Source organism: Triticum aestivum, chromosome 6B (genome assembly GCF_018294505.1).
Source record: "Triticum aestivum cultivar Chinese Spring chromosome 6B, IWGSC CS RefSeq v2.1, whole genome shotgun sequence".
NCBI classification, from domain to species: Eukaryota; Viridiplantae; Streptophyta; class Magnoliopsida; order Poales; family Poaceae; genus Triticum; species Triticum aestivum.
In genome coordinates this window covers 165840767-165912855 of record NC_057810.1, presented here as the reverse complement: position 1 = coordinate 165912855, position 72089 = coordinate 165840767, and positions in this window count along the sequence as shown.

Sequence of the window (72089 nt, the reverse complement as noted above, 5' to 3'; positions counted from 1 at the left end):
AAATCAAATAGTCGACTGTCCGGACGCCGAGGCCCTTGTAGCCTTCAGGCACAACATCCGAGACGAATGGCTTGCCCGGCACCTAGGACAAGAAAAGCCGAAATCTATGGAAGCCCTCACGACACTCATGACCCGCTTTTGCGCGGGAGAAGACAACTGGCTAGCTCGTATCAATAACATAACCAAGAGCCCTGGCAATTCGGATACCAAGGATAACAATGGCAGGTCACGTCGCAACAAGCACAAGCGCCGCATTAACAGCGACAACACTGAGGATACGTCAGTTAATGCCGGATTCAGAGGCTCTAATCCCGGTCAACGGAAGAAGCCATTCAAAAGAAACCCTCCGGGCCCATCCAGTTTAGACCGGATACTCGATCGCTCGTGCCAGATACACGGCACCCTCGAACAACCAACCAACCACACCAACAAGGATTGTTGGGTGTTCAAGCAGGCAGGCAAGTTAAGTGCCGAAACCAGAGACAAGGGGCTGCATAGCGAGGACGAGGAGGGGCCCCGGTCGCCAAACAACAGAGGACAGAAGGGCTTCCCCCCCGCAAGTGCGAATGGTGAACATGATATACGCAACCCATATCCCCAAAAGGGAGTGGAAGCGTGCTCTCAAGGACGTCTATGCGTTGGAGCCGGTCGCCCCAAAGTTCAACCCATGGTCCTCCTGCCTGATCACTTTTGATCGAAGGGACCACCCCACTAGCATCCGTCATGGTAGATTCGCCGCATTGGTCCTAGACCCAATCATTGACGGATTTCACCTCACTAGAGTCCTCATGGACGGCGGCAGCAGCCTGAACCTGCTTTATCAGGATACACTGCAGAAAATGGGTATAGATCCCTCAAGGATTAAACCCACAAATACAACCTTTAAAGGAGTCATACCAGGTGTAGAAGCCAGCTGTACAGGCTCGGTTACACTCGAAGTGGTCTTTGGATCCCCGGATAATTTCCGAAGTGAAGAGTTAATCTTCGACATAGTCCCATTCTGCAGTGGCTATCATGCCCTGCTTGGACGAACCGCATTCGCAAAATTCAATGCGGTGCCGCACTACGCATATCTCAAGCTCAAGATGCCAGGCCCTCGCGGAGTCATTACGGTAAATGGAAACACCGAACGCTCCCTCCGAACGGAGGAGCACACGGCGGCCCTGGCGGTGTAAGTTCAAAGTAGCCTATCAAGGCAATTCCCCAGTCCGGGTGTTAAGTGTCCGGACAACGTCAAGCGCGCCCGAAATAACCTACAACAAAACCGTCTGGCACACTCCGAGCAAGCATAGCAGTGCGGCCCCAACCCCAACCCTCGCCAGATGGCGATAGCGGTACCACGCGTACATAACTACACTTTGGAAATACCATGGGCATAAGGGGAGGGGCACAACTACGGCACTCCCAGAATGCGGCTTAACCGCACTAGGGGCTCCCTATCCTGCCGTTTCTTTTTTTATTTCAGGACCCAACTATCCGGAAGGCATGTCCGGCAATACACTCGCCGAACACACGATGCAACAGCCAGGGAGAGCACAAGCCACATCAAATGTCCAGGTGGTCTCTATAACGAGCTAAATACCCGTTTTATTTAAAGGTCTGACAGCTTGCCCCTGGAGGGGGATATGTCAAATAATCCTACCCCTTGCTTACCGTACTATTTGTATCGTTCTGCTTTCATAGCAGCCCCCTTTAATAATCAATATATAGCTCTTATCTATTATTGTATTCATCTATTTTTATACAAATATGTTCAGTCATGACATTTTGCAACCGTACACTCTGGTACGGCCAATACACCAGGGGCTTCAGCACCCCATAACACGGTGTGAGAAGACCGAACACTCTCATGAGTGCGTCACCCCGAACTTATAGCACTATATGCATCGGCTCTGAATTATGTCTTGGGTCAATAGTTGGGTTTGCCCGGCTTCCATGTTTTGGTACCTTACGTTCCGCAATGTTGGCTAAGGTAGCGCTGGGAGAACTACTGCGATTGTGCCCTAGTTGAGCTGGGTTAACACCTCAGTAGAGAAAGCTAAAACTGACCATCATGACAATGCGAGAGACCGGTCGTTGTTCGTGAGGTTTTTCGAGTCCCTAAAGACTTATGCCGCTTCGAGCGAGGAGCCGGATTTATCTGGCCCAGGCGTGGATAGCGCCCCGAACTCGGTCTTCCGAATACTAGGGGCTTCACCGAAATTTAAAATTATAGAATTCTATGGCTAAGTGAGAGTGATAAAGCACTATAAGCCCGATGGGCTTGTTCGTTGTGCTGAGCGCCTCCCTAGATGGACCCAAGAATGGGAACAAGAGCGCTCAGGTTTATCCCGAACACCCCAGCACTCGTGGCATGGGGGCAGAAGTCGACGACTTGCATCTCTCAGATTTAATAAACAACCGCACAGAAGGTAATATTTTAAATTAACAAGCGTTGCTTAGCGCATATGAACAAAGTTTTCAGCGTACAGGACAACAGATGCGAGTCTACTCAAAAATTACATCTTTGGGGCATTCACCCGCTATAATGCGGGCACCCTTCAGGACGCCCTCATAATACATCTCGGGCTTGCGATACTCCTTGCCCAGCGGTGGCGGGTCCGTCACAAGCTTCTCGTTGCCCATCTTCCCCCGGTGCACTTTAGCACGGGCAAGGGCCCGACGGGCACCTTCAATACAGAAGGAGCGCTTGATGACTTCAATCCAGGGACAAGCGTCCACCATCCGTCGCACCAGAGCGAAGTAGCTCCTAGGCATGGCTTCTCCTGGCCACAGCCGAACTATGAGGCCCTTCATGGCCTGTTCAGCCACCTTGTGGAGCTCGACCAGCTGCTTCAACTAGTCGCTCAGGGGCACCGGATGTCCGGCCTCAGCATATTGAGACCAGAACACCTTTTCCGTCGAGCTCCCCTCCTCGGCGCGGTAGAACACGGCAGCATCAGACACACTACTGGGCAGATCGGCGAACGCTCCTAGAGAGCTCCGGATTCGGGTAAGTAACAGATAATTCACTTTTATATGCTTGCTTTGCATAAAGAATGCCTTACCCGCTGCTATCTTCTTTATCGCCTCGACCTCCTGGAGGGCCTTCTGGGCTTCGGCCTTAGCGGTTTTGGCACTCTCAAGAGCCAAGGCGAGCTCAGACTCTCGAGTCTTCGAGTCACGCTCCAAACTCTCGTGTTTCTCCACGAGAGGCTGGAGCTCTAGCCGCACCTCCGCCACCCGCACCTCCTGTTTCTCTCGCTCGGTGCGCTCCAAGGCCGCACTGTTTTCGGCCTTGGACACCGCCTCCTTCTGGGTCACCACCTCGGTTGTGGTCCCTGCAACATTCACGTTGTCCTGTCATTATTTGCAACCAGGTATTTCTATATACATTTACATACGGTATTATGTACCCTCCTTGTCCTCGAGCTGCTTCTTGGCACGTCCGAGCTCGTTCTCGGACCGCTCGAGGCTCTTCTTCAATGTATCGACCTCCGCAGTCAGTGCGGCAGAGGTCAGCAGCGCAGCCTGCATTCCCATATTGACACATTTATGTTAGACTCCTGCGTATATCTTTTTAGATCCTCAGCTCGACTTTTCTTTTTGAACACCGAACTGAGCATCAGGGGCTACTGTCTATGCGGTAACATTTTTATATGTTTTACATACCTCGAAGCCTGTTAGCAGGCTGGTACAGGCTTCTGTCAGTCCGCTCTTGGCGGACTGAACCTTCTGAATCACCGCACTCATAACAGTGCGGTGCTCCTCGTCGATGGAGGCACCGTTAAGCACCTCCAGCAAATTGTCCGGCGTCTCCGGTTGGACGGAGGCCGCCGGCGTCGTAGGCACGCCTTTCTTACGAAGGCGCCACCTGCCGGACTTTGGAATCATTGTTGGTTCCGGAGTGGTGTCCGGCCCAGGGCCGGACTTAGATCCCTCTGGGGTTTTACCCCCCTTGGGCCTGGAGTCCGGGAGGTCGCCTTGTGGCACCTCCAGGACCACCTCCTCCTGGTGTAGCCCCTTTTGGGACTCCACCTCAGCGTCGTCTGTAGGAAGAGGGGAGGAGGCCGTCGGAAGTGAAGCTCTATTCACATCCGACGAGTCCAAGGAGTCGCTCGACGAATCACCGAGCTGAGCCCGGGGCGGACTGCATAATTGAATTCGGCGTCAGAAGGTACCATACATCAGAGGAGCGCCATAAGTTATTCTGGTATCCGGATACTTACGATTTTGCCAGGGGCTTGACCCTGGATGGCCATTCCTCCCCGCCGTCTTCGGCATCGGAGGCGTAGTCTGACAGAAGGGTCCTCCCCTTCTTGGACCCTTCGCCCCCCCAGTTGGGGCGGTTTACCTTTTCTTTCCTCCCCTCGCTGGAGGGGGAGAGGCTTCTTCTTCTTCTTCATCCTCCTCGTCCTCAGAGGCGGAGGGTGCTTCGGGGTTGCCGGGCAACGAATCCGACACCACCAGGCGCTGGGAACTCTTTCGGGTCCCCGTGGCCTTCTTCTCCGGCACCACGTGAGGTGCTGGAACCAGCAGCTTCGTCAAGCGCGCGTCTGCTGGGCCTTCGGGCAAAGGGGCCGGGCAGTCAAACTTCCCGGATGTCCTCTTCCAGTCTTGTCAAAGGAGAAGGAGTTTAGATCCTGCATGAATCAAACCATGAAAATCAAGTGTCCCGAGAAAGACTAAAAGTGAGCTTACTTCGGTGGCTTGGCGCTTGGCGCAGAATCCGCGATCCTCGGTGACGGGTGGGGAGACCTCGGAGCTCTTGAATAGCACCTTCCAAGCTTCCTCGTGCTTTGTGTCGAAAAGCCGGGACAAAGTCTGGTGCTGGGCCGGGTCAAACTCCCACAAGGTGAAGGCCCGTCGTTGACACGGAAGAATCCAGCGGGAGAGCATGACCTAGACTACGTTGACGAGCTTAACCTTCTTGTTTACCAGGTCTCGGACGCAGGTTTGAAGCCCGGTCACCTCTTCCGGACTACCCCACAATAGACCCGTCTCCTTCCAAGATGTGAGCCGAGTGGGATCGAAATTCGGGGGCCGCTGCCCATTCAGGGTCACGCGGCTCGGTGATATAGAACCACCCCGATTGCCATCCTTTGATGGTCTCTACGAAGGCACCCTCGAGCCATGTGACGCTGGCTATCTTGCCCACCATGGCGCCTCCGCACTCCGCTTGACGTCCGCCCACGACCTTCGGCTTGACGCTGAAGATCTTCAGCCATAGGCCAAAGTGAGGCTGGATGCGGAGGAAGGCCTCGCATACGACGCTGAACGCCGAAATGTTGAGGATGAAGTTCGGGGCCAGATCGTGGAAGTCTAGGCCGTAGTAGAACATGAGCCCATGGACGAACGGGTCAAGGGGAAAGCCCAGTCCGCGGAGGAAATGGGGGAGAAACACGACCCTCTCATGGGGCCTAGGGGTGGGGACGAGTTGCCCCTCCTCGGGAAGCCGGTGCGTGATGTCGTCAGACAAGTATCCGGCCTTCCTCAACTTTTTGATTTGCCCCTCCGTGACGGAGGAGGCCATCCATCTACCTCCCGCTCCGGACATGATTGGAGAAAGGTCGAGGTGGGAAGTGCAGACTCGGGCGCTGGAGTTCGAGTGCGCGGGGATGGACGAGCAAGGGAGGAAGAAGGCGTGAATGGAAAGGGTGGATCCTTATCCCCTTATATGGGCGGCCGAGACTATGAGCGCCCATCGGCCCAATAAAACTCGCCTATCTCCCAAGAGCCATGGTTAATGGCGCGGTTGGGTTACCCACGCCCGTATTGATGAGAATCCCGGAATAAGGGGACACGATCTCTGCTTTGACAAGACGTGCCAAGGAAACCGCCTCGCTAAACGCGCTGAGGTGGAACAATAAAACAAATAAAGGCCTGGCCGTGGCGTGATGTCACGCTGCGGAATACGTCAGCAGATTAGATTTGTGCAGATATTATTCTCTCTACGGTGGCATGTGGAACTTATTTTACAGAGCCGGACACTATCCTTGTGTTCAACATCTTCTATGGAGTATTTGGAGGAGGAACCCGCCTTGCAATGCCGAAGACAATTTGCGCGCTGGACTCGTCGTCATTGAAGCCTGGTTCAGGGGCTATTGAGGGAGTTCTGGATTAGGGGGTGTCCGGATGGCCGGACTGTGACCTTTGGTCGGACTCTCGGATTATGGAGATACAAGATTGAAGACTTCGTCCCGTGTCCGGATAGGACTTTCCTTGGCGTGGAAGGCAAGCTTGGCGATACGATATTTAGATCTCCTCCAATTGTAACTGACTTTGTGTAACCCTAGCCCTCTCCCGTGTCTATATAAACTGGAGAGTTTTAGTCCGTAGGACGAACAACAATCATACCATAGGCTAGCTTCTAGGGTTTAGCCTCTCTGATATCGTGGTAGATCAACACTTGTACTACCCATATCATCAATATTAATCAAGCAGGAGTAGGGTTTTACCTCCATCGAGAGGGACCGAACCTGGGTAAAAACATCGTGTCCCTTGTCTCCTGTTACCATCCGCCTAGACACACAGTTCGGGACCCCCTACCCGAGATCCGCGGTTTTGACACCGACACCCTCCGTCCCCGTCAACTTGGTAGGCCCACAAGTCAGCCTCCCAGTATGATGGGTTCCAGCTGGCAGGGGGAGTATTCTTTTTTTGTGCGTAATAAGGAGGCACTTCCTTGCGTGCGAAGATAGCTGGTGGGTCCGACAAGTCAGCGGGGGGAACGTTTTTTCCGCGAAATACAAAGGCCCTTCCGGTGGGTCCCAGATTTTAGGTGGAGGAATCATTATTTTGCGCGTAATAAGGAGGCATTTCCTTGTGTGCGGCCGTGGACCCAGCTATCAGCCTCTCCATGCACAGTCTACTTCCGATGGTGTCGTTCATTCACCACGTTGACCACGCCGCACCGAGCGCATCCAAGGTGGTGGCGACGGTGAGGCCCCGGACAGCAACGAGCCGGAGATGGGAAGACGCAGGAGTAGAGTCACAGACGGAGAGGTGTACGAGGGTTAACTGGTTCTAGTGCGGTGTGGTTCGGCTGTCGGTGGAGAAGAACAGGAGGTGTGGAGGGGTGGAGGGCTGGCCTGGCCAACGATGGAGTAGCGTTTCATAGCGAAGTGTGCTAAGCAGAGCCGCTAGCAGCAGGAGACGGGAGGTGGTCCCGGCGGCGCTGGAGGAAGAAGACGATAGACTGAAGATGGATGCCGGTCGTTGGATGTAAATCCAACGGCTAAAATGTCAGAATCATTTGTTGACTAAATTGACAACGAATTGCGTTGGCTTCGACCTAGTGGCCCACATTTCAGCCTCCAAAAATGTGGCACGTATCCAACCCATCTTTTCAGAATTTACAGTCTTTTTTTTGCGCGGTAGAATTTACAGTCAATTTGATCTTTTTTTTAATTATAGCCATTAGCTAGGCTGGGTGAACAATTAATGTAGCGTCCATGAGGCCCATTTATTTTATTTCCTAAAAAATTATAGGCCATTTGCACTTTATCTAGATACATGATTTTGCTGGGCTGATTCTAATTATAATGTTGGGTTGGGCCAGCAACGTTATCAAAAAATAAAAAAGGGCTGAGCATTTTGTTTTAAATATATTTAAATAATAAGTGATAATATTACATTCGTCCTTAAATCTTACCAAGCTTTTGTACACAATCACTAGGATTTTCGTGCCAAAACAATACAGGATTTTATTTGTTAAGAAACTATTTTTATAAGTTAATAAGATGTGGGATATTGTTTTCTTACATATGTAACTATCTGTTAAATATATGATGAAAATAAAAATAATATTTAATAACATATAAAATAATTTAAATATATATAATATAGTTAGAAGGGAAACATAAGTTGTACCTGGCGTTCCTATTCTTATAAAGAAAAATAGAACAGACCTCTGCGTTTTCTTCAAAAAAATACATAAATTGGGCTGCCAAAAATAAAACCTCGGATGGGAGGTCCATAGGCCGGTCGATACATGACGGCCCTAAGAAAATACAAACAGGCTCTCCCATCCGAGGTCGTGGGCTGCGCATGTTAAAAATGAAAGCCTAGACGGGGCAACCCAAAACCACGCCCAACAGCCAAAACTTTGTCCCTCGTTTTCTCTGTGTTTCGCACACTCGACATTTTGTGGGCATTTTGACTGTGCATCATATGAAGATGTGCTATGCATGAATGTTGATCAGCATCATGTTAACTGGCTGGTAGTTCCATTTTCGACCATGAATAAAACTTCCAACATGATGTTAACCCTGTTTGAAAAGGCCGTGTTAATATAAATGCTCTGCCTCTGAAAGTTGCAGTTTCTTATCTAAAACTGAACTTGCAGTTTCTTATCTAAAACTTAAACTTGCAGTTTCTTATCGTCAGCACTTTTATACTCCTATGAAACTACATTTTTAAGTTCTCAAAATAGATCTCTAGAATTCATAAAATTCTTCATGTGCTCAATACTGAAATCTGAAATTCAAAAGACATTCATATCTGAAAGTACTCTCAAAATACACAACACAAAACACAATTCACAACCTGCAAATACTGACAACCCTAATCTCCTCCTGACAATTCACAACCTGCCTGACTATTGGGCTGGGGGGTGGGGGGCAGCCCCCTCCTATTCCTCGGCGGCAGACAGCCGCCCCGTGAGACGATGTGAACAGCGAGGGAGACGATGGAGGGGAAGCGTCATCGGGCCAACTGTTTTTCTCCTCTTGCAATTGGGTTCGGTCGACGAAGACTCCACCAGCTCGCTCTGGCAGGACACCCTCACAAACGGCACACTGTAGATGCTCGATCCTTCAATCTCTGGTGGATGCTCCATCCGGGATCGATACTCCCACCACCGCTCCCTCACGATCGGATTCGGTGAATCTGTTTGCTCCATGGCCCAAAGGAGCATCTCTATGTACTCCGGCGCGACTCCCTCCGGGAGTATCGCCGCCTTTTCGCTCTGTTACGGATATTTGGCCATGGATGTCGCCCTCGCCGCTAGTTGGTCCTTGTTGTCAAACCAAGACTGTATCTCCAACATCCTAGCTAGCTTTACAGGGTCGCCGTCTACGATCCTCACGTATCGGTTTTACTCCTCCATCGATCTACTTCTCCACAGCACCTTCACTCGCCGGCGGTGGTTTTTGAATGGAAGAGGAGAGGAGCAGCGCTGGTTTTGGATTAGAATGGGAGAGGAGCGACGCTGGTTTTGCACTGGAATAGGAGAGGAGGGGCGGTGGTTTTGAAATGGAAGAGGAGAGGAGCGGTGCTGGATTTAGATTGGAACAGGAGAGGAGGGGTGGTGGTTTAAGAGGAGAAGAGCGGAAGAGCGGCACTAGTCTTGAAGTATTTTTTTGTTGTTTTGCGTATTTTGGGTCAAAGTTTGACCACGTACTGTATGTGACAAGCAAAATGTGAATGCATGTCACCAAAAATTGTATCGTTTGGTTCATATCTGAATGTACCTTCAAATTATATTATTTTTGCAACGTATAACATATATATTATGTGCGAAAATCATGGTCAATTATGACCCAGAATAAAAGGAAGACTAGTTAATGTGGGGTCGCTTTCTATATTGAAGGGTAAACTGATTTTGATTTTGATCCAGTCACAGCGCGCCGGCCCTCTAGCCCAATCCTAAATCGCTGCCGCACGCTCCTCTCCCTCTTCTCCGTTGCAAAACCACCTCCTCTCCTCTCCATCATCTCCATTCCAAAACCACCGTCTCGCCTCTCCCTCTTCTGATCTTCTCCATTGCAAAATCACCTCCTCTCCTCTCCATCATCTCCATTCCAAAACCACATCCTCTCCTCTCCATCATCTCCATTCCAAAACCACCGTCTCACCTCTCGCTCTTCTGATCTTCTCTCCATTGCAAAACCACCTCCTCTCCTCTCCATCATCTCCATTCCAAAACCACCTCCTCTCCTCTCCCTCTTCTCTATTTCAAGACCACCGTCTCTCCTCCCATATTCCAAAGTTAGCACTAGACCACTCAGAACGACATCTATGGAGAGGATGCAGCAGCGAATCAGGCAGATCACCGGTGGCGACCAGGCAAAGTTAGCCAGGTTGAAGGAGATCCTTAGTTGGTTTGACAATGAGTGGGAGATTTCGAGGACGGTGCGGGCCATGTGGCAATGTATGCGAAAGAGCGAGACGGCGGCGATGAGGGTGGCGATGTACATATACTCCTAGGCAGCAATCACGCCGCAGTCCTCTGAGTTCATCGAGTATCTCCTATGGGCGATGGAGCAGACAGGTTCACCCGAGGAGACAGTCAGGCGGAGGTGGTGGGCGTACAGGTCGAAGGTCGAGCACCCAGAGGATAACGAATCGATTGAGTATGGTGTGTCGTTCGTGAGGGTGCAGAGCCAGCCGGAGCCACAGGATTACTCGTTCTCCCACCGCAAGAGGAGGCCGGATGGCGCGACGTTGCTTCCCCGCCGTTCTCCACGGTTCCCTCGACACTCGCCTCGTTTCAACGGCGGCGGTAGGGTTTAAGGTAAGCTTCGCACTAACCTAATCTTCCACCTGCTCATGCTTACAATCAGTGTGGTTGCTAATGAAAATCGTGCTTACAATCAGTCTCCGAGTACTACGCCAATCACCCTAAAATAGCTCTGGACCTTTGGGTCAAAGTTGTGACACAGTGTACAAATAAAGAAAAATAGATTGGTGCTTCTTTCAGAAAAGAGTACTCCCTAGAAAACTACCAATATAAGCTACTAGTATTTGGTTAGAGGATTTGCTGCCGAGAAAGATCCATCCACAGAGAGCGCCATACATCCCACTAGTGGTGGTGGATGCCAATGCGTGCATGCAGCATGGTTGGTGTCGGTAATTTTTGCTTGGCACACCTCGCACTCTGCATATATGCAGGTTCCATACGTACATTTGTGCAGCTCCACCAAAATGCAGCTGAATAACCCTGTTTGCACAGATAATGAAAAAGCGTGATTACATTATAGTGGCACTAGTGGATGAAACACACAAAATAAATAGAAGAAAATATTGCGATAGTATCATAGTATGCCATGCTGCGAGGGCGAGATGGGCCCTGCGACGCCTCATACGGTACGCCTCATAATGGACATCGTCCCAAGTCTCCCAGATATACCTTCTGCCAGTGATGAACATCAGTGTATAGCAGTAGTACAAGGAGGCGCCTTGAGACATTCAAATCTCTATTTTTGTACATATCAATTAAAATTAAGCACCCCAGTTTGCAGAAAAGCTTAAACATTAACAATGGGACTAGTTGTTGAAACATACTTTAAAAAAGAGAAGCACTTTCTTTATCTACATTGGAAATGAAATGATAGAGATGACACTCGCTCTATTTTAACTGTATTATTACTTCATTTTATCAGTGACACTAGGGTCGAGCAGGTGGCAAATGATGTGTACCGTGCGTCGCAAGGATGGAGGTCGGGGGTGCTTAGACTGGGATGCTGAAGCTGGCTCTTTCAGTCACCAACAAGGATGATTCAATTCATGGGACCTTTTGGTGCAGTTCACCTAAAATGAAGCAATGTCCCGTGAGCTAGCAGCTTCTTCTTCAAATTTTTTTAAGAAAAGGGCTCCAGCCCCGGTTCCATTTCCATCAGAAAACGAAACCCACAGAGCTTCTTCTTCATTAGTTGCAATAAAATTGAGCAACATCAAGGTTGGTTGTGAAGCTCCTGGAATGCTCAACTATAATTTGGATATCATTTGTGCAGTTCAACTAAGATCAAGCGTGAAATGTATATCTCTGTTTGCACAAAAAAGGTGGAAAGGAGGGTGACTAACAAGTGATGAAACATGCATCAAATGAAAAGAAGCATGTTCCTTATCTGAATGGCAATCCTATAAGGACAGCAGCAATTTCTAAAGCAGTGGCATTACTAGATATTAGTGTGGGCATTAGGATTAACTATGACAACCGTTAAATATGACATTACTTTGGGCACGGGAGAGTAGGCGGACTAGGACAGTTGCATTTCTAACAAAAAGAACCAACTTATCTTAATGGGAAATTTTAGCAGGACATGTAAAGAAGTGCCATTGATTCATATTACTAGAGGCATTACATTGAAAACAACATTGGTTTAATGTGTCCTTACTTTAACAGTGCGACTCCTACATTTTACCAGTGGCATTACATAAGAGTGGCTCAGGGCAACAAATATCAGAACAGGATATCTGGGTTGGTCCCATTTTTGTTCGGTATAGCCACCTTATACTGTGTGAGGCTAGCAAATCTTGTGTTGGACTTACTCTGTTGACTTGTCCCCCAGTCCCCACTTTCTTTTCTTTTTCAACCAATAGATCCGGTTTATATTGAGTTTATACTGCATTTCCCTTTATTTCCCTATTAGACCCCTAGAGACCAGTTGGATAGCCTGTCTCTGCTACTTTTCACCCCATTATTTCCTCTTTCGACCAAGTCCTAGATTCAGGTAACAAATCCTCCCCCACCCCCACCCCCTTTCTTCCTTGTTTGAACCAAGTAGTACTAGATTCAAGTGCATGAACTAGTTTTACCTCTTAAACGTAAAAAAATTAGGTGGTTTTCGAACAGCCGATCGATCCTATCTACGAGGGGGCCTGAGAAATAGTAAAAGTTACAAATGCAGCGACTTCAGGAGCTCGGGAAGTAGAGCAAGGCCGGTTTCGAAGGAAGTTATACCTGATGGTCGCCGGGATGTCGCTAGGTGGGCGACGGGAGGCCGGATCTGCCCACACTACGGCAGCGAGGAAGAAGGGTCGGAGGCCCTCCCTCGCCAGCGGTGCTTTGGAGAGAACGGCAAGGTAGGCTGATCGGGACATGCCCAGCAGTGGGTAAGAGCTGTCGCCGAGGACGACCGCGTGAACGTTGCACCTTCTCACCTTCCCCGGCGGAGAGGATCCGGCTGGATTTGTGACCAGTGGTGAGCAGAGAGAGAGAGAGAGAGAGAGAGAGAGAGAGGCCACCGCTGTCATGTTTAGATCTTGAGAGGCCGAGACAGTGTGAAGAGAGCAACACTAGCAAGCAAGCACGGAATATAGTGGAGTAGTACTTAGTTTTCTTTTGTCTACCGGAGCCGGCTTGACCTCGTCAATGACTGTCGAGAAGTCTTCATGCACGTGGCCCGGAGGCGCAGTTGTTGTCATTTTGATCTGAAGCGCCGGATTATAACATATAACACGAAAAAACGCCACATGACAAGAAATCATAACCTCACTTCCCAAAGGAGACAACATGAATCCCGACGGACAAACTAGACGAGGAACAAAGCTCAAATTAAATATAAACTCGTAGAAAAGGGGTCCGTCGATAGATGTCCTAATTAACATAGCCGGCTTGACCTAGATGGCAGCCGAGTAGTCATTGTTCGTGCATGTGCCCCCACTCACTAGCCCAACTCAGTTGTTGCTGTTTAACCCTCGCAGTGATCCGAAGCACATGACACATAATTTTGTGAGATGACAAGAAACCTTTTTTTAGATTTCTCACCACAACTACAGCCATGTACAACACAGCCTGCACGATATGTAGACGATAGCCAATCCATGCGTGTCTGCTGGAGTCTGGTCACATGCATGGACGAACTGATCTTCCGTGTCTTGCAGGGATCGTCCAGGCACCAACGTAGTACAACACTTCTCTAGTACTATCGCTCGTCTCCCTCTTCTATTAAGTCACCAGACTTGCAGGGCCTGGGAGTGTGCCTATGGTCAGTTCTCAATTGCCATCCCACATGTGTGTGCGAACGCAATATGACGCGCGTTCCATTTGGAGAGCAGCATGCCAGACCGACCGACCGTCTGGGGTGCTACGCGAACGCGACGGGTGTGCTGTATACTCCGTACATGTGTACCGCCGTTTCCAGACGCTTTTGCTCCATGGCGCGGGCGCAATCCATGGATACAAAATTAGTATTTGTATACTATTTAAAAGTCGAGGGTGGGGCTTTTCCTGTCCGGTAGGCGGCGAGACAGTTCCGCCTAGTCGGTTCGACAGAGACGCGAGAAGACGAGGGAGTAGGCTGCTGCAAACGTAAGGCTGTGTGATTTGACAGCAAGTTACTGCTGCACAGGTGGGGCCCCGTGATTTGACTTGCCATTATCATTTTAACTGCGACGCTACGACCGGCGTGAGTCTCCTGATTCCTGACCACCTCCATACAGGTGCCTCTCCCAATGCTCCACCATGTAGTAGAGGCTGGCTCTTGCATGAGAGCCCACTTCTCCACTTTTTCATTGCCTCTCTTTCCTCCACATATGCAAAAATGCCATGTAAAGTGCACTATTGTACTTACCTGCTCCTACAGGTGCTTAAGCTTGCCACATAGGCATAAAGTCTGATGTGGCAAGTTAATCAAGAAGAGAGAGACTAGTTTGGTGACCCAAGGAAGAAACGGTGCTAAGCGCGTGTACCTAGGTGAAAAGACAATTTTGAGTCTATAGATAATTAAATGAAGCAAACTTAGCAACACCATTTCATTGGAAGAGGTCACTCCTTGGCAAATGCAATAAATACTAGTACTCCCTGTGTCCCATTATATGAGAACGTTTTTGACACTACACTAGCTAGTGTAAAAAACGTTCTTATATTATGGGACGGAGGGAGTACGAAGAAAGAGATAGAGAGGAGTAAAAAATACACTTATAGCCAACCTTATAGCCAACCTTGTTGTAGTATGAGTGACTAAGTGATGACTATGTATGACATGCCAACATCAGATAGCCTAACGCACCATGTTAAATCACCAAGGGTGCGACCACGCGAGCGACGCGACGGTCATGGTAGGCACAACCATGATACGGGCTGCTGGCAGCCCTTGGATCTGAGATCAAACGGTCGCATGCTAAGTTGCTGAAAATTTGCAGAATAACCTTCCAGGATAGGATATTCACCCATAGGTCTAGAATCACGCCATGCAACCGTTCGATCTCCGATCCAAGGGCTCTCAGAAGCCCGTATCATGGGAGAATGGAAGGCCACTACCCTGCCGTTCGCACGCTGGCAGTTCGCTCCTACTCGTCCTCGCACGTCCTTCAATACTACGGCGGTTTGCTCCTAGTCATCCTGTCCATTCACATTAGTACATTACGGCAGTTCCACTAATCTTAACCCTCCTCCCAAATCCATGGGGTCCCAAATCTCCCCGATCGGCGGTGAGTACAAGGTTAGAACCATCACCGGCAATGAGTTCGATGTCATCTACACCCGTTCTTGCGCGACGGTGAAAGGATGCATTTCTCGCTTCAGACGCATGGTCGAAGACTCAGATGATGAGTGGGTCGCTGGGCTAAATGTTTAGTACACCACAGTCATGGTATGAGAGAAGGATCTAAAGGACGAAGAGAGGAAGAAGCCCGCCGTGATCCAGGTTTGCGTGCATGACTTATGCTTGGTCTACCACATATGCCATGCCGATGTTGAGTGCCAGGATTTTAAGGACTTCCTCGAGAGCAACCTAGTCAAATTCATTATTGTAGACTTTGGTAACGACAAAGAAGTCCTGCGTCGGATAGGCCTCGTTGTAGGCAACACCTTCGACCTCCAAAAGAATCGGCTGTTGTCCTCTCGTCAGCCTTCAATGCTGACCCTAGCAGGAGCCATGGTTCATCCTTTGTATGGTAAACTGGAGAAACCTCCATACACGTTTCATCGTCATGCATGGCAGCGGAATGTACTAGATATAGACCACATCCAGTACACTACAATGGATGGCTACCTTTGTTTCAATATCTACAAGGGTTGGATGAAGAGCAATAGCCAAGTTGGCGGTTCAAGCAAAGAAGTATCGGCCAAGAGGAAGAGGGACAAGGACGATGTCGAGGACGTGGACGAGGACTCCGAGTAAAGTGGCAGTGTCGTTGCTCATGGTGGTTCTAATGCAGTGTCTATCGGAATAGTTGCAAAGTTTAATTTCAGGTGTGCTTAATTTAATTTGAGGGGTGTGTTGTGCTGAGCCCCCAGCAGAACTATGTTATGTTTCTTCTTGTTACTTTAACTCTTCAGTAAGTACATACTAGTATTTCTTACATTTCATCTTTTAGTTGGTATAGTACTACCACTCGTTTCTTCACATTATATACGTACAATATATATGTGTAACATCATATAGCTAGCAGTTTAGTTGTCAAAGAATTTCAGGGTGCTTAGTTTTGTCAAAGAATTCCAAGGTGCTTAGTTTTATTTGAGGGGTGGGTTGTGCTGGACACCATTATTGTGACTAGCCTTTTCAATAGTACTATATGCATAATTTGGCGACAAGCGCTCTCTATATGTACCACCTTTTTTTTAAGTTTTGCTCCATGGCGCAATCCATCGATACTACTACTGTACAAAATATACATTTTTTAAAAGGCTAGAGGGCGGGGCAGTCTAGCTTGGTCGGTTTCACGAGAGGCTAGGGCCATTGTGATTTGATGGCTCATTACAGCTAGAAGGCGGAGCCTTGTGATTTGACTGCTCGTATAAATGCGCCAACGACCTGATCGAGGAAGAGCAAAGAACCGTGCGGTATACTCAAGTTTTCCACTGGAGTAGTACCGCGACGGAGGAGCACGAAACACGGCAGCCCAGTGCCATATGACGATAAAAAAATGATCTAATTTGCTAGTCATCTCATTGTTCGCATTGTTCTATTCATTCCCTCAAAAAACAAAAACCATTGTTCTATTCATGCCTCGCAGAGAACGTGACACGTGCGGCGAAACACCCGAAGCAAAAGATGAAACACAGGAGCAAAAGAAGAAGGAAGATTATCACCCCAAATGATCTATTCGCCTCGGAGTCGTAACCGCTTCTTCATCGCCTCCACGACCTCCATTTCCTTGTGTGTCTCCTCCGCCATCTTCTTCATTCTATCCATGTCGTGGGATTTCTCGACGTGAGCCTTCATCATCTGTTCCACGGCCGCATTACGTACCTTGACTGCAGCCGGGTGCTTGATGCGGAGCTTCGCCAACTCCTCCTTCTGTTCCATGACGAGGCCTGCAACATCTTCATCGAGGAACTACTATTCTCATGCAGCTTCTTCCAGCCGGCGTTCTTCTCCTTCAACAGGTCGATCTCGTGGCAGAGCTTCGCCTTGTCCTCCCGAAGTCGCAGGATTTAACCGGTCGCCTTCTTCTCCGAGGCAATGCTCTTCTTCAGCAGCATCACCAAGCCGGCGGACAACTCCCCCTGCTGACTGAGCTCAGCAGGCATGTCATCGAGGCTCTCCTTCAGCAACTCCGTCAAGCCTTGGATGCACTCCTTCTGCTTATTGAGGTGCTTCTTGAGCTGATCGGGCATGCCGTCAAGGGATAACGACTCCAGCTCCGCCGGCTCGGCATGTTCGCCTCCGCGGCTAGGGCGCTCGTGGGAGCCATCGCCTGCCCGTGAGAGATCTTTCGAGGTCTTTGTGTGGCGGCGAGCCCTCTTTTTTTTCCGCAGCCTTGGTTTCCGCTCCCTTGTTACGAGTAGTTCTCGACCTAGAGCTCTGCTCACCGGCCATGGCAACGACGGACGAAGAAGAAGCACTTATGATGAGGAAAGGTAGAGTAATTTTCAGTTAGGTAGTTCCCCTTTTTATAACCTAAGTACTAGCACTAGTAGTACTAATACCTGCATAGTGGGAACACGTTCAGGTTTGGTACGTACTAGTAGGTGTGAGCAGGCTTTCGAATGTGATGGGAACAAGGTACTCCCTCCATCTAGGTGAGTAAGTCATCTTAGGTTGTGCACCGTGACCAAGGAGGAGGGGAAAACGAGAGAACTTAATGTTCATTTGCTAATTAATAGCATTGCATGCAATGAACTAACCACTACATGTCGTGTTTGGTAGTCTCTAGTCATTAAAAGCATGCACACCCCACATCTCTTATTGGTTGATATGTCAAGAAACAAGAAATTATGTAGAATTTAATGCACCGCGCCTAAGTGTTTTGGGATTATTTGGTTTTCGTAAGATGATTTACACACCTAGACGGAGGGAGTAAAGATTAATTGATGGTTTTGGTTTTGAGGCCCGAAACGGCTCCCGATGAGTTTAGTGGAACATAAATTTCAAGTACTACACTACTCAAATGCATAAATATTATGTTACTGTCAAAAATTGGCACAAAATACGAAGGAGACCAATGGAAGTACTACTATCAACCCACGATTTAACTACTCGCATCGCGCAGTGGAGTAATAATGTCTTTCTTCCGCCCTCACGCCCACCCAATTTGCATGCGCTGTATTAATTGACCATCAATGAAGTGAATGACTTTACACACGTCAAATTATCACATGGGGTGGATCTTGGTACAAAATTGCGTCCACCCGTGTACCCGCGTGTGCGTGCAAGGGAATGAGTGCGTGCGTGGTGTGCGTGCACATCTTCGTTTCGTGCATGTACCACCAGTATGGCTCAGGGAGGATGAGTACATTCTTCTGGAACCAGCAGCACATCAATGTGATCAATCCACCCAAGGAGGTCGCGACAATGCCTCTGCATGTGCCACGTGGCTTCATGAACTGTAAGAGAGACACTGTGTAGCGTGCCATTGGTATTCTAATTTACGTGTTTTGCACATACTCGAAGTACTAGTAAGGTACACGTGCATTGCACGCATCAGATTTTGCAACCAAATTATGAATAAATACCACACTATAGCATGTAAGCTCTGAGTCATATATGCGTGATGTAGTCCTTCGATATTTAGAGAGAGGGGGTGAACACGTGCGCTGTTGCACGCAGTGGCGGAGCCATGAAAAATAAATGAGCTAGGGGCCAAGCATTGCTAATCCTTTACGAGGAGGGTCAATTCATGAAATTAAACCTTTTTCAGCAGCAATTGTCTAATGATCACATTCATATTAGCCTCGATATATAGTGATGTTAGGGGGGGCAGGGCCCTTACTGCCCCCTGTCTTCGCCAGTGTGCACGCGTCTAAGAGATGAAGCGGAAGGCATGGATGATGAGAGGGGGACGTTGGATATATAATTAATGTGGGTGTATTATCTATTTATGTTAATCCTATATAGAGAGGTATAGATTGATCGATGTGGACGTGGGAAAGAGGGTGAGACCTCACTGGATATAATGATTGATCGGTTTGTGTGGAAAACTATGAAATATCTAGCTATATACACACATACATAGAGGAACATTGATCGTTGCGCATGCACGCGTGAGAGATAAAGAATGCCCGGTATGATGGAGAGGGGATGTGTGTGGGTGTGTGCCTTCATGGGAGACCGACCTGAAGAAAAAGATTGCATGCGTGCGATAGATAATGCCAACTGGTAGTGTGTGTGCATGCATGCACGAGAGAAAGTTAGTGGTACAATTATAAAGAGAAGACTACTGTGTGGGTGTAAAAGAATAGGTGAGGTCATAATCAATGTAAAGTTGAATTCAAATATTTGAATAAGAGATCCTGATGTTTGAAACCCATGCATGCATGAATATAACGGAGATCCGTGCGGTGTGGTTTGGAAACGAGCATGATGTAATGTATACACATTGAACAAGGTCAGACTGATTTGAATTTGAGATACCGATGGCAGACATCATTTGCGCACGTCGCATCCGTGCATGGGCACACTATCCTAATTGGAGATGATGTGCGGCTTTTGCATCACATATCTATATCTATACCCCTATATATATATTATTATATATTTTTTTATATTGTGTGCGGGTAACTTTAACTTTAAAAGATGGTCGTTGGATGAGGCGAATCCGATGGTCCAAAGATGGCAAATTTGAGCACTATTGGCCGTCGTATATCATCTAGATTCCACCAGATTTCGCCACATGTATAATCTAGAAGACTCCATGGTTGAACTTAAGCATAATGCACAAACATGAAAACACAAGCACTTCTTATTTGTTCTACAATCTTCCGTATCAGAATTTCCCAAATGTTTTTCTACATGATTTGCCATTATTTGTTTTTACTTTATGTCTTACAACGCACAATTCCATGAATCTTAAAATAGATTAGCTTTCTTATAAAAACTAGATGATTTTGAATGAAATGAACTATAAGAATTAAACGAACATCTACATCATGCATATATGACTCAAAGCTTGCATGCTATAATGTGGTATTTATTCATAATTTGGTTGCCAAATCTCATGCGTGCAATGCACGTGTACCTTACTCTAGTCTAAATGGTGTTTGTGTGTGTGTTGTGCGTGTTGAGGTGCAAATTGTCTTTTTTTGGGTACACGTTAAGCTTGTTCTTCCGAAATTTCAAGCCGCGCCTTGTTATGCCGAAAATTGAAGCTAGCGTCTCTGTCTATCGTGCTGCGAAACTTCCGCCTCTTCAACCCGCGCCTTGTTAGCCCGAAATATTTAAGATATATCTTTGTCTCGTTGTGCTCCGACAACTCCCTCCATCTCAGCCCGCGCCTTGCTATTCCGAAATTACAACGTGCACGAAAACTCCCACCTCCTGTGAAATCCCGACACGCGAAATGCCCGTGGTACCCCTGAACCGAAAGAACCGCCTCAAATCGGTGGGGGGTACTTTCGTAACTTACCCCACATTTCGGACAAGTGCGTCTCTAAGCCATGGTTCCCCACTGCCATCCCATCCGCCCACCCATCCGTACACCGAGGCCGCGAAAACCCGTGACGAAACCCCACACCCTGCTCCGTCCACCACCTAGCCGGAGCCTCTTCCCCGATGACGTCGTCCACAGCAACACCTCGACGTCCCTCATCCACCGTACCGGATGAGGATCCGTCGTTGATCTCTTCGTCCCGCCGGTTCAGCCACCCCATCCTCCACCTACAAGGAGCTGCCCCGACGTTCCCCTCGTCTTTCGTGCCACCTCCATTCCCACACCGCCGTCTTCACCTGCACCACCGGAAGAGCATCATCATCACCGTTTCCTCGGATGAAGTTGCGGCCTAATCGGCGCCACCAAAGAGGTTGTACACTAATCGCCGCATTTTCTTCTTGATTCGATCTCACGGTGCTGCCAGCGCTCGGTCCTGAGCCGACACGGCGCGGCTCCATCCACGGCGGCGTCGCCGGCCACTTCCTCCACGGTGTCACTCCCTCGGCGGCGACATCCACATCAGTAGGAGCTGCTGCTGCTTTAGCTCTCGCTCGCGTTGCTGCTCTGCTCTTGCTCTCGGTCCCCTGCCTAGTCTACTCTTGCTATTGCTCTTGCTCGTGCTGCTGCTCTCGCTCTTGCTCTTGCTTGCGATACTGCTCCGATTTGGCTACACTTCAGTCGACTGAATTGACTTTTGGGTCAGTCGATTTTCAAGGGGTGGGCTCGCCGGGGTCAAGGAAGAACCAGCCGCAGCAGGGAGGGGGGCTCGCTGGAGAGGTACCCCTCTATCTATCTTAGGGTTCAGGATAGGGTCGGTGGTCGCCGGCGGTGGCGAGGCGGTGGCGTGGGGATCGCCGGAGAAAAAGCCCGGCATGGGGGGCCTAGAGGGATGGCCAGGGCGACGGCAGACCGGCGGTGGGAGATTTTTCGGGGCGGGCGGGGCGGCACACCGCCGGCCACGGGCGGCGGGGGGCTGCTGTTTGGCCGGTGGTGGCTGGCGACTCAGGGGGGTGGAGGTTGAAGATGAACCGCAGGCCCTTGATTTCGTATCCAACGGCTGCAAAATCGACTGACCAAAGATGAAAAAGTCAGTCGACCGACATGTAGCCTCACCTTGCAAGTGCGTTCAGTTTCGACAGCAAAATTCAGTTTTGACAGCAAAATTCAGTTTTGACAGTTAGGTTCAGTTTCGACAGTTAAGTTCAGTTTCGATAGTTAAGTTCAGTTTCAACAGTTAAGTTCAGAGATGAGCGGCTGATGTATTTTACATCTAGCACTTTGTGGTTATGTATTTTACGTCATGTATTGGAGATGCTATTAGAATTCCACTCAGGTTAACGTTGTTCGTTGTCTCTCTTGTCCTGCTTCAGCCTCGGCGTCGTACAACTCACCGGAGCTGCTCCAACGACGAACCCCTCCATCACAGCGGAGCAGTACCTCGGGCTCCATCTCCAGACGCCTAAGATCTTCTTCCCCTCCTCCGACAGCCAAGTCAGCCGGAGCATCCTCACCGGCCAACCCAATCACGCTGAGATCGACATGGCTTCGCCAAAGAGGTTGTACACTTGTTGCATCTCTTTTTTACTCTACATGTTATATATATTGTCCACTGAGCACTCGTAGTAACGGGAAATACGATTATTTTATCCTACTATATGACAAGCAGTGAGGTACCAGGCAACTTAGCTATCCGTGATGGACTCTCTTGAACGCCATCATTATTTATCTCTGCGTGTTTGAGCTGTGCATTTGTCGATGGGCCTGGGAGTTGAGCTAGTATGGCAGTGGCCTGGGTCCAAAGTAATAGAAGTAGCACAAAAACATTTTTTTAGTGTAGGATTTTCCTTGCTCAAGCCTGCCTACTAGAATCGCCAGTGCTTGAAAGGAAAAGTGAATGAAAAACATAGGAATTGGAAAGTTTCCTATGGTACTACTTTTCATGAATTTGGTGCAAAGGAATGGAGCAAAGGAAAACTGTAGGATTTGTTCCTTTAGTGTCTCCTTGAAAGAAAAACCGTAGGAATTCTAATTTCCACTTCTCCTCCTTTTCATATTCCTATTCATCAAGCACAAGACTAAGAGATAGTAGCATAATAGCATTATAACCGTACATTTTCTTGTGGTTTGACTTAATCTCACCATGCTTTTTTGCATCCTGTGATCTTCCAATTGTTGTGAATCAAACACCCAGATTGGCAGAAATCCTGTGTTTTTAAATTCTCTGTTTTGCACGTGCATTCCTATCCTATTCCTGTCTATTTCCTATCCCTGCATTGTTAGAATCCTCAAATTCAAACAAGCCCTTACTCAATTACTTCTGTTACAGATATGTGTCAAAGAAAACCTTGTGTGGTTTGTCCTGCTCCTGCGGCGCTGTGTTCCACCCCAGCTCAGCTGCTCCAACGATGGAAGGGTTCACCACAGCAGGGATCCGCTCTCCAGACTGTCTTTCGCCGCCTCAGATCTTCTTCCCCGCCGCCGGCAGCCACGACAACTGCATTACCATCATCAACTGAGCAGATGACCTTGAGGACTACACGGGTCCGCAAGAGAGGTCGCACTCTTCCGTGTCTGCTTACGTTATGCGTCGCTTAATATGATGACATGCTACATTATCGTCGTGTTCACCTATTAGACTCCGAGTCAGGTCCAAACTAATGCTGAAACTTGAGTTTTTAAATGGTTGTGGGGTACATATTGGGGCAGCAATCAGTACTATCTGTCTACTATCTGGTTAATCTCCGGTGTCTACTATGAGTTTCATGTTGGGTGCAAACAAACATTAAAGGAGCCATTATCTGTATTTTTTAACTAAAGCTATTATCTGCCTGCTATCATTGGTTTTGGGTCTATCCACAGTTTGCTACCATCACTCTGGATTTGTGCATGCACTCCTTACATAATCTCACTATGTTTTATTCCTATGCATGCCAGTTATTGTACACAATGGAACTGATCATGTAGAGCAAAAGAGACGAGCCTTGCGTGGCAATAAAATTTCATGCAGACGTCGTTCCATGGTGGGCGCAAAGGCAGCCCCCCTCCACCCATTTCGGATCGTAATCAAGAGGAAGATAACTGTTCTGAGGGGGATTCAGAAGGAGAAGACCACTCCTATTTACCCCATGAGGTCTTCGCTCTAACTTGGCATGCTGATGTTGGTAATATCATGCATATGGTGCCTTGCATTGCTTACTGTATACATTAAAGATGTCATCTGCTTAGTTTAGACATGCTTTGTGTCAATGCCATCTGTTTAGTTTCTTTATCGTATATGTGAATCATGCAATGCCATCTTGTCTAGCCAGGCATCATATATGTGAATTTTGCAATGCCACCCTGGTTAGCCAGTCATCTTATATGTGAATTATATCATGCCATCATTTTTTTATTACGTGTTAAATTTGTCAACAATTTTAGTACATTCAATTACTCTTCCTGTGCATCAGCCATTCGGCACGGTCATGGAAAAATCTGGAGTGGAAACAAGGTCTTCAGAGCAGACAATGCTATCTGACGAAGCGCATGTCTTGCTGGTTACCGATAGCTCCTCAGAGGAGGATTCAGAGACAGATGACCAGTCATATTTCCCCCCCCGAGGTGCATGCCCTAACTTGGCAGGGTTATGTTGCTCATATCGTGCGTATGGTATCTTGCATTGCTATGTCATTTGCTTAGTTTAGACATGCTTTGTGTGAATGCCACCTGTTTAGTGTCTAATTACCATATATGTGAATTATGCAATGCCATCTTGTTGCAAGACATTATATATGTGAATTATGCAATGTTATCTTGTTGCAAGGCATTATGTATGTGAATTATGCAATGCCATGCTGTTTAGGCAAGCGTCATATATGTGAATTATATCATGCCGTCCTTTTTTTGTATTTCTCATTGCTTTTGTCGACAATGTTTGTATATTCAACTGCTCTTCCTGTGCATCAGCCATTTGAATTGGTGATGGAGAAATCTGGAGTGAAAACAAGGTCTTCAGAGCAGACAATGCTACCTGCTGAAGCAGATATCTTGCTGGTTACAGATAGCTCTTCAGAGGAGGATTCAGAGGCAGATGACCAGTCCTATTATCCCCCTGAGGTGTATGCTCAAACTTGGCAGGGTTATATTACTCATATAATGCATATGTTGTATTGCAATGCTTAGTTTTTACATCATATACACAATATTGAATGCCATCTCCTTAGTTGACACATCATATATGCGATTGCCCTCTGCTCACTTCCTTAGTATATAAATCATATATTTGAATTATGTCATGCCATGATGTTTACATAGACAGCATGTATCTGAATTATGGCATGCCAACCCATTTTCTAAAGACATAATATAGTTATATCATCTCATCCTGTTTACATAGTCATCATATTTTAAATTATGTCATTCTATCCGTGAATTATATCATGCCATCATGTTTCCATCGACGGCATGTTTGTGATTTATGGCATGCCAACCACTTTAATAGACACATCGTATAGTTATATCATGTCATCCTGTTTACATAGTCATCATATTTTGAAGTATGTCATTCTATCCTGTTTAGTTAGCCATCATACATGTGAAATTGTGTCATGCTATCCTGTTTAATTAGCCATCATATATGTGAAATTATGTCCTGCTATTCTGTTTGCTTAGACAACATAAATGTGAATTATTTCATGCCCTGTTTTCTTCCCTACTATCCATTGCACCTGTCTATCTTACAATGTCTGTACATTCAATTACTTTTCTTGTTTATCAGCCATTTCAATTGGAGGGAGTGATGGCAGTATCTGTGGGAGTAAAAACACGGTCTTCAGAAAAGATCGTGCTACCTGTCGATGCAGATAGAACCACGGTTGTACTTGCCCAAGAACCAGCCCCACCACACATAACCCACACTCATGCAGATTGTACCCCTACCCAGTTGGACAGAGAACCAGCTACACCCCTTCTAACCCCAACCCCAGCAGATAGACACCCAGTTCCCGTTGACACAGCACCGTCTCCACCATAGAGCACCCAAACACGAGCAGTTAGTAAGGCAACTGCAGTGCCCAAATCACGAGGACCACCACTCCGAACCCGAAGTCAACGTTAAAGCAGAAGAAGAATTGTTCTCAGGTCAGGTTCCGTAGCTATGGTTCATACTACTTTGCTCTTGCATCACTGTATTTACTGATACCAACTAATTTCAAATTTGAAGGATGCAATTGAAACTCCAATGGCGCAACAGGTATGTTTTAAACCTGTTTCTTCAACGTGTTTGGCTGTTTGCTGTTGTAACTTGCTCTATGTTGATTTCAGTTTCAATTGAATAAACAGTTATGTTCTCATGCCATGCACATTACAAGTGTTGTTATTGCTGTGTAGTTTCCCACACTTATATTCTGTCTATGCTGCTTTGTCTTAAATAGATATGATTCGAACTGTATCTATCTTGATTTGGCAACATAAACTAGAATGATATAGACCATACAGTGACCATACTACATAGATATATGTTTGTTTCATGCTGTTATCCTGTCCACCTTACTACTGAACTGGTTTACCAAAATGAGTTTCATATACTACATTGTAAACCTGAGATGTGTTTGTTTGTTTCTCTTTTAGGACGCGGATAAAATATTGGAGAAGAGTACCCTGTTATGCAATGGTAAAGGAAGTAATGCAGATAAGGTTCAAGATAGTGAGACATCCCTGTTGGTCTCCAAGAAAGCTGATAAAAACTATATTGAAGACACTGAGACAACCCCAAAGTCCTGTCTTGATGTAGTGTTCGAGTTACTGGCTACCACTGCTGGCACCAGCTCTTCGAACTCGTTGCCTGAATCAGTTCGGCTTCTTGAGTCTCAACTTCAAGTTGAAAGACATCGATCAGATGTTATGCGACAGGAAGCCGAAGGACTGAGGAAGTCCCTGCAGAATTCAGATGCATACTTTCTGGTGCAACAGCAAGCGCTGGAGGACTTAAGCGCCAAACAAGAGAAAGTTAATAAGCTTGCTAAGCATCTTGCTAGCATTATGGGTACCCAGGATATTGTTTCTTGAGCTCTTCTGAAGTGGTTTCAGTTCTGGACTTGTTTTGCTGCGGCGTTTATATGCTGCTGTGTTCCCTATATTTGCACTGGTGGTGAACTTTGATGCCCAGTGGATGTAATATGTGTAATAGCCGTGATAGCCTAGTGTAAGTTGCTTGCTTATTTATTTCCTTGTTGTCTTGTTTATTTGTTTGCTTGTAGTCAGTGCAGTTCTTTTTCTGCGGTTTGCTAGTGGCTGCAATAACCTATTTTTTAAAACTAGGCCATAATAACCATGGGCTAATATTTACTGTAGTGACACTGCGTCTCCTACGGACCATAGAAATAGTGGGCCTTCTACGGGCCATAGAAACAGTGGGCCTTCTACGGGCCGTAGAAATAGTGGGCCTTCTATGGCCGTATCATCAGTGGGCCTTATACGGGCTGTATGATCGATTGGCCAAACATGGGCCAAACAGACCGCATTCAGGCCGTAAATGGGCTAGAGTTGGAATCGTCCGTTCATGGGCCGACCATAAGGGGCCATCGTTAATAGGTTGTATTTGATGATGCTATGAAAATGTCCCAACATATTAACGGACCACAAACAGGCCGACTGTAACCACAGGCTGAATTTGGCCCACAAGCAGAAAATGACAGTAACGGGCCGTAAGTAAACGAATGCTGGAAATGAGCCCAAGAATAAATGGGCTCTGAGAAGGCCAAAAGATAACATGGGCTGGAAACGGCCCACCGGAATAACGGGCCGTTAATGGGTATAAAGTGATACACTGTTCTTTACGGGCCAGTTTCACCACGGGCCGTTAATGGGTGTAAAGTGACACACTGTTCATTACGGGCCAGTTTCACCACGGGCCGTTAATAGGCCAAGAGTTACGTAGGGCCTCATATGGGCCGAAAGACGTCATGGGCCAAAAGTGAAAATGGGCTGGAATCATATTGGATGGCCTAGATGACGCTACTGGGCCTAATTCGAATATGGCGTAACGGGCCTTGGGTTAGCGGGCTGTAAATGGGCTATATGCGAACATGCCGTTAACAGGCTTTCCATGGGCCGGCCCGCTACCTTTTGACCAAGTCAAACGGGCTGGCCTTTTCATAGGAATGGGCCTTTGTTGGGCTGTGCCACGTGTCGACGTATCATAGGCACCTTCTGTCCAATGAGTGGATGGCATCTGTCCCAGCGATGAGCCGACACGTGTTTCCTCCAGCCAATGATAATTTTACACGTGGAAAATCCCCATTGGTCGGGGCTGTTAACGGGTTATCGGATCCAAAACCCGACCCGGTAGCTTAACGGCATTCCATTACAGTGGATGCCACGTGTCGGTCACCCTTGACGAAAGCACTTCTGCGATGCGCGATTTATCGTCATGGAGGTGGACACTTCCATGATGATAATTTTGGTAATGTCATTGAACACTTCTACGACAGCACAGGTATGACTATCTTGATTCTGTCATAAATTTGTCATGGATGTACATGCATGACAGAAAACGCGACCTACTGTGACAAACACGTATCATCACGGAAGTGTATTTTTTTTGTAGTGGCGGCGGCCCCCGAATTCTGATCCGGCATCCCCATGCAACTCACCTCCTGGAAAAAGAAGGGCTTAGCCTGGGGTGCACCTACGGAGCTGACCGGACTCGAGAACTGTGTCGAAAATATGATCAGCAAGAACATCAAGCTTGTCAACATGGTCCAGGTCATGCTCTTCCGCCGGATCCTCCCGTGTCAAAGACAGGCATTCAATATGTGGGAGTTTGATTTGGCCAAACACCAGACGCTGCGAGAGCTCTTCAACACGACGCACAAAGACGTCTAGAAGGTGTTGTTCAAGGCCGCCGAAGTACCTCCTCCCACTACCGAGGACCGCAGACTCAGCGCAAAGCGCGCCGCCAATCCGGTAAGCTCTCTATATTTCACAAGATGTGCCTTTCCTAGTATGTTCGTGGGAGGAATTAAAGCCACCATGCTGATTTAACAGGACTATGTGGCGACAGCAGAGCGGATCGACTGTCCGGCTCCGCTACCTAAGATCCAGCAACCGCTCTCCTGACGGAGATGCTGGTTCTGGTGCCTTACGAGGTGCCGGAGAAGAAGGCCACGGGGACCAGGAAAGGTCTCCGATGCAAGGCTGCATCGGACACATTGTCCGAATACGCCGAGGCGCACTCCTCCAACGAAGACGAGGACGAGGAAGAGGAAATTCCTCCCCCAACCAGGGAGGAGAAGAAAAGGAAGGACGCCCCATTTGGGGAGGCTGACGGGTCCAAGAAGGGAAGGACCCTTCCTCCGGAGCAATCCACAACAGCCGCCTACAGCGACGAGGAGTGGTTTCCCAGGGACAAGCCCCGAGCGAAGTCGTAAGTATCCGGACACTATAATGCTTCTGGTATATTTTGCTTTATTGATAATTATCATGTTAAACATGACCGTGCAGTCTGTCCAAATCCCGCATCGACGTATCCTCCTCGGATGGGTCTTTGAGTCAGTCGGAGATGAATAGCTATTCGCTCCCGACGGCCACCTCCCCCTGGCCCGCGGACGACACCGAGGTGTTGACCCAGAGGATACCGGAGCAGGGGGAGATGGTTCTGGAGACGCCCCAAGGCGAAATCCCAGACACTGGGCACATGGAGGGAAAGACCCCCCATGGATCTTGACGACGGGGGCCGCAACAAATCTGGCCCCCAGCCGGATACTGCGCCGGAACCTCCAACGGTTCCGGATTCAGGTAGGCAGCCCCTCGCTAAGGAGGGTGAGCCGTCTGTTATGATGACCTCTGTCCAACCAGAGGAATCAGATAATTTGCTGGAAGCGCTTCACGGCGCTTCCATTGACGAAGAGCACCGTATTCTTATGAGTACGGTGATTGAGAAGGTTCGGTCCGCCAAAAGCAGATTGACCAAAGCCTGCGCCAGCCTCCTAACAGGCTTTGAGGTAAGTAATCACATTACAAGGAAATATCATAGCATAGATAGTAGCCCCTGATGCTCTGTTTGGTGTTCCGAAAGAAAGGCCGAACAGAGGATCAAATAACATCCATAGAAGTCTAATCATATTATGTGTATGTGAATAAGCAGGCGTCGCTGCTGGCCGCTGCCGCCCGCACTGTGGAGGTGTCCGGACTGAAGCGGGACCTAGGGAGGGCCAAGGATGAGCTCGGCCTCGTGAAGAGGCAGCTCGAGGAGAACAAAGGTAAGTGATACCCCGTCCGTGTGTTGTATAAAGGAAAATCATTGATGCTAATAGAAGCATCATGAACTTTAATAGGGGCCACGACCGAAGTGGCGGCCCTTAGGAAAGCGTTGCCCGAGGCTGAAGACAAGGCGGCCAAAGAGCGCACTGAGAGCGAGAAGCAGGAGGCTCGGGTAAATGAGGTCCAGCAAGAGCTCCAGGACTTCGTCAAAAAATTCGAGTCCTTGGAGCGTGACTCCAAGACGCAAGAGTCCAAGCTTGCGAAGGCCCTCCAGAGAGCGCAAGATGCCAAGGCCGAAGCCCAAAAGGCCCTCCAGGAGATCCAGGCGGCCAAGAAGATAGCGGCGGGTAAGGCATTCATTATGCAAAGCAAGCATGTGAAGGAGACTTTCCTTTTACTTACACGAATTTGGAGCTCTCCAGGAGCGTTCGCAGATCTGACGCGCAGCATATCGGATGCCGCGGAGTTCTACCGTGCTAAGGAGGGGAGCTCGATAGAGAAGCTGTTCTGGTCCCAGTATATTGGGGCCAAACATCTGATGTCCTTGAGCGACCAGCTGAAGCAACTGGTCGAACTACACAAGGCGGCCGAGGTAGCCATGAAGGACCTTATAGTCTGGCTGTGGCCTGGCGAGCCCCTACCAGATAGCTACTTCGGCCATGTAAAGTGGATGGTAAATGCCTTTCCGCAGCTTGAAGTCATTAGGCGGTCCGTCTGCATTGAAGGTGCTCGCAAGGCCTTTGCCCGTGCGAAAGTGCACTGGGCGAAGATGGAAACCGAGAAGCTGGTGACGGAGGGGCCGCCGAAGGGCAAGGAGCACCGTCACCCCGAGCAGTATTATGAGGGTGTCCTAAAGGGTGCCTGCCTTGTGGCGGATGAATGTGCTAAGGATGTAATATTTGAATGAATGTACTCATGTCATCCTTGTAATATGAAAAACGAGTTCATGTGTGCTATATAATGCTTGTTGATTTAAAATATTACCTTCTGTGCGGCCGTTTATAAAATTTGAGAGTTGGCCAGTCGTCGGCTTCTGCCCCCATGTAGCTAGTACCAGGGTGTTCGGGATAAATCTAAACACTCTTTATCCAAATTTTTGGTCCTTTAAGGAGGTGTTTAGCGCAGCGAACAAGGCAATCGGACTATACAGCTCTATCACTCTCACTTAGCCATAGAAGTCTACAATTTTAAATTTTGGCGAAGCCCCTAGTATTCGGAAGGCCGAACTTGGGGCGCTATACACGCCTAAATCGGACAAGGTCGATTCCTTGCCCGAAACGGAAAAAATCTTTAAGGATTTGGGACCTCTCGAAGAGCGACCATCTCTCACCGCATCATGACAGTCAGTTTTTGACTTTCTCTACTGAGGTGCTTGTCCGGAAGAACCGGGACACAATCGCAGTAGTTCTCCCTGCGCTACCTTAGCCGATATAGAGGAATGTAAGGTACCAAAACATAGGAGCCGGGCAAACCCAACTATTGACCCAAGACATGACTCAGAGCTGATGCATATAATGCTATAAGTTCGGGGTGCCGCACTATCGAAAGTGTTCGGACTTTTCTTGCCATGTTATGGGGTACACTGAAGCTCCTGGCGAACTGAACGTACCAAAGTGTACATGTGTAATTTGTAGTAAATAAGCAGTCAAGGAAAAAGATGAAGAAAATGTAATAATAAGCCAACGCTGTATAATTTTTCCGTTATTATTTAAATAATACGTCAAAGTGTATGTATACAAGTAGTGTGATAAGCAAAATAGGACTATTTAACATGTCCTGGCCAAGGGTAAGCTGTGTGTGGGTATATAAAACAGGTATAACGATCATTATCAGAGACCACCTGGGTATTCCCTTATACGTCAAAGCTTCTTACCTCCTTGGTTTTTCCCTCCCGTGATGAGTCCGACAATCCGGCTATCTGAAAGGGCCTCCGGAAAGTTGGGTCCTGAAAGACAGAAAATGATGAAGGAATACGGGTCCTGGGGCGGTTGAGACACATTATGGACCGCGTCGTAGCCGTGCCTCCACGTGTGCCCATGGTATTTTTAGTGCGTAATTATGTACGCGTATCACAAATTTCGCTGCTTGACTGGGACTAGGATGGAGGACGGATTGCTAGTCGATCTCTGGACGTGCCGGATGATCCTGTTGCAGGGTGCTCTGGACTCGCTTGACGGTGTCCGGGTTCTTCATCGCCGAATTGGCTGTTTGCCTAAGAAGGTTGTTTTGTACTTCTGCCGCGAGGGCCGTAGTGTGCTCCTCCGTACGGAGCAAGCGCTCTGTGTTTCCATTGACTGTTATAACCCCACGAGGTCCTGGCATCTTGAGCTTGAGGTATGCGTAGTGCGGTACCGTGTTGAATCGAGCGAATGCGGTTCGTCCTAGTAGGGCACGATAACCACTACGGAAGGGGACGATATCGAAGATTAACTCCTCGCTTCGGAAGTTGTCCGGAGATCCGAAGACTACTTCCAGTGTGATTGAGGCCGTACAACAGGCCTCTACACCTCGTATTACACCTTTAAAGGTGGTTTTGGTGGGTTTGATCCTTGAGGGATCGATGCCCATTTTGCGCACTGTATCCTGATAAAGCAGGTTCAGGCTGCTGCCACCATCCATAAGGACTCGTGTGAGGTGGGATCCGTCAATGATTGGGTCAAGGACTAATGCGGCAGAACCGCCATGACGGATACTGGTAGGATGGTCCCTGCGGTCGAAAGTGATCGGACAAGAAGACCATGGGTTGAACTTTGGGGCGACTGGCTCCATCGCATAGACGTCCCGTAGTGCACGCTTCCGTTCCCGCTTGGGAATATGGGTTGCGTATATCATATTCACCATTTTCACTTGGGAAGGGAATTTCTTCTGTCCTCCAGTGTTTGGCGGCCGGGGCTCCTCGGCGTCATCGCTATGCAACCCCTTTTCCTTGTTTTCAGCATTCAACTTGTCGGCCTGTTTAAACACCCAGCATTCTCTATTGGTGTGGTTGGCTGGTTTATCGGGGGTGCGATCGAGTATGCGGTCTAGACTGGACGATCCCGGATTGTTTCTTTTGAATGGCTTTTTCTGCTGTCCGGATTTAGAGCCTCTGAATCCGGCGTTGACTGTTGTGTCTTCGGCGTTGTCGCCAATGTTCCGACGCTTGTGTCTATTGCGTCATGGCTTGCCGTTGCTATCTCTGGTGTCTGAATCGCCAGAGTTTTTTGGTGTGATGTTGCTACGAGCCAGCCAGCTGTCCTCACCTGCGCAAAAGCGGGTCATGAGTGTCGTGAGGGCTGCCATGGACTTTGGCTTCTCTTGGCCGAGGTGTTGGGCGAGCCATTCGTCGCAGATGTTGTGCTTGAAGGCTGCTAAGGGCTCGGCATCCAGACAGTCGACAATTTGGCTCTTTTTAATTAGGAACCGAGTCTAGAATTTCCTGGCTGACTCTCCGGGCTGTTAGCTGATACGTCTCCAACGTATCTATAATTTTTGATTACTCCATGCTACTTTGTCTACTGTTTTGGACTATATTAGGCTTTATTTTCCACTTTTATATTATTTTGGGACTAACCTATTAACCGGAGGCCCAGCCTAGAATTGCTGTTTTTTGCCTATTTCAGTATTTCGAAGAAACAGAATATCAAACGGAGTCCAAACGAAATAAAACCTTCGGGAACGTGATTTTCTCACCGAACGTGATCCAGGAGACTTGGACCCTACTCCAAGAAGTGCCAGAGGCGGTCACTTCAAATTATGTATGATTGAGTTATCTTTGCAAGTCTCTTCAAATTATTTTATGGTTTGGCCAACTAGATTGGTAGTTCTTGCAATGGGAGAAGTGCTTAGCTTTGGGTTCAATCTTGCGGTGTCCTTACTTAGTGATAGAAAGAGTTGCAAGGCACGTATTGTATTGTTGCCATCGAGGATAACAAGATGTAGTTTTTATCATATTGCATGAATTTATCCCTCTACATCATGTCATCTTGCTTACGACGTTACTCTGTTTTTACTTAATACTCTAGATGCATGCTGGATAGCGGTCAATGAGTGGAGTAATAGTAGTAGATGCAGAATCGTTTCGATCTACTTGTTTTGGACGTGATGCCTATATACATGATCATACCTAGATAATCTCAAATTATTCACTTTTCTATCAATTGCTCAACAGTAATTTGTTCACCCACCGTAGAATACTTATGCTCTTGAGAGAAGCCACTAGTGAAACCTATGGCCCCCGGGTCTATTCTCATCATATCAATCTCCATTACTTTATTTACTTGCTTTGTTTTACTTTGCCTTTTACTTTTTACTTTCCATCTATCTATCAAAAATACCAAAAATATTATCTCTATCAGATCTCACTCTCGTAAGTGATCGTGAAGGGATTGCCAACTCCTAAGCGTTGGTTGCGAGTTGCTATCGTTTTGTGTAGGTACGAGGGACTTGTGTGTGATCTCCTACTGGATTGATACCTTGGTTCTCAAAAACTGAGGGAAATACTTACGCTACTTTACTGCATCATCCTCTCCTCTTTTGGGAAATCCAATGCAATGCTCAATGGGTAGCAAGAAGAATTTTTGGCGCTGTTGCCGGGGAGCTCGCGCAAAAGTCAACTATACCAAGTACCCATCACAATCCCTATCTCTCGCATTACATTATTTGCCTCTCGTTTTCCTCTCCCCTACTTCACCTTTGCCGTTTTATTCGCCCTCTCTTTCCCAATCTTCTCCTCTCTTTCTCTTTTGCCTTTTTCTCGTTTGCCTTTTCTTGTGTGTTGGATTACTTGTTGCCATGGCACAAGATAATAACAAATTGTGTGATTTCTCGAATACCAATAATAATAATTTCCTTAGTACTCCGATTGCTCCTCTTAATAATGATGAGTCTTGTGAAATCAATACTGCTTTGCTGAATCTTGTTATGAAAGATCAATTCGCCGGCCTTCCTAGTGAAGATGCCGCAACTCATCTAAACAATTTTGTTGATTTGTGTGATATGCAAAATAAGAAAGATACGGATAACAATATTGTCAAATTGAAGTTATTTCCGTTTTCACTTAGAGATCGTGCTAAAATTTGGTTTTCGTCTTTGCCTAAAAATAATATTGATTCTTGGAACAAGTGCAAAGATGCTTTTATCTCTAAGTATTTTCCTCCCGCTAAGATTATCACTCTTAGGAACGATATCATGAATTTTAAACAACTTGACCATGAGCATGTTACCCAATCTTGGGAAAGAATGAAATTAATGCTTCGCAATTGCCCTACTCATGGTTTGAATTTATGGATGATCATATAAAATTTTTACGCCGGATTGAATTTTGCTTCTAGAAATCTTTTAGATTCGGCCACGGGAGGCACTTTTATGGAAATTACGTTAGGAGATGCTACAAAATTGCTTGACAATATTATGGCCAATTATTCTCAATGGCATACCGAAAGAACTTCTAGTAAAAAAGTGCATGCTATAGAAGAAATCAATGTTTTGAGTGAAAAGATGGATGAACTTATGAAGATGTTTGCTACTAAAAATACCTCTCTTGATCCCAATGATATGCCTTTATCTACTTTGATTGAGAATAATAATGAATCTATGGATGTGAATTTTGTTGGAAGGAATAGTTTTGGAAATAATGCGTATAGAGGGAACTTTAATTCTAGGCCTTATCCTAGTAATCCTTCTAATAATTGTGGAAATTCCTACAACAACTCTTATGAAATTTTAATAAGATGCCCTCTGAATTTGAGAGTAGTTTTAAAGAGTTTATGAATTCACAAAAGAATTTTAATGCCTTTCTTGAAGAAAAATTGCTTAAAGTTGATGATTTGGCTAGGAACGTTGATAGAATTTCTCTTGAAATTGATTCTTTAAAGCTTAGATATATTCCTCCTAAGCATGATATCAATGAGTCTCTCAAAGCTATGAGAATTTCCATTGATGAGTGCAAGGAAAGAACCACTAGGATGCGTGCTTCCAAAGATGCCTTTATTAAAGCGTGTTCTTCCGATTCCTACGAAAATCAAGATGAAGATCTAAAAGTTTTTGATGTATCCCCTATTAAATCCTTGTTTTGCAATATGAATCTTGATGAATCTGAATATGATCTTCCTTTACCTAGAAGGCGTCCTAAGAATTCAGAGTTTCTAGATCTTGATAATGAAATTGATGAAAGTGGGATTGAAATAAATAAAAACCGTGATGTTGCTAAACCCACTATTTTGGATCTCAAGGAATTTAATTATGAAAATTGCTCTTTGATTGGTTGTATTTCCTTGTTGCAATCCGTGCTAGATTCTCCTCATGCTTATAGTCAAAATAAGGCCTTTACCAAACATATTGTTGATGCTTTGATGCAATCTTATGAAGAAAAACTTGAGTTGAAAGTTTCTATCCCTAGAAAACTCTATGATGAGTGGGAACCTACTATCAAAATTAAAATTAAAGATTATGAGTTTCATGCCTTGTATGATTTGGGTGCTAGTGTCTCCACTATTCCCAAAACTTTGTGTGATTTTCTAGATTTCCGTGACTTTGAAGATTGCTCTCCAAATTTGCATCTTGCGGATTCCACTATTAAAAAGCCTATGGGAAGAATTAATGATGTTCTTATTGTTGCCAATAGGAATTATGTGCCCGTAGATTTTATCATTCTTGATATAGATTGCAATCCTTCATGTCCTATTATTCTTGGTAGACCTTTCCTTAGAACGATTGGTGCGATTATTGATATGAAGGAAGGGAATATTAGATTCCAATTTCCCTTGAGAAAGGGTATGGAACACTTACCTAGAAAGAAAATAAAACTAACATATGAATCTATCATGAGAGCCACCTATGGATTGCCTACCCAAGATGGCAAAACTTAGATCTATCTTCGCTTTTATGCCTAGCTAGGGGCGCTAAATGATAGCGCTTGTTGGGAGGCAACCCAATTTTATTTTGTGTTCTTTGTTTTTGTTCCTGTTTAGTGTTAAATTTTGTTTCTACTTTCTGTTTAGATGTGGTTTTGTGTTTTAATTAGTGTTTGTGCCAAGTAGAACCTATAGGATAAGCTATGATGATAGTTGATTTGATTCTGCTGAAAAACAGAAACTTTGCGCTCACGAGAAAAAAATCAATAAATCACTGGAACGAGCTTTTGCATTGATTCTTTTTTCTTCTGTTCAATAAACAAATGTTCTAGTACATACTATGTTTGGTAGAATTGTTAGAGTTCCAGAAGTTTGCGTTAGTTACAGATTGCGACAGACTGTTCTGTTTTTGACAGATTCTGTTTTTCGTGTGTTGTTTGCTTATTTCAATGCATCTATGGCTAATAAATTAGTTTATAAACCATAAGGAAGTTGTAATACAGTAAATTTAACACCAATATAAATAAAGAATGAGTTAATTACAGTACCTTCAAGTAGTCTTTTGTTTTATTTCACTAACGGAGCTCACGAGATTTCTATTGAGTTTTGTGTTGTGAAGTTTTCAAGTTTTGGGTGAATTCTTTTGATGGATTATGGAACAAAGAGTGGAAAGAGCCTAAGCTTGGGGATGCCCATGGCACCCCCAAGATAATCCAAGTACACCAAAAAGTCAAGCTTGGGGATGCCCCGGAAGGCATTCCCTCTTTCGTCTACTTCCATCGGTAATTTACTTGGAGCTATATTTTTATTCACTACATGATATGTGTTTTGCTTGGAGCGTCTTGTATTATTTGTGTCTTTGCTTGTTAGTTTGCCACAATCATCCTTGCTTTACACACCTTTTGAGAGATCCATACATGATATATAATTTGCTAGAATACTCTACGTGCTTCACTTATATCTTTTGAGCTTGATAGTTTTGCTCATAGTGCTTCACTTATATCTTTTGAGCGTAATAATTTTTGCTCTAGTGCTTCATTTAGATCTTTTAGAGCACGGTGGTGGATTTGTTTTAAAGAAACTATTGATCTCTCATGCTTCACTTAGATTATTTTGAGAGTCGTTAATAGCATGGTAATTTGCTTAAAATTAATATACTTGGTATTCAAGATTTGTGAAACTTTCTTTTGAGTGTGTTGAATACTAAGATAAGTTAGATGCTTGTTAATTGTTTTGAGATATGGAGGTGATAATATTAAAGCAATGCTAGTTGGGGTAATTATGAATTTAAAGAATGCTTGTGTTGAAGTTTGTGATTCTCGTAGCATGCACGTATGGTGAACCGCTTGTGATGAAGTCGGAGCACAATTTTATTTATTGATTGTCTTCCTTATGAGTGGCAGTCGGGGACGAGCGATGGTCTTTTCCAACCAATCTATCCCCCTAGGAGTATGCATTTAATGCTTTGGTTTTTGATGACTTCTAAATTTTTGCAATAAGTGCATGAGTTCTTTTGATTAATGTTGAGTCCATGGATTATACGCACTCTCACCCTTCCACCATTGCTAGCCTCTCTAATACCGCGCACTTTTCGCCGGTATCATACACCCACCATATACCTTCCTCAAAACAGCCACCATACCTACCTATTATGGCATTTCCATAGCCCTTCCGAGATATATTGCCATGCAACTCTCCACCGTTCTGCTCATATGACACACATTACTTTTGTCATATTGCTTTTTGCATGAACATGTAGTTGACATTGTATTGGTGGCGAGGCCACCTTCATAATTTTCATACATGTCACTCATGATTCATTGCATATCCCGGTACACCGCCGGAGGCATTCATATAGAGTCATATCTTGTTCTAAGTATCGAGTTGTAATTATTGAGTTGTAAGAAAAAAATAAAAGTGTGATGATCATCATTATTAGAGCATTGTCCCAGTGAGGAAAGGATGATGGAGACTATGATTCCCCCATAAGTCGGGATGAGACTCCAGACTTTATGAAAAATAAAAGAGGCCAAAGAAGCCCAAATAAAAAAAAGGAGGCCATAAAAAAAGAGAGAAAAGGCCCAAATAAAAAAATAAAAAAAATGATGAGAGAAAAAGAGAGAAGGGACAATGCTACTATCCTTTTTCCAAACTTGTGCTTCAAAATAAGCACCATGATCTTCATGATAGAGAGTCTCATATGTTGTCACTTTCATATACTAGTGGGAATTTTTCATTATAGAACTTGGCTTGTATATTCCAATGATGGGCTTCCTCAAAAGTGCCCTAGGTCTTCGTCAGCAAGCAAGTTGGATGCACACCCACTTAGTTTCTTTTTTTGAGCTTTCATATACTTATAGCTCTAGTGCATCCGGTGCATGGCAATCCCTACTCACTCACATTGATATCTATTGATGGGCATCTCCATAGCCTGTTGATACGCCTAGTTGATGTGAGACTATCTTCTCCTTTTTTGTCTTCTCCACAACCACCGTTCTATTCCACCTATAGTGTTATATCCATGGCTCACGCTCATGTATTGCGTGAAAGTTGAAAAAGTTTGAGATTTCTAAAAGTATGAAACAATTGCTTGGCTCGTCATCGGGGTTGTGCATGATTAAATACTTTGTGTGATGAAGATAGATCATAGCCAGACTATATGATTTTGTAGGGATAACTTTCTTTAACCATGCTATTTTGAGAAGACATGATTGCTTTGATTAGTATGCTTGAAGTATTATTACTTTTATGTTAATATGAACTTTTGTCTTGAATCTTTTGGATCTGAATATTCATGTCACAGTTAAGGAGATTTACATTGAAATTATGCCAAAGTATCACTCTGCACCAATTTTTTTTTATCATTTACCTACTCGAGGACGAGCAGGAATTAAGCTTGGGGATGCTTGATACGTCTCCAACGTATCTATAATTTTTGATTACTCCATGCTACTTTGTCTACTATTTTGGACTATATTAGGCTTTATTTTCCACTTTTATATTATTTTTGGGACTAACCTATTAACCGGAGGCCCAGCCCAGAATTGTTGTTTTTTGCCTATTTCAGTATTTCGGAGAAACAGAATATCAAACGGAGTCCAGACGGAATAAAACCTTCGGGAACGTGATTTTCTCACCGAACGTGATCTAGGAGACTTGGACCCTGCTCCAAGAAGTGCCAGAAGAGGTCACGAGGGTGGAGGGCCCCCCCTGGGCGTGCCCCCCTGCCTCGTGGCCCCTCTGTTGCTCCACCGACGTACTCCTTCCTCCTATATATACGTACGTACCCCCGACAGATCATATACAGACCCAAAAACCTAATTCCACTGCCGCAACCTTCTGTATCCGCGAGATCCCATCTTGGGGCCTGTTCCGGAGCTCTGCCGGAGAGGGCATCCACCACGGAGGGCTTCTACATCAACACCATAGCCTCTCCGATGAAGTGTGAGTAGTTTACTTCAGACCTCCGGGTCCATAGTTATTAGCTAGATGGCTTCTTCTCTCTTTTTGGATCTCAATACAATGTTCTCCCCCTCTCTTGTGGAGATCTATTCGATGTAATCTTCTTTTTGCGGTGTGTTTGTTGAGACCGCTGAATTGTGGGTTTATGATCCAGCTTATCTATGAACAATATTTGATTCTTTTCTAAATTCTTTTATGTATGATTGAGTTATCTTTGCAAGTCTCTTCGAATTATCTTTATGGTTTGGCCAACTAGATTGGTAGTTCTTGCAATGGGAGAAGTGCTTAGCTTTGGGTTCAATCTTGCGGTGTCCTTACTCAGTGACAGAAAGAGTTGCAAGGCACGTATTTTATTGTTGCCATCGAGGATAACAAGATGGGTTTTTTTATCATATTGCATGAATTTATCCCTCTACATCATGTCATCTTGCTTACAACGTTACTCTGTTTTTACTTAATACTCTAGATGCATGCTGGATAGCGGTCGATGAGTGGAGTAATAGTAGTAGATGCAGAATCGTTTCGATCTACTTCTTTTGGACGTGATGCCTATACACATGATCATATCTAGATAATCTCATAATTATTCTCTTTTCTATCAATTGCTCAACAGTAATTTGTTCACCCACCGTAGAATACTTATGCTCTTGAGAGAAGCCACTAGTGAAACCTATGGCCCCCGGGTCTATTCTCGTCATATCAATCTCCATTACTTTATTTACTTGCTTTGTTTTACTTTGCCTTTTACTTCTTACTTTGCATCTATCTATCAAAAATACCAAAAATATTATCTCTATCAGATCTCACTCTCGTAAGTGACTGTGAAGGGATTGACAGCCCCTAAGTGTTGGTTGCGAGTTGCTATCGTTTTGTGTTGGTATGAGGGACTTGTGTGTGATCTCCTACTGGATTGATACCTTGGTTATCAAAAACTGAGGGAAATACTTACGCTACTTTACTACATCATCCTCTCCTCTTCGGGGAAATCCAACGCAGTGCTCAAGAGGTAGCATTGGGTTATGTGACTTAAGTCATCAGCATCCGGTGGTCGCACGTAAGTGCCCTGGAAGTTGTCAAGGAATGCGTCTTCCAGGTCCTCCCAACTGCCAACGGAGCTTGCTGGCAGGCTATTCAGCCAATGTCGAGCCGGTCTTTTGAGCTTAAGTGGTACGTACTTGATGGCATGTAAGTCATCGCCGTGGGCCATGTGAATATGTAGGAGAAAATCTTCAATCCATACCGCGGGGTCTATTGTGCCATCATATGATTCAATGTTCACGGGTTTAAACCCTTCTGGGAATTCATGATCCATTACTTCATCAGTGAAGCATAGGGGGTGTGCGGCGCCTCTATGCCGGGCTACATCCCGACGCAGTTCAAATGAATCTGGTATGTTGTATTCGTCTCGGCCGGACTTTTGTTTAGTGTATCCGGCGTGACAGTCATCGTCACGCGTTGTGGCACGCCCCCGTGATCCGTAGATTGATCTTGACTGTCCTGCTTTGTTTTCCAATACGTCTCGCAGGTCCTTCGTGTAGCCCCAGTCTTTAATATTATTGTTTGATTGGCGACGGGGTGCGGTCTAGACTTCGGGCTTATACGCCGCTTTGTCTCGGCCACGGGGTGGCCGGTCAGCCGCATCATACGTTGGTAGTGTGGGTTTTAATGCCTCCTCCTCGAATTGAGGTAGCAACCTGCGCTTTGGGTAACTTTTGGTAGGGCGCTCGAGTCCGTATTCCTCGGTAGCAAGGACCTCGGTCCATCTATCGGTTAGCAGATCTTGGTCAACTTGAAGTTGTTGCTGCTTTTTCTTCAGGCTTTTTACAGTGGCTATAAGCCGACGCTTGAAGCGCTCCTGCTCGACGCGATCCTCAGGCATGATGAATTCTTCGTCGCCAAGGCTCACTTCGTCTTCGGAGAGAGGCACGTAATTATCATCCTCTAATTTTCCATATGTTGCCTGTTCCTTGGGGCTAGCTTTCCCATCTTCTTGCTCGGCCTACTCGAAGCCTGGCTCGGCAGGATTGTTTTCGTCTTCGGCACCATCCGGATTGTTATCATCTCTTGTGCTGGTATCATTATTTTTGCTATGGCAGGGCTTGGAGCGGCGCCTATGACGCCGGTGCCTAGATTGCTTCTCCAAGGGATTATATTCCATTGCCTCATCGCCATTGCCTTCTTTGGGGTGTCCACCATATATATATCATATGATGAGGTGGTTGTCTAGCGCCCTATAGGCGGTGGTTCCTGTTCTTCTCCTGCATTGTCGTCCGTACCGTCGATGTCTTCGGAGTTGAAGTCAAGCACGTCCGTTAAGTCATCGACAATGGCTATTAAGTGGGTGGTGGGTGGCGAACGAATTCCGTCATCGTCCGCTTCCCACTCGAGCCGGACATAGTTCAGCCAAGAGTCTCTTGACAAAGAGAGAGACCTTAATGATTTTAGCACGTCCCCTAAGGGTGAGTGCTAAAAGACGTCCGCGGAAGTGAACTCCATGACCAGTGCCCAATCAGATTCGATAGGCACGGATGCACGCGGTTCGGAGCTTGTAGCCAGAGACGAGTCCGAGGGTCCGATGACATCATCCTCATAGGAGGTGAGATCAGTTTTCGGCTCCAATGCCGATGAGTGTGCGGCCTCCATGGCGGGGTCCATCCACCCGTCCTCGAATGGCGCGATCTGCTCCGAATTAATTCCCGGGGCCGTCGTAGGTGCGATCCCCCAAACACTATCCGATGGCAGATATAAGTCATGCTCATCGTGACTGTTCGGCGCGCCCGACACGGGTTCAAATCCGTCAAAGATCAAGTCTCCGCGGATGTCGGCAGTATAGTCCAAGCTTCCAAAACTGACCTGATGGCCAGGGGCGTAGCTATAGATCTGCTCCAGATGGCCAAGTGAGTTGGCCCGCAGTACGAAGCCGCCAAATACGAAGATCTGTCCGAGAAGAAAAACCTCCCCCTGGACCGCGTCGTTGAAGATGATTGAAGGATCCATCAAGCCTTATCGTGACGGCACAGTGGAACTCTCAATGAAAGCACCAATGTCGGTGTCAATACCGGCGGATCTCGGGTAGGGGGTCCCGCATTGTGCGTCTAAGGCTAATGGTAACATGAGGCTTGGGACACGATGTTACCCAGGTTCGGGCCCTCTCGATGGAGGTAATACTCTACTTCCTGCTTGATTGATCTTGATGATATGAGTATTACAAGAGTTGATATACCACGAGATCATAGATGCTAAACCCTAGAAGCTAGCCTATGATTATGATTGTTGTTGTCCTACGGACTAAACCCTCTGGTTTATATAGACACCGAAAGGGGCTAGGGTTACACAGAGTCGGTTACAGAGAAGGAGATCTACATATCCAAATTGCCAAGCTTGCCTTCCATGCAAAGGAGAGTCCCATCCGGACACGGGATGAAGTCTTCAGTCTTGTATCTTCATAGTCCAACAGTCCGGCCAAAGTATATAGGCCGGCTGTCTGGGGACCCCTTAATCCTGGACTCCCTCAGTAGCCCCTTAACTAGGCTTCAATGACGATGAGTCCCGTGCGCAGATTGTCTTCGGCATTGCAAGGCAGGTTCCTTCTCCGAATACTCCATAGAAGATTTTGAACATGAGAGTCGTGTCCGGCTCTACAAAACAAACTCCACATACCATCATAGAGAGAACAATATTCCACAAATCTGATCTCCTGACAACTTTTTGTAGCGTGACATCATGTCTCGGCCCCGTTATTATTCGAACCGTTTTCACAACCAGCTATTGCACATATTGCGAGGCGGTTTCCTTGGCATGTCTTGTCGAAGCAGAGATCGTGTTCCCCTTATCATGGGATTCTCATCAATGCAGGTGTGGGTAACCCAACCGTGTTTTTTAATATGACTCCTCGATTTTAGGCAAGTTCCAAACGGTCACGCAGGGGACGCTTGATATTCACCCCCTTTATTAAGGGGCCAAGGTCTTATCTTTTTACACCCATGCTCGATCCTCCCCTTCCCCACCTCGAGTTCCAACACCCAAGGCTCAGGATTAAGCGCTTCGAACCTTCAATCATGTCCGGATCCGACCTTCGCGGCCGGTGGATGGCCTACTCTATCACAGAGGAGGACATCAAGAATCTCAGGGAGGCCAGGTATCTGACCACTGAAACCCCGCACAGGCTGCCTGCTCAAGGGCAGGTCATCCCTACTCCCGAACCTAACGAGAGTGTCGTATTTGTTTCCCACTTCCTCCGAGGGCTAGGCTTTAGTCTTGATCCCTTTGTTAGAGGGCTCATGTTCTATTACAGGCTAGATTTTCATGATCTAGCTCCGGATTCCATCCTTCACATCTCGTCGTTTATCATCGTGTCTGAAGCCTTCCTCTGCATTACCCCACACTTCGGTTTATGGCTCAAGATCTTCAATGTAAAGCCGAAGATGATCGATGGGCGTCACGCAGAGTGCGGAGGCGCTATAATAAGCAAAGGCACCGACGCCCTATGGCCAAAGGGTTCCTTCCCAGAGGTGTCCATTTTATGGCAATGGGAGTGGTTCTACATCACCGCTCCTCGAGGCACAAAGTGGGCGGCTGCCCCTGCCTTCTGCTCGGGCCCTCCGCCTCAACTGGCGTCATGAGTCAACAAGGGACTGGACTGGGGGCCAGCTAATGATGTGCCGACATTGCAAAGCCGCATTCAGGATCTTCTCAAGAGGGATGTCAGTCTTGTCAAGGTAATGCAAGTAATGCTAGTCTGTCGGGTCCTGCCGTGCAAACGTCGGCCTCTCCGGATGTGGGAGTTCAACCCAGAAGGACCACGAACTATTCAGCACTTCTTCGGCATGACACTCGAAGGGATGTATCGGTTATTCTTTGGATCATGAATAAAGTGTCCGGATACCACCGAGGATGTGGGCCTGAACTGCAATCGTCCGGATACCCAAGTAAGTAACTCTACAACCGAACACATTGCTTATGTTTATCATAACGTTACTCTGAAAACTACCCTCAGCCAGGATTGGCTAAGAAAGGCGGAGAGGGTCAGGTGTTCGGCCCCTCTTCCCGAAGGCTCGCCGGACCCTGTGCTAACCAGGATGCTCGAGTGCGCACCTTATCAAGTGCCATCAAGAGAAGATGAAGGGAGGCATAGAGAAGCCGAGAGCGGGCTTCATACATTATACATCCAGACCGGGGGAATTGATGTCTCCAAGAAGGAGGATAATCGGGGAGGTGAATCTAAAATCCCCTGCCCTCACGGGAAGAAAAGGGCCGCCTCTGAAGACTTGGAAATGGAGGTTTCCAAACAAGGGAGGAAACCCTCGCCAGGTGGCCCTACCCCAGAGGACGTCCTTACCGCACAGTGCCCGCAAGGGGGCCAGCCCTCAACCGAGCTGTAAGTAAAAAAGGTACTTTAGTAAATATATCCTATTTTATCTCTGAGAATAATACCCGAGACATATATCTTGCAGTCCGGCTCATAGCCCTTCTCCACAGAGTTCATCTTTGGGGGATCTTCTTCCAGAGATGATGGAGAGCAAAACGCCTCCTGCCTCCCCGCCCCATGGGGCGGACGACCCCGAGGTGTAAGCCACTGCTATTGCAAGCCGGGGTCTGGCGGGAGGCCAGGACCCGGCCGAGCACTATTTTGAAGAAGTCCTAGAAGGTGCCCACTTAATAGAGGCTCAGTGCTCGAAGAGTACCATGTTCGAGTGACATGTATCTGAATTGTAAAAACAATGCGATATTGATTATAAAGGCTATGTTTATACTTTTGCCTGAAAGTATTATAGTGCCTCCTGTGCGGCCGTTTATGTATGTATGTATATAACCAGAAAGTTTGCAGTCGTCGGCTTCAGACCCCATGCATATAATGCGGGGGTGTTTGCAAAAGCGCGTAATCACACTTGATCCAACGTCTTGGTCCATTAAGGAGGTGATAGCACGGCGAACCAGGCAATCGGACTATATAGCTTTAACACTTTCACTTAGCCATAGGAATTTGACGGTGGGGCTACTATATGGCCCCTGGTACATTCGCGTTCATCCGAATATGGTGCACGTACATACGTGACCGGGAAACCGGTCCTTCATTAATGCGGTGGAATCGCGAAGATTCAGTTGAGTCATCGAGTGGTTGACCAGTCTCTCGCTTTATCATGATAGTCAGTTTTCAGCTTTCTCTACTGAGGTGCTCACCCAGATGAACCAAGGCACAATCACAGTAGTTCTCCCGGTGCCTCCTTAGCCGATAGAGCGGAACGTAAGGCAGCAAAACATGGGAGCCGGGCAAACCCAACATTTGACCAAAGACATGATTTGGAGCTGATGCATATAAGGCCAAACTCGCGACGCCGAACAGTCCCTAAGGTATTCGTACTTTATGACATATACTGGGCTGAGTAACGCCCTCGATAATTAGCCCAGTATTTCCAGATACATGCATTAGTCTGGCGTGACGAAGTGTCAAGAACGCCAGTATCCCTCCCGGTTATGTTTAAGTGTCCGGAGGGTATGAAGCAACAAGAGACATTAAAAAGGTTTACGCAGGGTCTTAATCTAAAAAGAAACCTTTGAGCGGGGCCCTGCTGCACGTCTGTGCCTTTGTCTCCGTTGTGCCGTATCCTGGAAGGGTGTAGCACGATGATCATCTGTAAAAAAGGAAAAACCCAGGTGAAAGACTTCGTGCGAAGAGTTGGTTAATCTAGACGAACCATGAAAATGCATTATATTATTGTATTAATAGGGTTGAGCCGAACTATGGGCTTCTTTTCTTTTTTGCGAGTAGCCCCTAGCACCACCTATGGGGGTATATCTATCAACCCAAGCTCAGGTTCATCTGAGCTATTACATCTGGTGGGGCGCCGGACTCATCTAACCGTGTCCATTGTTCTGACGACTTACCGTTTATTCTGGTTGGAGGGGCCGCTAAGTGTTCGGCTGCTAGAGCCGCCACATATTCTTCCGCACGTAAGGAACGCTCTGTATTTTCGGTAACTGTAATGACGCCGTGTGGACCAGGCATCTTAAGTTTAAGATAGGTGTAGTGCGATACTGCATTAAAACAAGCGAAGGTCATTCTCCCGAGTAGTGCGTGATAGCCGCTTCGGAATGGAGCGATGTCAAAGATTAGTTCTTCGCTTCTGAAGTTGTCGGGAGAACCGAATACAACCTCTAGTACTAGAGAGCCCGTGCAATGGGCCTCGACACCTAGTATCACTCCTTTAAAGGTAGTATTGCTTTGGCTGATTCTTGACGGGTCTATCTTCGATTTGCAGACAGTGTCCTGATATATCAGGTTAAGACTACTGCCGCCGTCCATAAGGACTTGAGTGAGATGGAATCCATCAATTACTGGGTCGAGCACCAAGGCAGCCGATCCTCCGTGTCGGATACTAGTCGGATGATCCCTGCGATCAAAGGTGATCGGGCAGGCCGACCAGGGATTGAATTTTGGGGCAACGGGCTCTACAGCGTATACGTCTCGGAGTGCGTGTTTGCGCCTTCTCTTTGGAATGTGAGTTGCGTAAATCATATTCACTATTTGACTTCTGGTGGGAATTTTTTCTGTCCCCCAGTGTTCAGCTGGCGAGGCTCATCCTCGTCTTCACTTGGCGTCTCCCTCCCGTTGTGTTCGGCATTTAGCTTGTCGGCCTGCTTGAAAACCCAACACTCTCTGTGGGTGTGATTTGCAGGTTTTTTGGGGGTGCCATGAATCTGACATAACTTGTCTAGAATCTTATTTAGGCTGGACGGTCCATCTCTAATGCCTTTAAATGGCTTCTTCCATTGACCGGGTCGAGAGCCCCTGGATCCGGCATTGACCATCGTGTTATCTGGGCTATCTTCATTGTTTCGACGCTTGTTTTTATTGCGTCACGGCTTCCCGTTGCCATCCCTGACTTCGGATGTGCCTGGGTTGCTGGTGCCGCTACGTGCCAACCTCGCCCGCGCAAAAGCGGGTCATAAGGCTTGTAAGGGCTGCCATTGTCCTCGGCTTTTCTTGGTCGAGGTGTCTAGTGAGCCATTCGTCTCGGATACTGTGCTTGAAAGACGCTAAGGCTTCGGCATCCGGACAGTCGACGATTTGATTCTTCTTAGTGAGAAATCTGTTCCAAAGCTTACGGGCTGACTCTCTGGGTTGTTGGATTATGTGACTTAAATCGTATGCATCCGGAGGTCGGACATAAGTCCCTTGAAAATTGGCCCTAAAAGCATCCTCAAGTTCCTCCCAACTTCCCATTGAGCTTTCGGGAAGGCTTTTCAACCAATGTCGAGCTTGTCCTTTCAACTTGAGGGGCAGGTATTTAATGGCATGGAGATCGTCTCCGCGAGCCATGTGGATATGAAGGATAAAGTCCTCAATCCAGACCCTAGGGTCTGCCGTTCCATCATATGCCTCTATATTCACGGGTTTAAATCCCTTTGGGAATTCATGATCCAGCACCTCATCGGTGAAGCATAGGGGGTGCGCGGCACCCCTGTATTTGGATGTGTCATGGCATGCTGTCGACGGTTGTTCTGTTCGGTGTTGATTCCGAGCTGGTATTCGATCGGTACGATCATTTTGGTGGTTGTGATCCTGCGCCGGAGCACGTTTTCTAGATCCATAAATGGACCTGGCCACACCAGCTTTTTTGTCGAGAAGCCCACGTAAATCGTGTGCTGACTTGTGTGCGACATCATTAGCCGCCCTGTCGCGTCCACGGGGTGGTTGGTCCGGCTGATCGGCCGTATTATTTTTCGGCGGAATGGGCTCTATGGCCTCATCGTCAAATTCGGGCAGCAGCTTGCGCTTTGGGTAGCTCTTTGTGTGGCGATCATCGCCATATTTTTCTTCAGTGTCGAGCACTTTGTTCCATCTACGGTTGAGCATTTCTTGCGCAGCCTTAAGCCTTTGCTTCTGCTTCTTCAAGCTCCTCATGGTGGCAATAAGCCTTCATGGAGGTTCTCTTGTTCCAAGTTTTTTCCTGCGATGATGAGTGCATCATCGTCTGGGCTGCTCTCCTCTCCGGAGACAGGTTGATGAATTTTACCCTCGGGATCGGCGTCATCTGACGTCGGCTCTGAACTTTGTTCACCATCCCCTAGCTCGTCCTGCTCCATCGCTGGGTCCATGGGGTTGTCGTTTCCTTTGGAGTCGACCGGGGTATTATTCTTTCTTGTACTGTTTTTACCGTGGCGGGATTTAGAGTGGCGCCTATGCATCGCTTTGGTGGCTTATCGAGGGGATTATCCTTCGTTGCGTCCTTCCGGTCCTCGCCATTGTTTTCTTTGGGTGTATCCACCATATATACATTGTATGATGACGTGGCTGTCCAGCGCCCCATGGGCGGTGGTTCCTGTTTGTCTGCAGCATCGTCTTCCATACCGTTGATGTCTTCGGAGTCAAAATCAAGCATGTCGGTTAAGTCATCGACAGTGGCAATTAAGTGGGTGGTGGGTGGGGAATGAATTTTTTCGTCGTTCGCTTCCCACTCAAGCCGGACATAGTTCGGCCAAGAGTCGCCTGACAGAGAGAGAGAGACTTTAATGAATTTAGCACATCACCCAAGGGCGAGTGCTGAAAGATATCCGCGGACGTGAACTCCATGACCGGTGCCCAATCAGATTCGATAGGCACGGACGTACGCGGTTCAGATCCTGTAGTCGGAGACGGGTCCGAGGATCCGATGATACCGACCTCATAGGAGGTGGGATCAATGTTCGGCTCCAACATCGATGAGTGTGCGGCCTCCGTGGCGGGGTCCATCCACCCGTCCTCGGATGGCACAATCTGCTCCGGATTGATTCCTAGGGCCGCCGCAGGTGCGATCTCCTGAACACCGTCCGATGGCAGATCTAAGTCATGCTCGTCGTGACTATTCAGCGTACCTGACATGGGCTCGAATCCGTCGAAGATCAAGTCTCCGCGGATGTCGGCAGTATAGTTCAAGCTTCCAAACCTGGCCTGATGGCCAGGGGCGTAGCTATCAATCTGCTCCAGATGGCCAAGCGAGTTGGCCCGCAGTACGAAGCCGCCGAATACGAAGATCTGTCCGGGAAGGAAAACCTCCCCCTGGACTGCGTCGTTGAAGATGATTGAAGGATCCATCAAGCCTTATCGTGATGGCATAGTGGAACTCTCAATGAAAGCACCAATGTCGGTGTCAAAACCGGCGGATCTCGGGTAGGGGGTCCCGAACTGTGCGTCTAAGGATAATGGTAATAGGAGGCGGGGGACACGATGTTTACCCAGGTTCGAGCCCTCTCGATGGAAGTAATACCGTACTTCCTGCTTGATTGATCTTGATGATATGAGTATTACAAGAGTTGATCTACCACGAGATCGTAGAGGCTAAACCCTAGAAGCTAGCTTGTGATTATGATTGTTGTTGTCCTACGGACTAAACCCTCCGGTTTATATAGACATCTGAGGGGGCTAGGGTTACACAGAGTCGGTTGCAGAGAAGGAGATCTACATATCGGAATTGCCAAGCTTTCCTTCCACGCAAAGAAGAGTCCCATCCGGACACGGGACGAAGTCTTCAGTCTTGTATCTTCATAGTCCAACAGTTCAACCAAAGTATATAGTCCGGCTGTCCGAGGACCCCTTAATCCAGGACTCCCTCAGTAGCCCCTAAACCAGGCTTCAATGACGATGAGTTCGGCGCGCAGATTGTCTTTGGCATTGCAAGGCGGGTTCTTCTCCAAATTCTCCAGAGTACCTGTTGTAACGAGCAGTGTCCGGCTTCCCATCAATGTTGGACTCATTGGCTTCTGTGCTGTAATAATGGCTATCTCCACGTGTCGAGCGAATGCGAGAAGTCGGGGCATTTTTACATTTGCCACCCCGACCATGTAAGTAAATTGTCTATTTAAAGATATGGGGATCCTCAGATCCAAATCACACCATCCTCCCCCAGCGAGCATCCACCAGAGCGTGCCCGGAAGAAACCATTCCATCATGGCCGGCCGTCGCAGCTCCTCCTCTCGCTCTCGTAGCCCTAAGCCAGGCGATTGGGAGAAGTGTTCTATTCCTCACAGCCGATTGGTAGAGTTGCATACCCAGGGGTTTCTTCCTCCTGCATACATGGTCCCCGTCCGAGCCGGACTAGCCACCTACAATGGCGGGGAGCAAGCAGAGAGTTTTCCCAACCCGTCCAAGGGGGAGCGGGTATGCCTTGTTCCTTTCTTGCTGAGGGGGCTTGGATTTTCAATCCATCCATTCCTCCGCGGGCTCCTGGAGTTCTATGGCCTCCAGCTGCATAACTTCACCCTGCCTCCGTTTTACATATCGCCGGCTACGTCGCCTTTTGCGAGTTGTTTCTGGGATGTGAAGCTCATTTCGAGCTATGGAAGAGACTATTCTGCCTCGTACCCCGTACTCAGGAGGGGTCAATATATCAAGTGGGCGGAGCCGAAATATGACGCATCGCCGGGACTGGATACCTATCTGGTACTCCGAAGAAGGCATCCGAAGACTGGCCTTTGGAGTGGTTTTATATGGAGGATGTCCCCCTTCCGGATCCTATTCGAATGGGCCTTCCTGAGTTTACAAATGCCCCATTGAAGAAACGCCACAGCTAGCATCCCCGGAGCCCCCGGGAGGAAGATAACAGAGAGGTCCTTTTCCTGATGGACAGGATAAAAACGTTGGCCAGATCAGGACTGACAATAATCAAGGTTATTTCAATATGTATAATGCGGGGGGTACATCCAATTCAGTATCGGGGGAAACCCATGTGGCACTTCAATGAGAAGACGATGCCACCCGCTGCGGCCGTAAAGGTCCGGACTCCGCCGCAGCTCTGGCAAAAATATTGTCCGACTTGTTCAAAGGATAAGAAGAGGAATTCATCCGTATTAAGCCACGGGATGGATTCTCCATGTACAACCCCCCAAGCTGGGTGAGTTGCTACCTTTTATTCCATTCTTTTCCCGCATTCCTCATCACAAATATTTACCTTGCCAATTCATAGCAGGAGCTGTGAAAAGCTATGAGGGAGGTCCACAGCCAGAGGACCCCGACCGGGCCCTCGACCCTGGACTTGAAGAAGATCCGGACATATTTGTGGAGCTCGTCGACAGGACATTTTATCAGTTAAGTTGTGATGGTGCCTTGGTGGCCATCATAGCTGATTATCCTGGCCTACTCCCTGCATCGCATGTAAGTAAAACCGGAGTCCCAATTTACAAGAAGGATACCATCTTTGCGCCTTACCCACCGCACTTGTATTGTGTTTCACAGGGAAGGCCATAGGAACGCCGCGCTGAACCCGCGGCGACTCATCAACAAGGAGCACCGAAGCCGGGTTGGCTTAAAAGGAAGGCAGTCAGGACCGAGATGCCGTCGCAGAGGTATGATTGAAAACCTGCTACGCAGTTATCGTCCTTAATATATAACAATGTCCATGGTTCCCCGACAGAAAAAATGCTCGCCGGACTGTGTCCGAAGAGCTTGCGGGTCACGCCTCCACCAGCCCGACTTTGAGGCCGTGTGACACCCCAAAATTTTAACCTTGTTTTATTAATCAAAATTTTGCTAGGAAACTTAAACTTTTTTTTTCTGGATTCCCTTTTGATTTCAGAACCATTCTTTACTTTATTATTATGGAGTTTTTACCCCAAGTGAAAAATTTTCAATCATGGTTGGACTTATTTGCCCTCTCAAATAAAACAATTCTTTTATCAGTGGGATTATTTGCATAATTATTTTTTTCCTGAGCCTTATTTCTTTAAAAATAATTTTTATAAGTTTCAGGGCCTCTTTTGCACTACAACCCTTTGATAAATTTATTTAAAAATCCCACCAAAATTTGGAGATGTCATGTGATGTTTTTAAATCACTTTTATGAAAAAATATCTTATGTTCATGAGAGATTTTTAGCTCTACACCAAGTTTTCAAATCTGGTCTAGTGGGCAATTTTGCATTACAACCTATTTAAATATTTCTTTAAAACTTCCATCAAAATTATGGGATGTTAATAGGAGTATATTATTCAACTTTATGCAAAAACCCAGTTATGTTCTTTGAAAATTTTGAGTGAATCGTCCTCATTTGCATTCTGGTTCAACTGGGTGATTTGTACTACAACCATGTTTTTGCTTGCCCTTTTTCCCATGGTTCTTTTTCCTACTTGTAGTCCTTCCTACAAAACCCTTAAGTCCAGGAGCATGAACCCATTGGTATATTTTTGGTCCATGAAATGATAGCCTTTAGTTTCTGCCCAAAACTGTTTTTCTCAAATATTTGCACTAACAAGTTTCTTCCCTTGGCAAACTAACCTGGCCACCATCACCTACATCTAAAGAGACCCCAATGTGGAGATTATGACCACCCCAAGAAATTCCTAGGTGCCCTTGGCATTTTGCCAAACACCTTGTCTGCATGGCCAGTCTTGACATGGGTTTTAGTTAGCATTGCAAGTTTGGTCTCCTGGCCTAACCCCCCTTGTCCATTAGCTTTCTTGCAAAGCCTAGCCTAGTCCTGTTAGTTGCCAGCCTCACCCGAGCACTCTAGACCACCTTGGCATTCGGTCGAACATGTCGCGTGCGTGCTCTGGGCGCGCCCAGAGTGCACGTTTTGCATGCGCGTGCACCGAGCCGCCGCGTCGCGCCCCTGACTTTTGCTCGCCCTGCAGAGCCGTGCCCCACCCTCGACCGCTCACCAGAACGCGCCAAGCTGCCCCTGGTACCATACAGCGCCGCCGTCAGAGCCCCCCTTGGCGGCACGCCGGCGTCCGCAGCGGGCTCCTGCCACGATCGGCGCCGCCCGAGCCGCAGCCGCGCGCCAGCTGCCCCTGGAGCAATTCAAGCTTATCCTCGCGCTCATCTGCAAGCGCTCGTCGGTGCCACGACGCCCTGCCGCAGTAGAAAACGGTCGGCCGGCGATCTTATCCTCGGCGATGGAGGAACCGACCTAGCTACATTATAAATAGTGATCCCGAGAGCCTCCTAGACCTCAGGCAGCCTGAAGCCACTCTCCTAGCGCTCCCCTAGCCTGCAATCGACCAGAGGAGGCCGTCTTCCCCGTCTCCGGCCAGCTCGGCCACCGCCGTCCTCCGGTGCCGTTCAGCGCAACCAGGCCCTCCCCCACCTTTCCAACACCACCACCCAACTCCACTTCGTCTTGCGGAACCGCCCAGACCCCTAGCTACGGCGGAGAACCACCCTGGCCAGAACCCCCAAATCGACCCGAAGCTATCGCCGCCGCGAAGCTCATCGCCGGCGACTCCCTCCGTCCCCACCTGCCCAACGACCACCGGGAGGACCGCCCTGGACTGGCGGATCCATCCCCACCCTCGGTTTCTCGAACGGTGCCGCCATTCGCCGACGAGCGTCACCCGAGTCCCGCCTCCGCTCGTAGCAGAGGAAGAGGAGGGAAGGACGACCGGTCAAACCTGACCAGTGGGCCCCCTGGACCCACTGTCAGCGACCCGTGCGCCAGTCCATGCTGGATAAGTGGAGACGTACTTCCAGAATACGCTTTCGACGTGGTTAGTTCGAAACGTTTTTATTTTATTTCTGTTTTATTTTAAAAACAAAATTTGACTAAAACATTGACTGGCTATATCTTTTTAAATAAAACTCAAATGACTTGATTCTTTTTTTGTTGTTTCCCAAATATTGTCTAGTTTATTTTCATATTTATTTGAAATTTTTCCAAGCAACTTTTTTGTACTGTTTTTAAAGTATGTGTTATTTGAATATTTTTGAAAATAGGAATTTGGAGGGGAGATTATAACTTTCAAAAGTTTTGGAGTGCACCTCACCCCTCCACAACTTGAAGGCAAGCATTCTGAACCCTGGCATAATATTGTGTGTGTTATTTGACACGATTATAACACCACGATAATACGGAGAACTCGTTATTTTATGTGGTGATACGATCATTTGCATGGATGCATATTGGAGATGCCCTTGCTGTTGGAAATGGTCATACTTGTGACAGAAATCATCCTCGAATGCTTTTCGTGCCTGCCGGAAGGAAGCCGGGAAAGTCTCTGTCTTGGGTAGACCTGAGCTTGTCCCTAGTTTCTCGTCGAGACGAGTGTGTCCGGCATGGCATGATGGGGTATGATGAGTGGTGATTCTGTCTATTGGATGAAATATATTCATTGTGCTAATCATGCAGGGAATACTTAAACCTCCTGAGTCGACCATAGATCGAGTCTTGTTCCAGTAACCCCCATACTTGTTTCGTACTACCACTTGTCCCTACAGCAGGTAGGGTACGGTTCAGTAAGTTGTCAACCCCTTTCTAGCACACACCGTACAGAGGGGCCGGGATGAGGGTCCCATGGCCATGGATTAAAGCCAGTCATCCGGTCAGGGGGCATGGGTGTTTCCGGTTGGGACCGAGAGGGGAGGCCACCCCTTAGAGCGCGCGATATAAATTTGATCCCATGCTACGCGAGGTTTTAGCCTCCCCACTTAGAGTTTGGCTTGACAGGTGTCATGGGTGATTCCATACACCGGTAAGTTAAGCTGGTGTGTGCAGGTCAGGTGTGTTTTCAATTGAAAGACTGTAGACGGAATTAGTCCCGATGAACTAAAGGAATCCGTTACTCGTGGGTAAAGAGTACACCCTCTGCAGAGATTAAACATCTATTCGAATAGCAGTGTCCATGGTTAAGGACTACAGTCTGGGTTGGGTCAAGTGTCGGTCTTAGTGTTGATCTACGAAGGAGAAACTACTAAACTAGAATATGGATCATGACGTGTGACTTATGATGATTATGATCATTATTATTATGGACTAACCCCTTTATATTATTTGAAGTATTGAGTATCCCTGGGACGGTTTTACCTCCTGGATGTTCACTGTGATTGTTTTCTTATCAGCCCTTTATGTGGTGTCGCTCAGACGCCCGACTGTGGCATGCTGTTATTTATTTACTTTACAAGCCCTTTATGTGGTGTCGCTCAGACGCCCGACTGTGGCATGATGTTATTTATTTACTTTATAAGCCCTTTATGTGGTGTCGCTCAAACGCCCGACTATGGCATGCTGTTATTTATTTACTTTATAAGCCCTTCATCTGGTGTCGCTCAGACGCCCGACTGTGGCATGCTGTTATTTATTTACTTTATAAGCCCTTTATGTGGTGTCGCCCAAACGCCCGACTGAGGCATGCCCATTATTTATTATCCTTTCGAGGCGTCGCTTCAGACACCCGATTGGTGCATCTTATTACTACTCTGTTACTACATATTCATGTTGCATATAAATAACCTGCTTGCATGCATCAGAGATTTTTATTTTATGACTAACGTTGTGATCATAGAATATTTTAGGACATGATTTGTTATATTATACCTGTGTTCATAATGTTTGCGAGTACATTCAAAGTACTCACTGGCTTGTCCCTGTCTATTGTCTTGGCCAGATTTCTTGCATGGAGAGGAGCGTTGCGATGACAGCCCCGGAACCTAAGCAATGGTGATAGCAGCCCCATGAAGATAGGAGTTAACCTGGTCAGCTGTTCCTGTGGGAAATGAAGTCCCATAGACGCTGATGTACCACAAACTGCTTCCGCCATCAAACACTAGCAACCTCATGTTGTACTCATAGGCCAGAATGGTCTTGTACTACATATTATGTATTTTTGCTTGGAGTTTCTATATCAAGTTGGTGCCTCATCAGCTAACAGTAATCCTAGGGCTGGTGAGCACAAAGGCCATTTTCTGGGAGATTAATACCCGGAAAACCGGTCGTGACAGGCCGGACTTAAGGGCGGATATTAACGCGGGGACAATGTCGGATGGTCCTCCTACAGAGGATGCAGATAGATTATCCTCTACAAACTCCAAAGTGGAGAGCGCCATAAATCATAGGCGCCGACGGGCCACACTACGTGACCCTAATTTCTCTGAAGAGGCGTTCAATGCCTTCAACTCAGGGATGCGTACATCCGAGCTGCTCAAAATGGCCTCACCGGAGCTACGGACCAGTATGTAAAGGATATACAGGTAAGAAAATTTGATAAGTATGTATATCAGTAGCCCCTAAGACTTGAAACAGTTGGCACAACTGATTTAAGGATCAATTGTATGCATAGGTTCTTATAGAGAAGAATACCCAGCTGTCTAAAGAGCTGGAGGAGTGCAAAGCCCAGCTACGGGCCAGTCGCCTAAATGGAGGAGTCCAAGAAGGCCTCATATGGTAATACCTGTCTTGATCAAAAGAATGTATTAACATATACTAGTTAGTATTCGGGATGCACACAAATCTAACAATAGATTCTGCAGACAATCCCGAAGGTAATCCGGAGATCGTATCGGAGGATGAACCACATGCTCAACGACAACTAAAGGATGGCGAGCGCGTGCTTACAAAAGTTATACGTGAGAAGAATGATCTCCAGGACGCGAAGACCCGGCTGGATGTTGAATTAAAGAATGTTCAGGCCCAGCTTGCTGACTCCATGAAGGAGAATAGGCGGCTTCGACGCGACATTTTTAGTAAGTGCTCGGACGAACCTTTATACAGTTCGGCGAAGAAACAAGCTAACAGAATTAAGTCTGTAGGTATTTTGACAGGTCATCCCGAAGAGGAGATGCCTAGATCTTCAAGCGATCTTCTCCGAGAACTCTCACAGCTGCACGGACAAATTCGGCAGGTGATACAGGGTATTTCCCAGGCCTTGTGGTTGTCCGCATCCCTGCCCGAAGGCATGGGAGAGCTTGTGGAGATGCTCAAGGGAGCACGGCGGCGCTTCCGATTATGGAAGATATCGTCATGCCGACAAGGTGCAAGGGAAGCCTGGGCCATGGTGAAGACGCGATACACCAAGGCGGACCCGAACCATATGGCCGAGGTCGGACCTGTAGGGTCAGATGGGAAAGAGATCCCCGTTAGTCTGATATATGACCAGGTAGCTTTAGCCGCAAAGTATTCCCAACAGGATTGTAGGCTAGACAACCTGTTGGTTGGTATAGAGGAAGAATTTAGTCAGTCTAAGTGACTTTGTACTTCAAAGGACATATTTTGTCCCTAGACGGATTGTAAATCATTTGTCTTGGTGGACCTTTTCGCTTCAACCTCTGGACCCGACAGTCTAGAGTGTAACTGAATACCCGCTCAGTTATGTGAAAACCGGGGCACGCGTGGAAACTGGGCGTAGGGGTCATAAGTGCTTGAACAGACAAGTACCCAACTAGCTACGTTATATTACATGGATAGTAAGAAACATCTTCCAGTGAGAATAGTTCCGTTAAGGGTTCCTTTCCCTGGGTGTGCATGCATTAATGTGCATGTCCAAACTGCGATGAATGACGCAGGATATAAGCGTCTGGGGGCATGTTTTGCAATAAGTAAAAGACATCTTTTGTTCACCGACCGAATATTCCCTTAAGAACGCTAGCTTTCGGCTTCACCCAGTCTGAGGTACACATCCGGCTGAGCCGGTAGTAACAATCGCGGAGGTGCTCCCCTTATGCCCTAGCCGAATTAACGGGAACGTAGGGCATAAACATAAGAGCAAGGCAAACCAGCTTGGCCAAAACTTAAGTCATATCGATGCATATAGTGGTGAAAAAAGGCACATATGGAAAAATGACGCATATGTGGTGGGCATAAAGCCCAGAAGATAACTATATTAAGCTTCTGTATAAGAAGCCCCCAGGTATATTGTGCACGCATAGCGTGGCAGGAGTGTGTGATCGAAGCACACTTAAAACTTTTAAGGCTATATATAAAAAAGGAAAGAAGGAAGGAGGAGGACATAACTTTTAAAAAAAGCGAAGATAGGGAAACGAACACAGAGTTCGGCACTAGGCGTAGAATCTTCGGAGTCTGGCCGCGTTCCATGGGTTCGGCTCGAGTCGGTTATCTGATGCATCACGCAGACGGTACGCTCCTCCGATGAGAACTTTATCAATGATGAAGGGACCCTCCCAGTTGGGCTTGAGCTTGTCCTTCTTCTTCTCCGGTAGGCGTAGAATGAGTTCGCCAACGTTATAAGTGTTGGCCTGTACTTCTCTGCTTTGATACCTTCGAGCCTGCTACTGATAAAATGTGAAATGGGCCTTCGCGACGTCCTGCTCCTCCTCCAGGGCATGTAAACTGTCCTGCCGATCTAGCTCGGCTTCTCTCTCTTCGTACATGCGCACTCAGTGTGAGTCATGAATGATATCGCAGGGTAGTACTGCCTCTGCGCCATACACCATAAAAATGGTGTGTATCCGGTGGTGCGATTTGGCGTGGTCTGCAGCCCCATAGTACAGAGTCAAGCTCCTCGACCCAGTGCGTATTTGATTCCTTCAAGGATCGCACTAGTCTGGGTTTGATGCTGCTCATAATAAGAGCATTTGCTTGTTCGACTTGACCGTTTGTTTTGGGGGTGATAGACAGAGGCATAATCGAGCTTAATGCCCATCTTGCCGCACAAAGTTTTCACCTCGTCGACTATGAAGTTGGAGCCGTTTATTAGTGATGATGCTGTGGGGGACACCGTAACAGTGTACGCCTCTGGATATGAAGTCTATCACTGATCCAGATTCAGTCGTTTTAACTGGTTTGGCCTCTATCCATTTGGTGAATTTATCTACCATGAACAACAAGTATTTTTTCTTATGGCTTCCTCCTTTAAGGGGTCCAACCATATCGATCCCCCAGACCACGAAGGGCCAAGTTATGGGGATTGTTTGGAGAGCGGTAGGTGGAATATGGCTTTGATTTGCAAAAAGCTGGCAACCGACGCAATGTTGGACGAGGTCCTGTGCGTCCGCTCGGGCTGTCGGCCAGTAGAAACCTGTACGAAAGGTCTTGCTTACAAGGGCCCGAGCTGCGGCGTGGTGGCCGCCGAGTCCAGCATGAATTTCTGCCAAAAGTTGTCGTCCTTCCTCTTTGGAGATGCACCTTTGGAGCATTCCAGTCGCGCTTTTCTTATAAAGCTCTCCCTCGTGGACCTTGTAGGCTTTGGAGCGATAGGGAACCGGCGGATCCCGGACTCCCTCACTCCCACTCACTTCTTTCAAGAGAAACTCCTTCTCTAGAAAGGTTCCATTTTTGGCAACAAAGATCTTGCCTTTAGATCTATGGTAGAAGGTGTACCCAATTGTTTCCTTAGGGTATCCTATGAAGACACACTTCTCTGATTTGGCTTTGAGCTTATCAAGCTGAAGCCTTTTGACATAAGTGTCGCAACCCCAAACTTTAAGAAACGACAACTTAGGTTTCTTGCCAAACCACAGTTCATATGGTGTCGTTTCAACGGGTTTAGACAATGCCCTATCTAACGTGAATGCTGCTGTCTCGAATGCATAACCTCAAAACGATAGTGGTAAATCGGTAAGAGACATCATATATCGCACCATATCTAACAAAGTACGGTTACGACGTTCTTACACACCATTATGTTGTGGTGTTCCAGGTGGCGTGAGTTGTGAAACAATTCCACATTATTTAAATGAAGTCCAAACTCGTAGCTCAAATATCTTCTTCTGCGATTAGGTCGTAGAAACTTTATATTCTTGTTACGATGATTCTCCACTTCACTCTGAAATTCTTTGAACTTTTAAAATGTTTCAAACTTGTGTTTCATTAAGTAGATATACCCGTATCTGCTCAAATCATTTGTGAAGGTCAGAAAATAATGATACCCGCCGCGTGCCTCAACACTCATTGGACGTATGTATTATTTCCAATAAGTCATTGGCTCGCTCCATTCTTCCGGAGAACGGAGTTTTAGTCATCTTGCCTATGAGGCATGGTTTGCAAGTATCAAATGATTCATAATCAAGTGATTCCAAAAGCCCGTCATCATGGAGTTTCTTCATGCGCTTTACACCAATATGACCTAAACAACAGTGCTACAAGTATGTTGCACTATCATTATCAACTTTGCATCTTTTGGCATCAATATTATGAATATGTGTATCGCTACAATCGAGATTCAGTAAACCATTAACATTGGGTGTATGACCATAGAAGGTTTTATTCATGTAAATAGAATAACAATTATTCTCTGTCTTAAACAAATAACTGTATTGCAATAAACACGATCCTATCTTGTTCATGCTCAACGCAAACACCAAATAACATTTATTTAGGTTCAACACTAATCCCGAAAGTATAGGGAGTGTGCGATGATGATCATATCAATCTTGGAACCACTTCCAACACACATCGTCACTTCACCCTCAACTAGTCTCCATTTGTTCTGCAACTCCAGTTTCGAGTTACTAATCTTAGCAATTGAACATGCATCAAATATCCAAGGGCTACTACGAGCACTAGTAAGGTACAAATCAATAACATGTATATCAAATATACCTTTGTTCACTTTTCCATCCTTCTTATCCACCAAATATTTGGGGTAGTTCCGCTTCTAGTGACCATTTCCTTTGCACTAGAAGCACTCAATTTCAGGCTTAGGTCCAGCTTTGGGCTTCTTCAGGGGAGTAACAACTTGCTTGCCATTCTTCTTGAAGTTCCCTTTCTTCTCCTTGCCCTTCTTCTTGAAACTAGTGGTCTTGTTAACCATCAAAACTTGATGCTCTTTCTTGATTTCTACCTTCACCGATTTCAGCATAGCGAAAATCTTGAGAATCATTTTCGTCATCCCTTGCATATTATAGTTCATCACTAAGTTCTAGTAGCTTGGTGATAGTGACTAGAGAATTTTTTCAATCACTATCTTATCTGGAAGATTAACTCCCAGTTGATTCAAGCGATTGTAGTGCCCAGACATTCTGAGCACATGCTCACTAGCTGGTCTATTCTCCTCCATCTTTTAGGCAAAGTACTTGCCATGGGTCTCATACGTCTCGACATGGGCATGAATCTGAAATACCAATATCAACTCTTGGAACATCTCATATGCTCCATAGTGTTCAAAACGTCTTTGAAGCCCCGATTCTAAGCCGTAAAGCATGCGCACTAAACTATCAAGTAGTCATCATATCAAGCTTGCCAAACTTTCATAACGTCTGCATCTGCTCCTACAATAGGTCTGTCACCTAGCGGTGCATCAAGGACAGAATTCTTTTGCACAACAATGAGGATAATCCTCATATCACGGACCCAGTCCGCATCATTATATTGCTACTATCATCTTTCAACTTAGTTTCTCTAGGAACATATCAAAAACATAGGGGAGATGCAACATGAGCTATTGATCTACAACATAATTTGCAAATACTATCAGGACTAAGTTCATGATAAATTAAGTTCAATTAATCAAATTACTCAAGAAATCCCACTTACATAGACATCCCTCAAGTCATCTAAATGATACGTGATCCAAATCAATTATACCATGTCCGATCATCACGTGAGATGGAGTAGTCATCGATGGTGAACATCTCTATGTTGATCATATCTACTATATGATTCATGCTTGACCTTCGGTCTCCAGTGTTCCGAGGCCATGTATGTACATGCTAGGCTCGTCAAGTTTAACCCAAGTATTCCACATGTGCAAAACTGTCTTCCACCCATTGTATGTGAACGTAGAGCCTATCACACCCGATCATCACGTGGTGTCTCAGCATGAAGAACTGTCGCAATGGTGCATACTCAGGGAGAACACTTATACCTTGAAATTTTAGTTAAGGGATCATCTTATAATGCTACCGCCGTACTAAGCAAATTAAGATGCATAAAAGATAAACATCACATGTAATCAAAATCTGTGACATGATATGGCCATCATTATATTGTGCTTTTGATCTCCATCTCCAAAGCATCGTCATGATCTCCATTGTCACCGGCTCGACACCTTGATCTCCATCGTAGCGTCGTAGTCGTCTCGCCAACTATTGCTTCTACAACTATCGCTACCGTTAGTGATAAAGTAAAGCAATTACATGGCGTTTACATTTCATACAATGAAGCGACAACCATAAGGCTCCTGCCAGTTGCCGATAACTTCTAAAAAACATGATCATATCATACAACAACGTATATCACATCATGTCTTGACCATATCACATCACAACATGCCCTGCAAAAACAAGTTAGACGTCCTCTACTTTGTTGTCGCAAGTTTTACGTGGCTGTTACGGGCTTCTAGCAAGAACCGTTCTTACCTACGGCACAAAAACCAAAATGGTGATTTATTAAGTTTGTGGTTTTAACCTTCAACAAGGACCGGCCGCAGTCAAATTCGATTCAACTAAAGTAGGAGAAACAAACACCCTCCAGCCACCTTTATGCAAAACTAGTTGCATGTCTGTCGGTGGAACCGGTCTCATGAACATGGTCATGTAAGGTTGGTACGGGCCTCTTTATCCAACAATACCGCCGAATCAAAATAAGACATTGGTGGTAAGCAGTATGACGATCACCGCCCTCAACTCTTTGTGTTCTACTCATGCATATCATCTACGCATAGACCTAGCTCGAATACACTCACGCAAGATCTAGCTAGGAGAAGCATAGCAACGAGAGGGGGAGAGTGTGTCTACGTACCCTCGTAGACCGAAAGAGGAAGCGTTTGACAACGCAGTTGATGTAGTTGAACTTCTTCTCGTTCCGACTGATCAAGCACCGAACGTACGGCACCTCCGAGTTCTGGACACGTTTAGATCGATGACGTCCCTCGAACTCTTGATCCAGCAAAGTATCGAGGAAGTAGATGAGTTCCATCAGAATGACGGTGTGGTCACGGTGATGGTGAAGTGATCCGCGCAGGGCTTTGCCTAAGCACTACGAGAATATGACCGAGGGTGTAATCTATGGAGGGAGGCGCCGCATACGGCTAACAGATGTTGTTGTGTGTTCTAGGCACCTCCCCCCTCATATATATGTGGGGGGTAGAGGGAGCATCCCTAGGGGTGCCCCAAGTAGGAGGGATCCTATTTGGGCTCCTGCCCTAGGCTGGCGCCACCCTTTTCCTTCTTTTGGCGATGAGGGGAAGGAAGGAGGAGGTGGCGCCCCCCCCCCCCTTCCTTTGTCCCACCAAGGGGGAAAGGTAGGAAGAGGTGGCTCCCCCTCCTTTCCTTCCTCTAGGGCCTGCGGCCAGGGAAAGGGGAGCACCAACCCCTTGTGGGCTGGTCTGTCCCTTCCTCGACCCATTAAGCCCATATCTTTGCCGGTGTTCCCCGAAACTCCTTTCCGGTGACCCGATATGTACCCGGTACCTCCGGAACACTTCTGGTGTCCGAATACCATCATCCTATATATCAATCTTTATCTCTCGACCATTTCGAGACTCCTCGTCATGTTTGTGATCTCATCCGGGACTCCTAACAATATTCGATCACCAAATCACGTAACTCATATAATACAATATCATCATCGAACGTTAAGCGTGCGGACCCTACGGGTTTGAGAAGTAGACATGACCGAGACAACTCTCCAGTCAATAACCAATAGCGGAACCTGGATGCTCATATTGGCTCCCACATATTCTATGAAGGTCTTTATCGGTCGAACCGTTATGACAACATATGTTATTCCCTTTATCATCGGTATGTTACTTGCCCGAGATTCAATCATTCGGTATCTTCATACCTAGTTTAATCTCGTTACGGGCAAGTCTCTTTACTCGTTTCGTAATACATTAGCCTACAACTAACTCATTAGTCATTTTGCTTGCAAGGCTTCTTATGATGTGTATTACCGAGAGGGCCCAGAGATACCTCTCCGATACTTTGAGTCCTAATCTCGATCTATGCCAACCCAACAAACACCTTCGGAGATACTTGTAGAGCATCTTTATAATCACCCAGTTACATTTTTACATTTGATAGCACACAAGGCATTCCTCCGGTATCCGGGAGTTGCATAATCTCATAGTCGAAGGAATATGTATTTGACATGAAGAAACCAATAGCAACAAAACTGAAAGATCATAATGCTAACGAATGGTTCTTGCCCATCACATCATTCTCCTAATGATGTGATCTCACTTATCAAATGACAACATATGTCTATGGTTAGGAAACTTAACCATCTTTGGTCAACGAGCTAGTCTAGTAGAGGCTTATGAGGGACACGGTATTTTGTCTATGTATCCACACATGTATCAAGTTTCCGATCAATACAATTCTAGCATAAATAATAAACATTTATCATGAAATAAGAAAATATAAAATAACAACTTTATTATTGCCTCTAGGGCATATTTTCTTCACCTAGCACTGCCTTGGCTCCCACATGCACAAATGGGAGAGCCTGCCACCACATGTACTTGCAGTATTTTTTGTTTACTCGATTCTGATGGACCTAAGGTTGATGATGTGACATATGCGAGTATGGGACCCATTGCTCAATAGGCGCACTCATGTGGGTATTGTTTCTTTGCTTTCAGCCTTTCAGTAATGTCCAGAAAATTCTTTGACAGGAGAGTAGAAAACAAGTCCGATGCTACATATTTCCAGCCGTATAAAAGGAAACAATTTTTTGTCTAATAAACACTTACTGAAAGTCTTTTGGTTTCCCACATAAAAAGTTCACTGATGCTACATGCTACATTTATATCTGTTGATTTGTACTTTACGAAGTGTATAACGCAATATGTGCACAAACTTACAGTCCCAAGTGTTAGAAATAATCTTACATTTTTTAGACGGAGGGAGTAAATTTTATACAGATTATGTATGTCACATGAATGTATTTTGAGGAGATCGTTTTCTACACTAACATGCTGTCCAAATATATATGCACTGACGGTGATAGGATTGGACAACACCCCAGGCAAGCCCCAGGCCAACAAACAAGCTACAATGTTTAACAGTCCACGAACAGATTTGAGGCCGCGCCCCAGCCCATGGCGCTGCCAGCATGGGGCCGCCCCCACTGCATAATATGCATACATATCTCTACTTCTAATGAAGCAGTTGGTGAATAGTCCGTCGGTTATTTTTCGCTGGTTTTATTTCGTCCCACCACTTTCGCTGGTTTTTTTCCATCCAGTTTATTTTCGTCTCACATCCCACCACCTGACAATAAAAACTTTCCTAACCTTTCCAAATTTTCCTAGCTATACGCGTTACAAATAGGGAGAAACCGATAGCACATTATCATAAAAACTTTCCTAACCTTTCCAAATTTTCCTAGCTATACGCGTTACAAATAGGGAGAAACCGATAGCACATTATCATAAAAACTTTCCTAATCTTTTCAAATTTTCCTAGCTAGACGTGTTACAAACAGGGAGAAATGTTGGTAATCCAACAATTTGATTAATGACCGGGAATAAATTTTAGAACCTCCCAAAATGTTTGGTCGTTATTTACAACATTTTTAGTCAAAATTAACATGATGTGATTTTTTCACTATTTAAGAGAATTTCTATATTTTTTTTATTTTAATAGTTTATGATGTGTCGTCCCAATAGTGTTATGTGTCAGCCACCATATGTGCCTCACATACTTTTGCGCATGATTTGATGTGCAATGCACGTGCAGTTGACTAGTATTATAATTGTATGCATAAGTAGGTCGTGAGTGTTTTGGGCCTTGCCGCATATGGCATTTTAAATTATCCTGAATACGTAAGACAATTATTAACCGTTACCATTATAAATTTACCTCAACGGCGAGCAGAGCGCACGCAGAGACGCTAGAGCGGAGCGCGCCGTGGCCGCCTCAATGGCGAGCAAAACACATGGATGTACGCGAGCAGAGCGCACCGTGGCCGCCTCAACGGCGAACAACCACGTGGTCAACCTTCTGGCACCCCGTGGGAGACGCGACGGCGCATCCATAGGACATGATGGTGAGATCATGACAATGTGTGATAGTGGGCAGACACGTGCACGTACATCCAAGAACAAGGGCCCATGTTTCGGGCTTCCGATGCATGGCATGCGATTGATCCAAAAAAACTGTTTGCAATGAGACAGAACAACAGAAATGGGGCTTTGCAGGCTCAGAACCATCAATAAATTTAGATTTTGTTTCTCTTCACATTGCAGATTACAACGCAATAAGTAATTGAAAATTTGTTCATACAGATCAAACTAATATGTGTTCACACCGACCAAACTAATATGTGTTCACACTTAGCACCGGGCTATAAAAACTACCCACTCGAAAATTACTTCACAGTTCTTTTCCTCATCACCTGCAAAACTGGTCTTTCCTGTCATGTCGTTCCGCCATGACCGGTAGGAGGAGTTTTGGGTGGACATATAACCAGGTAGCAAAGATCAAGGTCGCGGAAGCACTAGAGAGGTCCCACCGTGAAGCGGCAGCCGCAGCAGAGATGTCCCGGTGCACCACGGAGCCCTCGAACAAGCTCTCACGGGCACGCATGGGCTCTCACAAGCGCATTCACGGCATCGGCGATTGCCACGAGCTGGCGTTGTTGAAGTCCTTGGCCGGCGGTGACGACATTCTCGCTGGCCTCATTAAGAAGCAGGAGCTGGTCGACGGCTTGATGAAGCTACTCGAGATCAGCGATGCCTCCGTTGATAAGGCGACCGGCCTCGTCGAGCAACTCATGGGTGAAAATGCAAAGCTACTCAAGGTGCTCTCCGAGAAGGAGGAAGAGGCCGCCAGCTGGAAGATGCTGCATGAGCAGAGCGGTGCCTCGTGGATGACGCTCATAGCGATCGTCGAGGAACTGATGGGTGACTTATGGAAGCTCCGGATCTAGCGCGAGCAAGAGGTGGAGGAATCTGTGGCTGGTTTCAAGCAAAGTCATGAGGAATTGAAGAAGGAGCTGGAGGATGTCGTCGCACGGCAATCCATCGATGAGTAAAGACAGTAGCGACCCAGATCGTTGTCTGTGATTTCCTTCTTCTCTTGCCCCCCTGTCTTTCGGGCTTTGCCGCATGTGGCATTTTAAATTATCTAAAACATGTAAGACAATTATTATCTGCGCCATTGTAAATTTGTCGTCGTATTATCCATTGCCATTTTATTTGTCGTCGTATTATCCGTTGCCCTATGTGGCAATTTAAATTAGGCCGGAATACGAGTTGAAAACACGAACAAAGCAAATGCTGTCATGGGATCACAAGCAAATACCGCCCGTCCAGGTGCTTTAATTAACCCATTAATGGAGAAGTTGTGAGCGAGTTGGACGGCGGCTGGTGCATGGAGGTCAAAGAGCTCGCTTCCCGGTGAGCATGGGCGGCCTTGCTGCTCACACGTGTCCAGTCGAGCCTGCGAGGTGGACAGGATGCACGCGCCCCGTCGAGCCTGCGCGGCGGACTGCTCGCACGCGTCCCATCGAGCCTACACGACGGACTTGTCGCGCTCGTCCCGTCTAATCAAACAATTGCGTGCATGCCATGGAGTATGGTTAAATTTTGACACGGTCCGTTTGCGATATTAGCGTGTCAGCTATTTGTTTCAAAAAGGACCTCTTTGGCTATTAATGCGTGCGCCTTGTCTCAAACTGAACGATTTTTTTACCATGGCATATATGTGCCATGTCATGAAACCATGCCAAGTTTCATGTTTTTGGGGTGAGTTTTTGATTTACTGAGATTTAAAAACCGAGATTCTTAATTTTTCAGGATGACGAGAAGTTTGTAATTCATTCACATTCCTTCAATGAGACCTAAACATGCACCCAATGACACATGTACGATTTCCCACCCATTTTGCTTCACTGGAGCATGTGCTTGTAGTTCAAATTTGTATTATGGACTACATTAAATGCCTAGAAAACTTAATTAATATATACAATGGTCAACGAACCCTGAACAGTTTTAAATTTCAGCACGACACTCCTGTTATTCTATGTTGCCTGTAGAAAACAAAGTTCAAGGCGAGAAGAGGCAGCGATTATCGTTTCGCCCACAAGAGGGGCATGTTTCCCTACCGGAACCACGAGGGTTGCGAGAAGCTTCGCTTTGTAAGAGGCTTGTAATATAGCTTCGCCCAAATTGGACAATTATATGTATCATGTAGTGACACGATGCCAAGTTTCATGATTCCTGGTGAGTTTTGGATTTACAGAGATTTAAAAATCGAGATTCACAATGTTTGTAGCCAAGCTAGGATGGCAAGGAGGTTGAATTCATTCCCATTCGTTCCATGGGACCTAAAAATGTGCCCCAAGGACACATGTATGTTTTTTCTAGCCATTTTGGTGCACTGGAGCATGTATTTATAGTTCGGATTTGAATTATGGACATTAAATGCCTAGAAAACTCAATTAATGAATAAAAAAGGTCAAACGAACCCTGAATAATTACAAAGTTCAGCGTGAATCTCCCGTTGTTCCATGTTGCATGTAGAAGAAAATACAAGGCAAAAAGAGGCAGTGATTACGTTTCGTCACAAGGGGAACACATTTCCCTATTGGAACCACGAGGCTTTTTTGAGAGAAGCTCCGGTTTGTAAGAAGTTTGTAATAAATCTTGGCCCAAATTGGACAATGTTTTTACCATGACATATATGTGCCATGACGTGACACCATGCCAACTTTCATGACTCTCTGGTGAGTTTAGGATTATGGGGATTTAAAAACTGAGATTCCAAATGTTTGAGGATGAGCCAGGACGCCGGTACGATTGTAATTCATTCTCATTCCTGGCATGGGACCTAAACATGCACCCAAGGACACATGTATAATTTTTCTAACCATTTTGGTGAACTGGAGCATGTATTTGAAGTTCAGATTTGAATTATGGACATTAAATGCCTAGGGAACTCAATTAGTGTATAAAAAGGCGAAACAACCCTGAATAAGTTTAAATTTCAGCACGGATATCCTATCGTTCCATGTTGCCTGTAGAAGAAAATACAAGGCAAAAAGAGGCAGTGATTATGTTTCACCCACAAGGGGAACACGTTTCCCTATCAGAACCACGAGGCTTCTTTAAGAGAAGTTGTAGTTCGTAAGAGGTTTGTAATAAAGGTTGGCCCAAATTGGACAATGTTTTTACCATGACATGACACCATGCCAACTTTCATGACTTTCTGGCGAGTTTAGGATTTACGGGGATTTAAAACTGAGATTCCAAATGTTTGAGGACGAGCCAGAACGCATGTACGGTTGTAATTCGTTCGCATTCCTGGCATGGGACCTAAACATGCACCCAAGGACACATGTATAATTTTTCTAGCCATTTTGGTGAAATGGAGCATGTATTTGAAGTTTAGATTTGAATTATCGACATTAAATGCCTAGGAAACTCAATTAGTGTATAAAAAGGCCAAATGAACCCTGAATAAGTTTAAATTTCAGCACGGATATCCCGTCGTTCGATGTTGCCCATAGAAGAAAATACAAGGTGAAAAGAGGCAGTGATTATTGTTTTGCCCACAAGGGGGACACATTTCCCTATTGGAACCACGAGGCTTCATTGAGAGAAGCTCCGGTTTGTAAGAGGCGTGTAATAAAACTTGCGCCAAAATGGACGAAAAAATTCCTCGACATATATGTGCCATGTCATGACACCATGCCAAGTTTCGTGATTTTTGAGTGAGTTTTGGATTTACGGGGATTTAAAAACTGAGATTCTTCTCACGAAATGTTTTCAAATAGCACAAGGTTCACTCACGAAAGTCGTGTGCCTACCAAACCGTGGCCAGTGCCACCCTCCCCCTATTGTGCGCGCGATGTGCGTCGTGCGTTCTGATTAGCTAGAACCCAAACCCCATAGATCGTACGTCTGCACCGTTGGATGCTCCCAGATCGAACGACAATCCTCAGCCCTTTCGACAGCACATGTAGTACATGGGTAAGCATTGTGTGCATGCATCGTGCTAGCTCATGCTTCCTTCTCTACTAAGTTTTCTAAACTGGCTACTGTTTCCCGCCACTCCTCTCATTGGTTTCCTGCATTTTCTCCCATCGTTTTCCTGCTACCAGTGTCTGTGATCATTGAAGGCTAGGCAGCAACACACCTGCCATGTAAATATCGCACACAGTTTCCAAAAGCACAAATGTGCATGATAGGAGGGAGTAGGTCCCATAGGGTGACCAGCGTGAAACGCCTTAAAGGCAAGGAGGCAATTCCTATCAGCAAGGGGTTGCTTCCCATCCGCTAGCCTAGTCAAATAGAACGTAGAAGTTAAGCATGCTCGGGATGGAGTAGTCCAAGGATGGGTGACCTGGTGGGAAGTTGCATATCTCAAGATTCATTTATCTCTATAATGACCATGTCATGGCGATTATATAAACCTTGAGATCCTTGTTTTGCTAATTTATAGACTATGTTTTTATTGATTATTTTTTGCTCTAAAATAATTAAAGAATGATTGACTCTATAGTGACCTATCATGGCAATTATATAAACCTTTTTCACGTCGCATGCAGGGTATAGAGGTGTTGGGGAATACGGTAATTTCAAAAATTATCCTACGATCACGCAAGATCTATCTATGTGATGCATAGCAACGAGAGGGGGAGTGTATCTTCATACCCTTGAAGATCGCTAAACGGAAGCATTTATTAACGCGATTGATGTAGTCGTACACCTTCATGATCCGCCCCGATCAAGTACCGAACGTACGGCAACTCCGCGTTCAGCACACGTTCTTCTCGATGACGTCCTTGCCTTCTTGATCAAGCAAGACGGGTGAAGTAGTAGATGAGTTCCGGCAGCACGACGACATGGTGACGGTGTTGGTGAAGAACAATCTCCACAGGGCTTCGCCTAACCACTACGGAAACTATGACGGAGGATAAACTAGAGGGGACGGGGTTGCCGGCACACGGCTTGGTGTTTCTTAATGTCTCTTTGGTGCTAGCCCTGCCCCTCTATTTATATGTTGAGCCTTGGGGTCGAAACTTGGAGTAGAAGCCTCCACAAAGTCGGTTTCACCCGAAAGGCAAGAGTCCTTCTCGGACTCTAGGGCCAGACGCCAGGGTTCCCGATGTCTGGACCCAGACGCCAGGGACCCTGGCGTCTGGCCCCTGGACTCCGCAAAACTTCCTTTTGCACTTTTCAAAAACCTTGTGGGCTTTCCCCTTTGGCCCCAATAAAGTGTTCTCATACCCAAACATTTCAGGAAACATTCGGAACCCCTTCCGGTGAATTACGGAACCCTTCCGGAGACCAAACACTATTATCTCATATATCAATCTTTATCTCCGGACCATTCCAGAGTTCCTTGTCATGTCAGTGATCATATCCGGGACTCCGAACAACATTCGGTCACCAACATACATAACTCATATAATACTATATCGTCATCGAACGTTAAGCGTGCGGACC